The 72,089-nt window shown below is 41.9% G+C and overlaps 2 protein-coding genes across 2 annotated transcripts; one reads left to right on the top strand and one right to left on the bottom strand.

The window, feature by feature from the left end:
- Positions 1–32,928: 32,928 nt before the first annotated feature.
- LOC308362065 (immunoglobulin kappa light chain-like) lies at positions 32,929–36,007 on the bottom strand (the record flags this gene model as incomplete). Its single annotated transcript, XM_080834561.1, has 3 exons — positions 32,929–33,242; positions 35,537–35,815; positions 35,962–36,007. The coding sequence occupies 3 exons, from the start codon at positions 36,005–36,007 to the stop codon at positions 32,929–32,931; spliced, it is 639 nt and encodes a 212-aa protein (XP_080690687.1).
- A 7,149-nt stretch (positions 36,008–43,156) lies between these two features.
- On the top strand, positions 43,157–54,220 carry LOC308362064 (carbohydrate sulfotransferase 10-like; the record flags this gene model as incomplete). Its single annotated transcript, XM_080834560.1, has 6 exons — positions 43,157–43,209; positions 46,891–47,036; positions 47,356–47,459; positions 52,459–52,675; positions 53,063–53,168; positions 53,656–54,220. The coding sequence occupies 6 exons, from the start codon at positions 43,157–43,159 to the stop codon at positions 54,218–54,220; spliced, it is 1,191 nt and encodes a 396-aa protein (XP_080690686.1).
- Between the last annotated feature and the right edge of the window lie 17,869 nt (positions 54,221–72,089).

The raw sequence follows: 72,089 nt of genomic DNA, 5'->3' as shown, positions 1-72,089 counted from the left end.
CTACTTTAAATTTCGAATTCTTGAAGGCTAGCAACTCCTTTTTATGTGTAAGTAGGATAGTTGATGTAGTACTTTTACTTTTACTTTTATTTTCCTGGGTACTTGTACTTTCACTTAAGTACTAAACTTCAGTACTTCTTCCACCACTGGTTGTCACTCCAAACAAGAAGTCTTTACTTACTAAGTGGGCTACAAACAAGAACAGTATACATACATGTGGCAGAGAACAGCATTGGAAGACAAACAATATCCATAAATCAAGGGTTTCCGTACACAGGGAGCACCAAACAGGGGAAACATCGTTGGTTTAATACAAGGAGGGGCAGGTGGACAAAAGGCAGACAATAATAAGGCTAATGAAGGAGAAGAGCAGAAACAGGTGAGCTGCAAAAGACTTCTGCAAAATAAGGATGTAAACAAAGACACAGCAAATACAAAATAAAAGTCAGAAAACAAGGAAAACACAGTTACAAATGTGACAATATGTAAAATGTAGTTAGTGTTGCTCCAGTCAATATAGAGTTATAAAGTATTACAGAACTCTCTACAATCAGAATATATACTTTTTTAATCTAATGTTTTTTTTCCCCGTCATGTTATTTGTCCAATCCAACATGAAAAGAGGCTATAGCATTAAACAACCAAAACTCTCCTTACGTGTGTAGCATCTACATTTTTTGAAAAATATAAAAGCTAGATTTTAACGCAAAGGTTGAAACCAGCAGAACCACTTGCAACAACATTGCTGTACACACCCATACAGGGTCTTTAATGAAAATGAACCACTTCAAGGGAAACCTCAAACACCCAGATATGCTCCTTGGCACGTGTTTGGCCTTGGTGATCACTTTTACTACCGCAGAGCTGTTCAGAGATAACTGTAAAGAGAGGAGTATCAGTAACTTTCAGTATCAACCATTAATAGACATCTGTCATGAAACTGCAAAATCAATAATTAACAAAAATCAACCCTGTCAGCCTACAGCCCAGTGCCCCGACCCTGAATCAGGAGCACTTCACCAGACAACAAGACAACATGGACACAATAATTGATATAAACAAACACATTTGAGTGTATAATTACCTACTGTAAGGTGGAGGATTGGGGGCTGGTTACACACACATTAGTTACTGTAGGAGAGTACTGGAGACTGGCTACACACACACTACTTAACCCAAGACTAGTGGCATTTCAATTAGCACCATACACTGCAGCTCCTCCTCTTCATCAGGATGATGAAGATATTTGTCTGGCAGTGAGATATGATTTATGCTGCCATGCAGTAACATCAATAACACACCCATAACCCACAACACTAATAACACACAACCCTGAGCATAGACTTTGAGCTGCTTTTTAGAAAACAAGACTGCACATGTACTGAAACTCACGTGCACGATTCTGTTTGTTTGATGAATATCTGCACGTCCCAATGACATCACTTGGTAACATGCAACCAGGCTATATATTTGAGAGCAAGAACACAGAGTACACAATGAGATGAGAAGTGGAGAAGACGAATCATCCAGTTTCAGCATGAAGACTTCTGGAGCTCTACTGGTGCTGCTGTGCTGCTGTTTGGCTGAGACGCAGCTCAGAGGAGAGACCATCAGTGAAAAGGACAGCACTCACCAGGGCCACTATGGTGAAGCAGAGACCAGAGAGGTTCTGGATGCAGCACAGAGAACTGAAGCTGCTGCCACAGCCTCCACCCAACAAACCTGCCAGCCTGAAATCCACACTCTGCTGAGAGAGATGAGCGCACTGATGGCAGAGCAGAGAGTGGAGCTCAGATACACTAAGACACAAATGGAGGCCATGGAGACCAGACTGAGAGCCAGTGAGACCAAAGCAGAAGAGCAAAGAGCTGTTATTAAGGAGCTGAGGGAGAAACAGGAGGAACAAGCAGCCGCTGTGAGAGCTGTAGGAGGCAGTGTGAACCTCACTGTGAGCCAGGTGGAGGAGCTGAGGAGGGAGAGAGAGGAGAGGAGGGTGTCTTTCTCTGCCTCACTGGTAACATCAGGTATTGAAACGTTTGGTCCCTTTAGTACGCCAACCACACTGGTCTACAGACATGTCTTCACCAACACTGGAAACGCCTACAACCCCAATACAGGTATGACTTTAAAGACACAGACCAGATTCAAACTGTAGGAATCCTACTACTGCCATGCTGACATCATTGATACAGTTATTATAACTATTTTTCTTCTACTTTAGGTGTCTTTATGGCTCCAGTCAGAGGTGTCTACTCCTTTGCTGTATGTGTGCATGGATCTGGTCATGCATCTTTACCTACAGGAGTCTCTCTCCATAAGAATGAAGAACATGTTGTCGTTGCTTATGGCCACCAGCCAAGCCACAGAGTGGACATTGCTAATGGAGCTTCTCTGCTGCTGGAGGTGGGAGATGTGGTCTATGTGAAGCTGTGGCCCGATGCATGGGTGGTGGACAGCTACAACCACCACAACACCTTCTCTGGCCACCTGCTCTTCCCTATGTGAGGGTTCAGTCCTGAGTGATTCACATTAGAAGTATTCTGTAAGATACACATCACCTGCACTGACTGAAAGGTCTGACAGACATTTGAGTCATGTGTGCAACTCTTCAATGTCATTTTTTAATGATGTCATTGTAATTTGACTGTTGTTATGTTTGTTTATTCTGTTAACAACAAAACAATGATTAGTTTTGTGTGTGGGGTTACAATATATTGGCCGTGTTGGATTTTGCCATGATTATGGTCTTGTATTCTTCATACAAGTGATCATGATCATCTCCTGCTCAACAGTGGAGAAAAAAAGAGGCTCTTTTCTTGAGTTTAGTAGCCAGTGTACCGTCAGAAAATCATGGTTTTGGTGATTGACGTTTCTCCCTTTTGAAGTAGGACGGGGACCCGCAATTGCCCTGACAAGTGAAGTCTGGTTTGAATTAACAACATTGTTCGACTCTGGATCAGCCTCGGACGAACCGAGATAGCCTGTCCTCAAAAATCGTGTTCATTTAAACTGGCTAATGGGACAAAAGATCAACTTAACTGAACCACGCACGACGAACATGGCCCTGATCAGCCTCAGAGCATTTTAATGCCAGGAGTAAACAGCCCCTATGATACGTCAAAATCCTCAGATCTTTTTTCAGCACAATAAGGAAGAAGCCTCAAAAACGTCACAAGGCTTTGTCCACCTATCTCTCATTAATACTGTATAAGTTTGTTATAGTGCTGGACCCATATGCACAACACTATATACAGTTGTCACTCCAAACAAGAAGTCTTTACTTACTAAGTGGGCTGCAAACAAGAACCGTATACATACATGTGGCAGAGAACAGCATTGGAAGACAATCAATATCCATAAATCAAGGGTTTCCATACACAGGGAGCACCAAACAGGGGAAACATCATTGGTTTAATACAAGGAGGGGCAGGTGAACACAAGGCAGACAATAATAAGGCTAATAAAGGAGAAGAGCAGAAACAGGTGAGCTGCAGACACAGAGACACAAGGAACAACAGAGTCATGGCTAAATAAACACAGGAGCACATGGCAACCAGGAGGAAAACAACACACAAGACTTTTACAAAATAAGGACCTGAACAAAGTCACAGCGAAAACAAAATAGAAGACAGAAAACAAGAAAAAAACAGAGATGAATGTGACCGTATGTAAAATGTAGTTAGTGCTGCTCCAGTCCAAATAAAGTTATAAAGTATTACAGAACTTTGCTCTCTACAATCAGAACATATACTTTTTTAATCTAATGTTTTTTTCCCCGTCATGTAATTTGTCCAATCCAACATGAAAAGAGGCTATAGCATTAAACAACCAAAACTCTAACGCGTGTAGCCTCTCCTTTTTTTAAAAAAAAATATAAAAAGCTAGATTTTAATACAAAGGTTGAAACCAGCAGAACCACTGGCAACAATATTGCTGTACAAACCCTTACAGGGTCTTTTATAGAAATGAACCACTTCAGGGGAAACCCCAAACACTCAGATATGCTCCTTGGCACCTGGCACGTGTTTGGCCCTGGTGATCACTTTTACAACCGCAGAGCTGTTCAGAGATAACTGTAAAGAGAGGAGTATCAGTAACTTTCAGTATCAACCATTAATAGACATCTGTCATGAAACTGCAAAATCAATAATTAACAAAAATCAACCCTGTCAGCCTACAGTCCCGTGCCCTGACCCTGAATCAGGAGCACTTTACCAGACAACAAGACAACATGGACACAATAACTGGCATAAACAAACTCATTTGAGTGTATAATTACCTACTGGAAGGAGGAGGATTGGGGGCAGGTTACACACACACATTAGTTACTGTAGGAGAGTACTGGAGAATGGCTACACACACTACTTAACCCAAGACTAGTGGCATTTCAATTAGCACCATACACTGCAGCTCCTCCTCTTCATCAGGATGATAAAGATGTTTGTCTGGCAGTGAGATATGATTTATGCTGCCATACAGTAATATCAATAACACACCCATAACCCACAACACTAATAACACACAACCCTGAGCATAGACTTTGAGCTGCTTTTTAGAAAACAAGACTGCACATGTACTGAAACTCACGTGCACATCATTTATGATTCTGTTTATTTGGCTACACATTACTTAACACAAGACGACGGTATTGGGGACTGTTTACTGTGCACCTCATCACCCATTCACACCAACACATGGGGTTACAATGCTAATGTAGATTAAGCTGATTTGGATGTTAAGTTTACCTCATGAAGAGACAGCTGTCAGCATATCTAATGCAGTACGTTGGGCAGTGGGCCCAGGTAGAAGGCTGAAGGAGAGGCCTGAGGTCACCAGAAATAAGTGTGTGATTTAGTAACTATAGTGATTTTTCAGTGTCACTTAGAGGAGAATAGTGTCACCACCTCTGACTGACTGGACTGTTCCTGTAGAGTGAGAACTAGAGAAACCACACAAGCACACTGGACTACCAGATCAGGAAATCTTCATAAAACACATAATATTAGGCATATCACAAGCACAACTGACAAACTGTGTCATCCCAGTCTCTGGAGATGCAGGTATATCTGGGATTTTATGACACATTGTAGTCTAAGATCAGTGAAGTCATTAGTGGGGCCATCGCCAGAGTGGCACAGCAATGATCACCATTAACTGCGGCTCCTTTTGATGATGTTTATCTGGCAGTGAGATATGATTCATGCTGACACCACACTATTAACATCAATAACAACCATGACCTTGGACTACTTACTTAATGCACATGAACTACACCTCATGTGTGCATCGTTTACGATTCTGTTTGTTTGATGAACATCTGCACGTCCCAATGACATCACTTGGTAACATGCAACCAGGCTATATATTTGAGAGCAAGAACACAGAGTACACAATGAGATGAGAAGTGGAGAAGACGAATCATCCAGTTTCAGCATGAAGACTTCTGGAGCTCTACTGGTGCTGCTGTGCTGCTGTTTGGCTGAGACGCAGCTCAGAGGAGAGACCATCAGTGAAAAGGACAGCACTCACCAGGGCCACTATGGTGAAGCAGAGACCAGAGAGGTTCTGGATGCAGCACAGAGAACTGAAGCTGCTGCCACAGCCTCCACCCAACAAACCTGCCAGCCTGAAATCCACACTGTGCTGAGAGAGATGAGCGCACTGATGGTGGAGCAGAGAGTGGAGCTCAGATACACTAAGACACAAATGGAGGCCATGGAGACCAGACTGAGAACCAGCGAGAGTAAAGCAGAGACTTTGGAGACCAGACTGAGAGCCAGTGAGAAGACAGTCGAGGAGCAGAGTGGATCTCAGACAGACTGAAGCCCGACTGACAGACAGACTGAAAGCCAGTGAGAGACTAGTGGAACGGCTTCAGAGTGAAAATGAGGGTACCACATTTCTGATTATGTTCCCAAATGTATCTTTTTGCATGACACAAAGATATCATTTACATGTTTTTTTTTAGTTTAGCTTCATTCCTATCTCTCTCTCACTCTCTTTCTCTCTGTGTGTTTTGTTCAGCTCAGACAGTGAATCTGAACCTCACCGTGAGCCAGGTGGAGGAGCTGAGGAGGGAGAGAGAGGAGAGGAGGGTGTCTTTTTCTGCCTCACTGGTAACATCAGGTATTGAAACGTTTGGTCCCTTTAGTAGGCCAACCACACTGGTCTACAGACATGTCTTCACCAACACTGGAAACGCGTACAACCCCAATACAGGTATGACTTTAAAGACACAGACCAGATTCAAATGATTTTTGATATTTTGTATTATTATTTTTCTATTTTCCTTCTACTGTAGGTGTCTTCACGGCTCCAGTCAGGGGTGTCTACCACTTCTCTGTTTTTGTGTTTGGAGCTGGTCATGCATCTACACGTACAGGAGTCTCTCTCCATAAGAATGAAGAACATGTTGTCGTTGCTTATGGCCACCAGCCAAGCCACGAATACAGCTCCTCTAATGGAGCTTCTCTGCTGCTGGAGGTGGGAGATGTGGTCTATGTGAAGCTGTGGCCCAATGCATGGGTCCATGACAGCTATAACCACCACACCACCTTCTCTGGCCACCTTCTCTTCCCCATGTGAGTGAAGCACTAGACTGATGTAGGAGTTATGTTGGGTGTGGAGTGACGCTAGCAGTGAGAAACACAGACAGAATGGAACACACTACTCTCCTTGTTTCCTACATGGTCATGGGTGGGTCTGGGCAAGACTTTTAGTGTGACATTAAGTTCATTCTCCTTCAATGCTATCCGTCTATTGTGCTGTTTTTTACATGTTACTGTTAGTATGTCAGTGCGGAACTGAAACCAATAGTAATGAAATGTGCTTTGTCTTTGTATATCCGTCTATTACAAAATAAAATACATATTTAATTTACTATTTCAAGAATATTTGTTACAACACACTGGCAATCATATTGCCATGGCTTTCATGCCACCGGAAAACATCCTAACTAACATTACAGGTATATACCGTACAAAGTAAGGGACTAGGCCTCATTATCATGTCATTCAGAAATAAGAGCAAGAGCTGCTGTTTAGTATTTTGCCTCTATGAGATAATGTTTGTGGACTCAGCTGTGTTTAACCCTTTATGTTCCCTCTGAGCCCAGATCACTAATACCGCTAACGCTCCCCACCTCCACCTAGAAGTGTCTGCTTTCCATGCTCATAAAACATCATGGCTGTAACACAGATACCAACATTAGCTCACTCAGCCTGGGCATTTCAAATAATTTACAAATAATTTTGAATCCTATCAAGATAGGAGGCTAAACAAAAATCAGTAGGCTGGATTAATGAGAGTGAGTTCGACACACACCTCGAGTGAGATGTAGAGAGACAACAAGTGTTATAGTGGTTGAACTTCTGTCTAATGTAACTGTCGGAGGAGTTGGAGTTATTCACGGGATCATGACTTGATTGACATTATTTTTAACTCAATGGGCCGCTCATGAACTTCACACGGCTGCGCAGGCTAGTCTGCAGGCTGCTTCTTGTGAGCTCATTGGCCGGCCGACCGACCGGGGAATCTCCCGGTCGTCTCGATGGCCACTCCGCCCCAGCTTTCCAATAAAAGGAAAACAGTGTTAATCAGTTTCAACCCCATACTGAAAATCAATGCTGTTGCATGTAATCAGCAGCAGAGGGAGACAAATCCCACTCAGATCAATGAGTGGGGGAGTTTGCAGAAGAGTAAACATGGTGGATCTATGGTGAGTTTCCAAACCAGCCTTTCTTGGGGGTGCTGTGGCTAATCCAGGGGGAGCTATACCACACCCTAGCGCCCCCTGGCGCCACCCCTGTTTGGACACGGTCAACACAGACCCACCCTCATTGCATGAATGCCTTTAACATAATGCCATGTTTGTGGTAAACCATGGTGAAGTTCTTTCAATAAAAATGTTTTTACCCAATGCAGTCTTTCTCAAAATGCAATTTTTTTTCTCTCTTAAGCAAGTATGATTCAATGTCATCATATAAATATAAGATACAATGCATAATCTAATGTAATGCATTATGTAATTGAATGAGCCGAGAGACACAACATAGTTAAAGGTGCATTAAGGATTAATAGCTATTCGCTAAAGGTATGCTAGCAGCTAAAACTAACGAAATCTCTTGAAATGTGCTGACTTTGACATTATGACAAACTAATTACTCAACGACTGTCCTTACACAGTCAAACATCAATCATGTGCAACACAAGACTAAGCAAGACGGCAAATAAGCTACTTACTAGATCGGCAGAAGGTAATCAAAGTCAGGTCGGCGGGCATCGGCAGGCAAAACTACAGAAGGCAGTTATATGCCTATCGACCCTGCTATGCCATTGGCACGGACGCAATTCTCCATATTAAAAGTCATTGTAGCGCCCCAATTTTTTTTAAGCTGTTATTTTAAGGTTAAACTGCTTATCCTAACCCTAATCCTGAAGCATAATTGTTGCATATTGTGCCTTTAATTAAGCGTAGCACCCAAACCAAAACAAGAGAAAGACAGCCAAAGCATTTATTAAGGCAGTGAGCATTGAGTGGACAAGGGACAACTGTGGGGGAGCCAGTCCAATGGATAATGTTAGAGAGGGCCAGAGTGAGCTCTTTCTTCAGGACAGCAGCTAGCTGGGCACCAACGTGGGCAGCACAGACTTCCAGCCTGGGAATGGACTGCTGCCTGACTGGGGCTACACTGTCCAAATATTTCCGGACCTAACTGCATCTCCTCGGTCTACCTATTGATTTAACTGCCTTCCACAGTCTCTTGAAAAAGCCTCTGATGCCCTTTTTGGAGGTCTTGATTTTCTCTGGAGATAAGTAAAGCCACAGAGAAGGTTGGATCAGTTTTTCTCTCTACAGATGTAAAATATTTAAGGGATACATACAAAATGAGTTCTCAGCTTACCTGGCGGGGTGGTCTCTTCCTCACATTCCTCAATGTTGAAGGTTATGTCTGCGACACACTGAAACAAGGGCAGAGAAAAAAGACTTAGGCCTACAAACGTAATTTAGAATTGAATAGAAATGATCAGGCAGACCATTACTTTTACTACGTGACCAATTTGTCTGGACAATAATAAAAGGTCCAACAACTACTTTACACATAAAAGGGAAATTACTGATTACAAAAAAGTAACTGAGTATTAAAAAAACATTAAGTTCTCACAACTGAATAAAATAAAACACTAATATCATAATGCCTGATACATTATACATGTCACAGCAGTAATAGTGAAGGGGAGAGTGGGACGTAATTTTCATTTTTCATTGGTGAAACTGGAACACAGATCTGTATTTCACTCAGTAATGATTCATATCTTAAGTACTCACTCCATTATTTCTTTGAAAGTGTTCATTCTCTTGTTTCTCTTTGCTGGGTTTAGCTTCAGAATCTTTTGTGTTGTCTTGTTCTTTGTCACAGGGAATCAGAGGAGCTTTGAAATAATCAAAAAGGCTTGTTATAATGTTGCCAGATGTTTGCGTACAGTTCTTTTCATCTTTCAGAAATGAATGGACTGCCCAGTCATCTCTCGAAGGGAAGGCCTGCAAGAAGCCACTGTAACATTCAACCGCAATCTCTTGGATGCCACTAGCACTACTCTTGCCGTTCCTGAAGTCCAGACCAGATGGTTGCATCTTTCTCTACTTCTACATCTCCCTAAACCAGAGCACACAACTGCTCAGCCAGTTTAAAGTATTTTAGGAGGCCATCTTTAACCGCAGAAGTGACAGAGAAAAGATGGCAGACAAATCTGGCCACGAGGTCGCTGAACACATTTTTCAGATTGTGGCAAGGCAACTTCTTCCCTATTGCACAAACTACATCTACAGATGTAAAATATTTAAGGGATATATACAGTACAAAATGAGTTCTCAGCTTACCTGGCGGGGTGGTCTCGTCCTCACATTCCTCAATGTTCAAGGTTATGTCTGCGACACACTGAAACAAGGGCAGAAAGAAAAGACTTAGGCCTGATGGGCTTAGAAATGATCAGGCAGGCACACTAATATCATAGTGCCTGAAACATACTAGATGTCACAGCCGTAATGGTGAAGGGGAGAGTGGGATGTCATTTTTCATTGGTGAAACAAACACAAATCTGTATTTCACTCAGTAATGATTCATATCTTAAGTACTCACTCCATTATCGACTGCCCAGTCATCTCTCGAAGGGAAGGCCTTCAAGAAGACACTGCAACATTCAACCGCAATTTCTTGGATGACACTAGCACTTGATTCTTGCAGTTTCTCCAGTCCAGAGCGGAAGGTTGCATCTTCTTCTACATCTCGCTGAACCAGAGCACACATCTGCTCAGCTAGCTGAAGGCATTTAAGGAGGCCATCTTTATCCGCGAAAGAGACCGGGAAAAGTTGAAAGACAATTCTGGCCACGAGGTCTCTGAACACATTTTTCAGATTGTGGCAAGGCAACTCCTTCCCTGTTGCACTAACTACATTGTCAGGTCTTTCCTGGTGTGCCTTCAATATTGCCTCAGCCACAAAGTAAGCAAAATCTTTTGAAGCCATCTTAGCCCTGGCCGACACAGCATACTGTAAAATCAGCTTTCTTCCAGAACCCTCAAGTAGCTGAGCATAAATGGAGTGAACCATTTCAATAATATCCTTTGGCTCAATATGGAAGTTGTCTTTGTGGTGTGTTTCGGTCACACTTGCACCAGACATGGCAAGTCTGTCCACCACTTCATCTGCAATTGGCCAGGTATGCAATGATTTAACATCGTTGTCCTCCTCTGAAAATATCAAGTGCAGCACAAGAACTATGATAGACGTCACAGTGTCAGAATGAATGACCAACTTCATGGAGTCTGCATGATGTCTGTTCTCAGAAGCCCTCAAAAGTACGGTGATGATGTTCACACGCTCCAATGGCAGACAGCGGGGACGGAAAAGCTTCTTAATTTTAGCTATGATAATTGAAGTGAATTCAGTTATTAATCCATCATTGTTGCTGCCTGGGTCCAAACTTGTAATCTCTGTGGACTTTAACAGTTTGCGCTGAACTGACTCGACTATTCTTTGAGAAGTCAGATGAGTGTAGTAGGCAACGTTTTGATCTTTGTTTTGAAGTTTTTTCAGCACTTCTAGTGCAATAACACTGGCTTTGTCTCTCAGAAACACAGACAGGGCACGGTGGTCAGCATCTGCTGGGTTGGTCTCCATGAGATGGACCAGCCTGGAGACGACATCCACCACCACCTCAGACAGATAGTGCTCTGGGGCAAATGGCCGGTAGATGAAGCGGTAGCCCATCACCTTCACGGCAAACTGAACCGCTTTCAATGAGCTGTTGTCTGTTGATGGCTCGCTACTGAAAAGTAAAATGTTCTTTTATTAGCAGATAGAGTATATTATCAACAATCAGAAATCTAAGACATTAAGGGAAACAATACACAACCTCAAACTATCATTTTCAATTACAAAATGGCACATTAAACCATACTTCTCACGTTTGAAGGTGACTTACGGATCAAATAAGGCTGTGGGCAAAGACTCTTTAGCCTCCATCAGTTCTTGCTCATTTTCCCGTAGTATATCCAGCAGCTTAATAAGTGCCTTCACTTCCATCATCTAAATCAAGAAAACATAATAGTATTACCCAAACATTGTAACTTGATTTAAAGGTGTCATACATATGTTCTTTAATGTTCAAATTCTTAACAATTCATTGAAACACTGTTAGCTGCTACAGATGGACTGTATTATAATTATGTTATTATATCGATCACTTTTGCTTACCAGACAGGAACTGCCATCAACAGTGCCGTTCTTTCGACAGGACCTTAGTGTAAAAGAGAATACAATTTATCTTCCTGGTCAATCTCTCTGGTACACCCTCATTCTAGCAGACTTTGATATTTTAAAGGATGTGGTTGTTCTATCTGACCTCTCCATGTAGGCTTCCCTCTCCTGTCGGATCATATACTCCATCATATCATGCACAGAGAAGTGGGGCTTTATGGCTCCCTGCTGTAGAAGCTTCATGAAGATCATCAGCATTTCCTTCTGCAAGAAATTGGTCAGTCAGAGCTAAGGGGTTACACACAGAATATTCCCACTAATTGACACACAGTGAATTAATTAGCTTGATTGAAATAATGTTGTTTTTTGTAAACTCCTTGTGGAATATCCTTTCCCAGCTAAAGTTTCCCAGCATTTTGGTCAGCATGAGCTGTTTTTAGATGTGCTATATAAATAAATATATATGACTTGACTAAAATACTCTATGGTGTAGATCACAGCTGGAAAGTAAAGTCTTTGAAAACATTCAGTGGTCAGAAATAGTAATAAGAATTGAGTAATACTTAAAAAACAGCCAAGATTAAAAGTAGTCTAACATTTTCTGTAATCTCTGGCCTAAATAGCTCTCCATAAATTACCTCAGTGTGGCTTTCCATGTTTCAAATCAACTGAATATCTTTTGAATGTCTCTGTATAGGATTAAATGTTTGCGCTCTCTGAAAGGGATTTCGATAAGGTTTGCTCAAGATTTATTTTTCGTAAGTGTTCTACTTTAAACGTTCTGGAACGTGTCATTATGGCATCATCGTCGCCAAAGCAACACCAGGCCGTGTAGACGAAAATCGGTGTCGTCACCTCAAGTACACTGTCAACCAATGGCATAAATTAGACCACTTTATGTATCTAGCCAGCAGCCCCAATATGTTAAATAGGTTCATTTATATGATCTATATCAAAGAAGGACATGTCTCGGATCCATCCAATGACCTTAGACCTAATTAGAAAATTGACTTCCCACTTTTCGATCGAAATTGAGTCATTGAAGTTTTAACTTTGCTAACCGCCACAACTCAATGTCCAACGATACATTTTTTACTCTCTTATTATATGATACCATTGTAAATGCCGGGCTTGGTTGGAGAAGATGAAGGTATATATATTCGTGAATAAAAACACCCTAAATTAATAAGGCTGGCTTGAAGCAGAATCTGAAGTGATGTGATGCGAAGTAGCCTATGTAGAGTTGTAATGTTTGCGATTTTCAATGGAGGCATAGTTTTGAACTGAGTATTTAAAGTTTTTTCAAACCACAAGATGGCGCAATTACTCCACAACTTTCACGGGACTATTAGACTGTTAATTAATGAGAACTTTACAACATATCACTGAAAGTGATGTTAGCAACAAATGCAGTAAAACTCTCAACATAGACCTACATAATACATGTGTGGGTCTACATAGCCTAATGCAGTGTAAGGAAAAGTTGCTGTAAATAAACAACAACAATGACAATATTCAGCTGCACACACATAATGAATAACAATAATAAAACTTTATTTATATAGCACCTTCGATGCAAAATAATGCAGCTCAAAGTGCTTTACAGCAAATACTTAAAAATAGACTTCAAATAAACATAAAAATGCTGTCAATTTTGTCGCTGAATGACCAGCTGCCATGTGTGCGCAAGGTTTATAGTGATGTACGTTCATGACTATAAACCTTGCGCACACGTGGCAGCTGGTCATTCACGCCACAGTCGATGGATGAAGCGCAACGTTACCGTCATCTCCGAAACATTTTGTGAACTCTTGCTAATTGGATACGGCAACGAGGAGGAGAATGATTGCAGTGTTTTTACCCTCTGGTTGCAGTGCGCTTGTATTCCAGTAAACAAAGATATGTGTACTTTTATCACAATACTCATTTTAATGAAAGCACAATGGAAATGTAACGGAGTAAAAAGTAGAATTCTAGTTCAAATATTTACTCGAGTAGGCCTAAGAGTAAAAGTGCAGACTTTATAGGCTAAAGGAACGCAAAAAGTACTCGCTACCCGAAAAATTTACTTTTTTACTCATTTGCGTTCCTTGTAACGCGTTACTACCCACCACTGGTCCTTGTTTTGATAGTGTTGCTGATGTTTTTTCAAATAGTGATGATTTTTTATTATTTATTGGTGAATTATTATTTTGTAAAGTTTATGGTGGGCAACATTGTGAAAAGAAGAAAAAATAGACAAGTCATCATTGACCACTGTAAAAATAAATTGGTCCAGGCATCCAATGGGACTGCAGAATAGTTTGTGGGCTGGTTTGTATAATAGGCTACTCCTGCATGTTCAGCTCATCAGTCAGATTTGGTGTAAATATGAACTTTTATGTAAAACTTTGTCTTTGTTATTTGAAATGTTGATATATTTGACATATTTAGTATCTCTTTAAAATCACAATCTCCTTGTCTATATTGGCAAACAAAACTTACACACAATGTTAATGAGTCATTTCTTGTAACATTGTTTTTGTCACGTTATATTGGTTGTTACAGGATGCATTTGAAAGTCTAAATCATCAATTATTCATGTTACTATTAGCTATGTAACTACCCAAGAATAGACGTTTATTCACACATCAGCCAGACTATATCGTAAATGTCAGAGTTTGGATGGATCATTTCCATCTAACCCATGACGCATTTTCTTCCAATTCAACATCTATCAATTCTAACTCTACAGACTTAAACGGTACAACATCGCTAGAGCCGCTAAAGACTCTATCTGGATGTCCTAACAGGGTCTATTCACTTGCCATACTTATTTACCTATTTATAACAACCTGATCCCAAGTTCCCATGCCTTTAGTGACCAAATGATGCAACATTAAATGACCATAGGGGTTGACGGAAATGACGGCGTGAGTAGCGGGAGATTTGAGCGCTCGAGGTAAGACCGAACATGACAGCGCACTGCTGCTGACAAACGCAACAGGATTTAAAACCTTTTTCCCGGACCAACCAAATCAACATTACACTGACTGCCATATACTCTATACGAGCAACAATCGGACTACATTCTGGAGAATTTAACGGACTTGGAGGCTTTCATTGACCACCACTTTCACCAACCTAATTCAACCATGGATCCGCCAGACATAAACAAACCCGACTCCAAGAGGAGAAAGCGAGACTCGGCAACGAGCACGGATGATCTACAAACAACCGAGGTTGAGGTTAGTGTACTTGCAAGCATCAATAAAAAGCTGGACATTTTGGCCACTATTCACAGTGATTTAAACGACTTGCGCAAAAGCCTTGAATTCGCCCACAACCAAATCGAAACACTACAACACTCCAATCAGGATCTCAAAACCTCCGTAGCAACACTCACCCAGCAAATGCAAAACGTCACTGTCGAAAATAAACAGATGAAAGAAACCATTCTTGACATCCAAACCCGCTCGATGCGTGACAACCTCATCATTTCAGGAATTCCAGAAACAACACCCGACAATCCAGAGTTACATGTTCAAAAATTCATAAGAACCCAACTCAAACTATCTACCGACGTCGCAAGCAACATCACATTCCACCGAGTTCACCGTCTTGGCAAACCGCAGACGGATAAAATCAGGCCTATCATTGTTAAATTCGAACACTACCAGCACAAAGAACTCCTCAAAAGCAAAGGAAGACTTCTCAAGGACACTCACTTTGGAATAAACGACCAATACCCACCGGAAATAAATCAACGAAGGAAAGCTCTCTACCCCATATTAAAGGACCATCGGAAAAAGAACATACGTGCAGTAGGCTAATAGCTGTCGACAAACTATATATAAATGGACAATTATTCCGAAGCCAAGAAATAACCCCTTGGCTTTTCTGACGCAAATAGGCTATCTTGGATTAAGCCTACACCTCTAAGCTCAAATAACTAGCTAGCCCCTCACTCTACTGAGTTAATTCTCTTCACTCTCGTTTCTTTCTCTTTTCTTCTTTTCTCCTCCTTTTCTCACTCAACTTCTCTCTCTCTCTCTCTCTCTCTCTCTCTCTCTCTCTGTTACCAGTGTCTTATAATGTACCATTCTTAAAATATTGCTTGTTTATGTCTTGTCTTTTTATCTGTCTTTGTCATTATGTGTAAAATCCCCTTGTTCAGTATCTCGCTGTTAGGTCTATATTCATTTTCAGCACCACTATTAACTGTCAGCTTGACCTCAAGCACAAACAATGGGAAACATGTTGCGCAAGATATGACACACATCCACTCAACATTGATGAGCAAAAACACACACACCAAATCCCCTCAATTGAGCCCCTCTATCCCTCTCTCCTCTCCCACTTTCTCGTCCTCTTTTTACCAAGTCATTCCCAGATATACATATCAGCCCACAACTCAGACATACCTGTCATTCACCTATGCAACCACTTAAATTGATATCATGGAATATACGTGGCTTCCGTAACCAATCCAAAAGACTTAAAGTAATTAATCACCTGATCAAATTAAAGGCTGACATTTGCTTCCTACAAGAAACACATCTAACAGACACAGAAATACAGCATCTTAAATTCAGACAATTCGACAAAATATACTCTTCAACATATAACAGCAAACAAAGAGGAGTCTCAATTCTAACTAGAATGCGTTTCGTGAACGAACTGCGAGAGTGTGCTTGCTCTGTGACAGAGAGAACAAGTGCCAATGAATTAACATGTATTTACATCTACTCAATCAGTGTAGTGGGGCCTTCTTCCAATATATTTTAGCAAGCAACCAAGCTCAACCATTATATTTTGGCTCCACTGACGTTTAGACATATGAGGGTATCTTTGTTGTTCTGTTTTTGTTTGTTTGTTTGCTTGTTTATTGTGAAAGGGTCTAGTGTGTTACATTTGGTCATAGCCTGATAGTTCCAGAGTCTCGTTATACTGACTTACTGAGCTAAGTGAATTGTTGAAATTGTTATCTTGGTAAAAGGAAACATCTCTGCAACAATATTGGAATGAATGCGGAACAGCCAGCTTTACTTAAAGTTTATTGTAAGATAGGCCTATATGTTAGACTTAATGCAGTTAGAGTTAGACTGTAGGTCTAGTATCAAACGTAAGCAACACTTTTACTGTATAGCTAGAGAGCACGTGTATCACATTGGTTTATAGTCTGTCAAATTAGTTCTAGTTATTGGTGTTCGTTGGCATAAAAAGTTAGTCTTCTCTTATAAGCCTATAGTACATCTGATTAGAGCTAGCAACCATGAAAAACCTCTTCTGAAACTAAGAAGGATAACTATGACTAAATGTGACTAAAACTATGCATTTTTGTCTTAAGACAGAATCTAAAATAGCTGCCAAAATGAATACATCTCAGTGTTCATTTTGGCAGCTATTTTAGATTCAGTGCATATTAGTTTTAGTCACATTTAGTCATAGTTATCCTTCTTAGTTTCAGTCTAGTTTTCGAAAACTGAGCACACTACAACAGCTATGCTGTGTGTACATCCTCAAACGTTTTTCAGTTAACCTAATGATTCAAGGTCTCTCATGAATCATTACTCCCAGGACACGGGTTAATGTTAACTCACGCTATCGGTCACAACAAGTTACTTGGGATATGCTACCTCATAGTTAGCTAACGTTAGCTAGCTAAACGTTTACAGAGGCTAACGTGAAGCTTCAATCAAAAATTATTAGCTAGCTTTCCAAGCTAGCTGACACAACCTAAACACTCGACTGCCCCTTTGAAGTCAACTTAACGTTGGCTAATATATTCTAATAACTAGTTATCATTGACAGTTACAAGCTAATTTACCAAACTCCTTTCTGTCCTAAATTGAGCAGTTGCTGGTGTGAGCTACAATATGGGAGCTAGCAAAGCCATTTCTAGCTCTACTTCACAATACTGCTGCCTAGTGTAATAAGTTAACGTAAAACATAAATGTTTATAAAGTATCAGACATAAACAGGATACAACACACCAGTTACCAATTGATATTATGTGTTTATATATACCGAAAATGTCAGTAAATCCAGATGATGATTATGCTGCTGCTGCTGTTGGTCCCGTCGATAACCCTGGAGTCGCGACCCTGTCAGTTGTTTCCATGTGAAATCAATGGAATGCTTCACTTTTTGGCGCCGTATTGACAACTGTCTGTCACTCGCACACTGTGCTTGTAAATTATTTTTCAAGTTTGCACGTACCTATTTATGCGAGTGAAATACTCGCACTGTAGAGCCCTGGAAGGTGTCTCTTAATATTCCTACAGTTGAATGGAGAACGACTGATAGAGCGGGTGACGTCACAATGGCTCAACCTTCCCCATGTTAGTCAATGAGAGAAAAGGGGGATGAAAAAATGGAATAAAAAAGGAGTGACAAGGAGTACCGCCACGAAAAGTCATAGCAGCTTGAACCGGATCGGGCCGGACGTTTTGGTGTTTGAATGGCGTCTCTAGCTCAATCGGGCGAGGAGTAGTTAGCTGCAAGAAAAACGTACGGAATAAATAAATAAACTAGAATGCGTTTCGTGCACGAACTGCGAGAGTGTGCTTGCTCTGTGACAGAGAGAACAAGTGCCTATGAATTAACATGTATTTACATCTACTCAATCAGTGTAGTGGGGCCTTCTTCCAATATATTTTAGCAAGCAACCAAGCTCAACCATTATATTTTGGCTCCACTGACGTTAGACATATGAGGGTATCTCAGAGTTTCGTTATACTGACTTACTGAGCTAAGTGAATTGTTGAAATTGCTATCTTGGTAAAAGGAAACATCTCTGCAACAATATTGGAATGAATGCGGTTACATAGCCAGCTTTACTTAAAGTTTATTGTAAGATAGGCCTATATGTTAGACTTAATGCAGTTAGAGTTAGACTGTAGGTCTAGTATCAAACGTAAGCAACACTTTTACTGTATAGCTAGAGAGCACGTGTATCACATTGGTTTATAGTCTGTCAAATTAGTTCTAGTTATTGGTGTTCGTTGGCATAAAAAGTTAGTCTTCTCTTATAAGCCTATAGTACATCTGATTAGAGCTAGCAACCATGAAAAACCTCTTCTGAAACTAAGAAGGATAACTATGACTAAATGTGACTAAAACTAATATGCATTTTTGTCTTAAGACTGAATCTAAAATAGCTGCCAAAATTAATACATCTCAGTGTTCATTTTGGCAGCTATTTTAGATTCAGCAGCTATTTTAGATTCAGTGCATATTAGTTTTAGTCACATTTAGTCATAGTTATCCTTCTTAGTTTCAGTCTAGTTTTCGAAAACTGAGCACACTACAACAGCTACGCTGTGTGTACATCCTCAAACGTTTTTCAGTTAACCTAATGATTCAAGGTCTCTCATGAATCATTACTCCCAGGACACGGGTTAATGTTAACTCACGCTATCGGTCACAACAAGTTACTTGGGATATGCTACCTCATAGTTAGCTAACGTTAGCTAGCTAAACGTTTACAGAGGCTAACGTGAAGCTTCAATCAAAAATTATTAGCTAGCTTTCCAAGCTAGCTGACACAACCTAAACACTCGACTGCCCCTTTGAAGTCAACTTAACGTTGGCTAATATATTCTAAAACTAGTTATCATTGACAGTTACAAGCTAATTTACCAAACTCCTTTCTGTCCTAAATTGAGCAGTTGCTGGTGTGAGCTACAATATGGGAGCTAGCAAAGCCATTTCTAGCTCTACTTCACAATACTGCTGCCTAGTGTAATAAGTTAACGTAAAACATAAATGTTTATAAAGTATCAGACATAAACAGGATACAACACACCAGTTACCAATTGATATTATGTGTTTATATATACCGAAAATGTCAGTAAATCCAGATGATGATTATGCTGCTGCTGGTGTTGGTCCCGTCGAAAACCCTGGAGTCGCGACCCTGTCACTTGTTTCCATGTGAAATCAATGGAATGCTTCACTTTTTGGCGCCGTATTGACAACTGTCTGTCACTCGCACACTGTGCTTGTAAATTATTTTTCAAGTTTGCACGTACCTATTTATGCGAGTGAAATACTCGCACTGTAGAGCCCTGGAAGGTGTCTCTTAATATTCCTACAGTTGAATGGAGAGGACTGATAGAGCGGGTGACGTCACAATGGCTCAACCTTCCCCATGTTAGTCAATGAGAGAAAAAGGGGATGAAAAAAAGGAATAAAAAAGGAGTGGCAAAGAGTATCCCCACGAAAAGTCATAGCAGCTTGCACCGGATCGGGCCGGACGTTTTGGTGTTTGAATGGCGTCTCTAGCTCAATCGGGCGAGGAGTAGTTAGCTGCAAGAAAAACGTACGGAATAAATAAATAAATAAAGAAAACTTGACGATAACAATACTGTGCTTCCCTTCGGGCAAGCACACTAATAAATAAAGAAAACTTGACGATAACAATACTGTGCTTCCCTTCGGGCAAGCACACTAATAAAGAAAACTTGACGATAACAATACTGTGCTTCCCTTCGGGCAAGCACACTAATAAATAAAGATATCCAGTTCTCACTAAATCAAGCTATCACAGACCCAGATGGAAGATTCATCATTATAAACGCAAATTTCAATCATATAACATTTACACTAGCAAACATTTATGGCCCAAACAATGATGATCCATCTTTCTTCCACAACATTTTTTCAGTATTATTAAATTCAAACAACCTCATCATAGCAGGAGACTTCAATACTGTCATTAATCCCACAATTGATCGTTCAAGCACCTCTGGCAACTCAAGAAACTGGCATTCCACTGACACAATCAAACAATATATGGAGGACTATGGCCTTGGTGACAGTTGGAGAATGAGTAACCCTTCTCTAAGAGAATATTCATATTTTTCAAAAGCTCATCAATGTTCATCTAGAATCGATCTATTTCTCATCAGTAATTCACTAATACCCAAAATAGCAGAAAACAAAATCCACTCAATAGTAATCAGCGACCATGCCCCCGTCTCCCTGTCTATTAACACTCAGACATATCCTAAAACTTCAACCACATGGCGCTTCAATACCTCACTGTTAGATGACCCAAATTTTACAACCCTTTTAAGGCGAGAGTGGGCATTCTTTCTGGAGATGAACGACTCTCCAGACACCTCACCTTCATTGCTATGGGAAACTGGGAAGGCTGTAATCAGAGGGAAAATCATTTCATACTCTTCATACAAAAAAAAACAGCAACAGCAATTGGAAAACACATTGGAACAAAACATCAAACACTTAACAAATGAAATATCCCACCACCCCAGTGAACCAAAACAAAAGGAATTAAAAGAACTCACAACACAACTTGACGATATCCTACAGAAAAAAACACAATTCCAAATTCAACAGTTGAATTATAATGGTTTTCAATACAGCAATAAAGTTAGCAGTAAATACTTAGCAAACCTACTCCAACACAAGAAAGAGAAATCAATCATCCCAGCCATTTTGGACCCCACAGGAAACATTAAGCAAGACCCAAAGGATATAAACAACATATTTCGGAATTTCTACACTAACCTCTATTCTCCCACTCACCAACCCACACAACCAGAGATAGATACCTTCTTAAACAATGTGACACTACCAAAACTAACTACAGAACAATCCAACATTCTAGACGCACCTCTCAGCCTTAACGAACTTACCAAAGCCCTCAATACAATCCCTAGCAACAAATGTCCCGGACCATCCGGACTACCTGCAGAATTCTACAGACACTTTTGGTACATACTATCACCACTATTCAACAGAGTAATTTTAGAAATAAAAACTTCCTCCACCATACCCACACACATGAACACTGCAGCCATGACATTACTGTTAAAACCAAACAAAGATCCATCTCATCCCACTAGCTACCGACCTCTCTCACTACTGAACACTGACTTGAAAATTGTCACCAAAGCACTAGCCACCAGAATAGAAACAGTTACTCCCATACTCATTCATCCAGATCAGACAGGCTTCATAAAAAACAGAAACGCCACAGACAATGTTCGCAGACTGTTTAACCTTCTCAATATATCACAAGAAACACAACAGAAAACCATTATCATTTCACTTGATGCGGAAAAAGCTTTTGATAAGGTAAACTGGGCATTTTTATTCACTACTCTCCACAGGTTTGGCTTTGGAGAGTCGTTCATCCACTGGATTAAAACACTGTACACATCACCCAGGGCCACAATTACCACTAATGGAATCACTTCACAGAGTTTCACACTGCACCAGGGCACCAGACAGGGATGCCCCCTCTCGCCTTCTCTCTTTGCCATTTTCATCGAACCTCTCGCAGCAGCAATACGACAAAACAGCATAATCAAAGGAATTCAGGTAGCAAACATACAACACAAAATCAGTTTATATGCAGACGATTTACTACTCTATATACAGAACCCACAGGTATCACTTCAAGAAATCTCCAATATCATCAATACATTCTCTCATGTCTCACATTATAATATCAACTGGAGTAAATCAATCTTACTACCCCTCTCAGATGATGCATGGGATTCTGGAGTTCAGGACACTTCCCTCCACTTTCATACTGGCAATATCAAGTACCTAGGGATTCATATTTCCCCCAGGCTGTCAGAGCTTTTTACCCTCAACTATACTCCCCTCCTCAAAAAAATCGAAGACGATTATAAACGCTGGTCTAAACATCCACTCACACTCATTGGAAGAATAGCTGCAGTCAAAATGAAAATCCTTCCTCAGATTAACTACCTCTTCTCTATGATCCCCACCACTCCTACAGACAATTGGTTCAAAACTCTCAACTCACTAACAACACAATTTTATTGGAAATATAAAAACCCCAGAATATCGCTCGCAACACTACAAAACAAAAAATCACATGGTGGACTCGAGGCACCAAACGTTCATCAATACTTCCTAGCAAATCAATTACAGTACTTAGTCAAATGGATGAATATACAAAAGCACAACTACCCATGGCTGGAACTGGAACAAAACCAATGTACAAATATCCCAATTGCAGACCTTCCCTTCCTCTCACAATCAATAAAAAAATCCAACTTCTGCCAGCTCAATACCATCAACTCAACTCTGACAGCCTGGTGGAAAACGAACCAAATCACAAAATCATCACTGGCACTAAACAAGTACACCCCTCTCTGGCACAACCCAGCTTTCACATTACAGAACAAACCGTTTCACTTTCCCACGTGGGCACAAAAAGGAATCACACATCTTCCCCACCTGTTTGAGAACCACCAATTAATGTCATTCAACACACTGACCCAGAAATATGGGGTTGGGAGAGAACAGTCTCTTCAATATCAACAGCTTAAGCATAAAATTAAAGATAAAACTAGACTAACCAACAACACATTGCAACCTTCTGAACTGATAGAAAATCTCATGAAAATTAATAACTTCAAAAAATTAACCTCCCAACTATATACAATAATAGCAAACCTAAAAACAACAATAACACTCCCAACGACCAAGTGGGAAAATGACTTGGCCTTCACTCCCAACCCCGATTATTGGGAACAAATCTGCAAAAACACATTTTCCATGACCACTGACACAAACCTACAGCTTATACATTACAAAGTCATTCATAGATCTCACATCACCCAAAGTAAAATGTTCAAAATGGGCTTAACCAACACAGGTATTTGCTCACAATGCACTTTGGGTAGCACAGACGATTATCTACACACCATGTGGCTCTGTCAACCAGTCTACTCTTTTTGGATCACGGTCACTGAAGCACTCTCTACCATCCTGAACTTCAGAATCCCATCAACCCCAACACTCTGTCTCCTTGGTGACATCTCCATAGTCCACATCCCGCAAAAATTCAAGTACCCCTTGCTCATCTCTTTAACTGTCGCTAAGAAAGTAGTCCTCCAAAACTGGAAGTCAAAGAAATCTTGCCACATCAACCACTGGAAAAATCTAATCACACAATACATTGCAATAGAAAAACACAACGCACATAAAGGGAGGCAAATGCCAGCCTTTGAAAATACCTGGTCACCATTTCTATCATTTCTAAATTAAACGGAAACATCACCAAAACCTAACCATAAGCCACATATATCAACAGACACCACTTTTTAATGTTTTATAACTCCCCCCCCTCCCACCCTCCTGCTTTACCATTATACACATAGGCACTCACTAGCAACATTCAAGCGCACCAACACCCAAGTTACAAATAACATTCTCAACATTCTTCCGTAACCTCCCAATATACCATTATTTTCAATAACTAATGCATCCCATGTGTTTAGCTGTCCAGTCCTGTCCTGTCTTGTCTGTTCTGTCTTTGCCCCACCTTGCTCCCTGCCAACCTGCCTGGTTATGTGTCTCTCCGTTTGTTCGTCTGTCACCTGTCTGTCTGTCATGTGTTTAATGTCACACTTTAAATGTGGTGCTATTGGGATTCAGGGTCACACTAAAAATGGTTACGGTAGGACAACATGTTAGTATGAAGTAAATGTAAATCCTGATCATATTGTACTACATTGGAATTATAATTTTTTGTTATGCTTTATTAAAAATAAAGTAACCTTAAAAAAAAAAAAAAAAAAAAAAATTACCATAGGGTGTAGACCAGGACAGTGTGTCATCATGAATAGGGTATAGTTCTGTGAAGTGAAGACAATCAACAATAGTTCTAAAGTCAGTAAACCAAGTAGTGGTTGTGGTAAAGCATATTTAATGTTTTGAAATGCCCAAGTTCAAATATGGACTTAAATCCAATAGACATGTAGTGACAGACCATGAAGCAGTGGGTAATGCAAGAAAGCCAACTAACATTTTGGGTGTTCTAAGTAAGTATTTCAGTGTGAAGGAATGTGTCAATATTGTGGAAATGTTTGGTTGATTAAAGCTATTGCTGTGGTTTCCAGTTATCAAAAGGAGGGTTGACTTTTTAAAACTATGATCATTTGATGTTATTTTGTCCTAAAATGCTAAACGTATATCAGTTATGAAAGGCAAAATGTCAAGAACCTGTAACAGATTCACAAACTTTCAAGCTCCACTGTGTGAAGTCATCTTCATAGTACCCAACAAATGGCAAAGTTACACCAATATGCATGCAATAATACGTTTAATTAAATGAGCCAGATTGGGCTTCAAAAACATAAAAGGACCGAAGAGTTCTTATAGTATCCAATGATTCAAAGGATCACTGAGCTGTGTTGGTGACTTAAACAGCTAGGTGAGACAGTCCCATCTCTGGAGTAGATGTGTTGGTCAGCCTAGATGCAGCCTCTTCCAGGTTTAGTTTGGCTCTCAGAAGTAGTCAGTTCAGAAGTAGTCAGTTCAGAAGTAGTCAGTTCAGAAGTAGTCAGTTCAGAAGTAGTCAGTTCAGAAGTAGTCAGTTCAGAAGTAGTCAGTTCAGAAGTAGTCAGTTCAGAAGTAGTCAGTTCAGAAGTAGTCAGTTCAGAAGTAGTCAGTTCAGGCTGAAAAGGAGATGGTGAAGAAAAAAGCAACACTTTCCAAGCACGTCTACTTAGTGAATACTCAATACTCAATGTTACAGTGAATTAATGTATCTTTATGTGTTCAGACTTTCAGTTTCACTTACCTGAGACACTGATGTTCTCTTCAAAGGACTTTTCATTGTCACAATACCCTATTTTAGCACCTTTCCTCATTTTCTGAAAAAGTAAGAGAGAGATTCATCATTTCAAATTCAAATTTTAATGAGTAAAGAAATATATAAATGGCATACTCACAGATCTTGTTACACCAATTTGTTCTTCACTCAGTAGCCCCTGTGATCAGCATTAGTACACATAATGTCTAAAATTACAATAACATCTGGTATAGGAACTGAACGGCACCTTGAAGGAGAACTTGAATTTCGGCATCCTGAAGAACCAGCACCCTACAGTCTCTTCCTCCTGTGGCATCTCCAGTGGGCCAGCAGATACAGGAGCCTTGGTGACCTCAGCCAGCGTCTCAATGAGCTCTGTGAAAAAATTAGGGAATGATTTATATATCCTCCTCATCCACACTGGTTAATTTATAGCAGGCAAAAACATGAAAATAGTTAGATGTAGTTGAAGTGTTGCCTCAAATATCACCATAAACTTACCTGTGTTTGAACCTGGAGAGGCCTGGATTACAAGGAGACTTTGTGATCCTCTCTTTGATTTCTGAAGAACACATAGTTATATAGTAACTGAAAGGTATACCATACAACTGGGTAGAGTACATCTTGTAGTGTATAGACAGTATGGCTGTATGACAGTACAAAACTCCATGAGCTAAATGATATGCATGATACTCCACCTTCCATTTCATTGTTGGCATCTTCAGCCAAACTGGAAACATTTTGTTCTTGGTCTTTTTCTTTCCCTGGTCTTGTCCAACTGCAGCTTGAATTGGAGGGAGGTGTGTAGAAGCTGGTTTGTTGGTTTGGCTACAGGTCTTGGTTATCTCTTTTGTCAGCGTTTCTACCAGTGATGTATCAAAAGATTGATCTTGTGATTCAAGGGCAGAACGGAGCACATCTTCAGACCCAAACCTTCGAGTAAGTTCCTTGTAAGTGTTTCTGTAAATCTGGTATAAATTCACTTCCTGAGGATAGGTTTCATTGCCTGTTATGCCAAAAGCTGTATCGAGCTCAAACAAAATCTTCTGAATCAAGTCTCTGGACATATCCAGCACATTATCTGGAAGTCCATCCTGGTGGGTGCCAATGTCCAGGTGAAAGCTATGGACTTTCTTCAGGAGTCGAATGACCAGCATGGAGACCAAGGAGGAATAGTCATTCTTGTTGGACTTAGGTGACAGACTTAGGTGAGATGAAATGGTGACTCTTTCACACTGACTATTTTGCATAGTACAAGTGAGCAGATTGTTTGAGTTAGTGGTGGATGATCTATTGTTAGTGTCCTCTGCCTGTTTGTCTAAGAGTTTTTGATCCTCCTTCACTAATTCCTTCAAGTCAGAAGCATCGTTTTCCTTCAACTCTGTGGAGAGTGCCACCATGACTTCGTTGGTCATCACCTGAGTGAATACGTTCATTGTATTTCCAAACACCTCAGGTGATGATTTTGAGGTCTCTAGATTATGCTGTATATGTTCTTGATTGTCAGAAGATGCTGAGGGGAACAAACTTGACAGGAGTAGTCGCTTCACAGCCTCCTCTACATAACTGTAAATGAACGCTGATGGAATTTCATTCTTTCCCTCAGCTCTAGATGGTAGTTTGCACAGAATAGAATCTGAAAGACTCTTTCCAACTGGCACGGAAATGGTCTGCAGACCATGATAACCTTTTAGTGTCTTATGTACTCGATCTGCAATATCACAGGAATATTGACCTATTTGTGTTTCAGTGATCAATTTCTCCGGACTTCCAGTGATGGGTTCAAGTTTTTCCAACTCTAAAATGGTGTCTAACACACTACCGATGATTTCATTTGCGCATCCAGATGACAGTGAAGCAGCATCCATGTCAACAAAAGTATGCGTCAGAAGAGGGGAAATCCTTTCGATAAACACTTCTGAGGGAACAGAAGTACCGGGGAGTTTGCTTTGGTCATCTATTTCTGAGTGAAATGATACTGAGGAGTCCAATGGCAATAGCAATCCAGGGCTTTGTGACCTGTCTGTTTCTGATTCAATGTCAATCACTTGCACTTCATTCAACACAGCACTAAGCATCTTATCAATCAGCTCTACCTGCTCTAGATTTTCTGCCGTCTTGAGATCGGGAAGTACACTCTGAATGGACACAATTACTTGACTAGTGACATTGATGGCTGAAGCCACTGTCATTTTCTCTTTACCGTCAGAGGGAAAAGATTTGCAAAACAATTTCCCCACCATGTTCTGAATGGCATTGCACATTCTTTGAGATGTTGTCCTGTAAATCCTTTTCATTGAAAAAACAGTTCCTAGGGCTCGTGTTTTCTCCAAAAGATCTTTCATCCCCTCAATAACACATCCAACAACATCATATGATGTTGAATGAACCTCTTGGATTGACATTCTGTCCTTCAAAGATTCAATAATATCACCAACTAAATCAATTGCAAGAGACTCTGACAGGGCACCAGATGGAAAGATAGCATGAGCCTGCCAGAGGTCAGTTAGACTTTCTGCTTTGGCGTTTGACTCCTCGTCATCTTCAGCAAATTCCTCAACTGGGGATTCATTCTCAAGAGTTTTGAGCAAAACCTCACTCACTTGCTTTGATGCCCTTTGTTCAAATTCAGTGCCAGTAAACTGGTTGAGCAAGTGGATGGATTGTGATAGTTCTGAGGCTTTAGCGTGTTCAGTCATCATGGGTGGTGTAGAAGGACCAGAGTCAGAGTCCTTAATGGTGCACGAGGCTGTCAAATCCACAATCTTTTCGGAGATGGAAGAATATTGCTCTGGTAAGGCAGGCACAACTGGACCCAAACCACTGACTATGCTGACAGATTCTCGTGAAACCTTGTCAACTTCTTTCTTGGCTGCTGCCAAGAGCATTTCATTTGATATCCCCTGAGATCCTTGGCATAGAGATGACCCTTCAGGTCTCTTGGCCTCTGAGGTGCTGACCCTATTCCAAGGCATAAAGACCACATGTATAACTGACAACACATATTAACACAGAGCTAGTTACACATAGTTCACTTAAATTAAAACATGACGATGAATCCGGTGCTAATTCACAACAGAGAGGGCATGATCTGCAGTCAGGAAGTGCTACATGAGGGTGGCATTTTTGACAGTAGTACTAAACAGTCAAATCTTGTGTTTTATGAAAATAAAAGGATAAACAAGACATTCTAGTGATTACTGTACATACCAAATTGTGTGTTGCCCTGACCCTGTCATTCCACATACGGATGAGACAGGAACACCCAGAATTTCACTGAGGACTGGGAGCAGGTAATAATGAGCAGTCTGGACTACTTTCTTCACTATGATAGCACACAGATGGCCAACTTCTTCTTTGGTCCTCTGAGTAAACAAAATCAGACAATAAGGTATTTCATTAGAGAGGAATATTTAAGAATAAATAATATTAGAGATTTTATGTGGGCGAAATTAAACTCACAGGCACACATAGAGACTCACGGACAATTCTCCAATGCCTACAAAAGAGAAAAGAATTTTAGAACATTGGAACTTCACTATCCGACAGGAAACACTGATTTTTCTTGTCTCTTACTCTTCTGTCATGTTCTCCACAAGGTGGCGTATGATGGGGGAGAGGTTCATATGATCCAGATCTGAGAAAGTACATGTATTATTAGCATGTGTGGTAGGTCATGTTGACCATTTTAGCAGTGGGTCTTTTAGCACAGAGGAACTTGTATCGCCTGTTAGATAATAAACGTTATTTTAAGTACTAAAACTTGTTTTGACTACTTTTATTGACATACTTTTTATGTCTGAATTTGGCATAGACTAACCTGCATCAAACCTTTTGCTCCTCATTGTAGAACTACATTCAGCTCTTGATTCCTCAAAAGATTTCTTCTTTAACGAAGAGAAAACACATATTCAGTTGTAATCATTAGTTAATTATACATAACATAAACAACATAAACATAAATAGCCAAACTTTTCACTCCCTCTCTTTCTATCCTTCTTTCTCTCTTAACTGACACTCGGCACCGTAGCAACCACCATGTCTCCCCTAGCAACCAGCCTAGCAACCACTTCAATTGACATAGCAACTACCTCAACTAACCTAGCAACACTCTAGGAACCACTACCATCATGACAACTTAGCAACCACCATAGCAAAAACCTTGACTACCATACCAGCACCCTAGCAAGCACCTTGACTACCCATGGAGCACCCTGGTGCCTACCATAGTAACCACAACTAGTAAAGCAACACCCTTGCAATGACCATAGCAACCACCTTAAGTACTATACAAAGACCCTAGGAACACCTAGGCAGCATTGACCTTTACCTCCTGTCATTGTGTTGCTATGACAACTTATTGTCATGACAACTAACAATTAAAGCTGCCTTGACAACATGCCTATATGCTAAACTGCTATACAGCCATGTAATCATGTCAATTAGCAACTTCTGCTGTCATGGCAACTAGGCGTATTAGACATGTCTGACCTTATTCAGTTTTTTCTTTCATATTCATTCATAAATACATTTTCTTGACCAACTATAGACCTGGGGTGTGTTTGCTGAAAGCGTTGTTGAACAACTACCATAGTTAATCATTATCATTTTGAACACTCAAAGGTATTTTGTCAACAGCACGGGAGAAACAGTCCTGTTGAGTAAGCTGTTATTTGTATTAATTTATTATCTATCACCACAAACGAAAGCCCCATGTCAATGGGACTAAGCTCAATTAAATTACACACTAAGAACGAGCAATCGTTTTTATATACAGTATAGGCTATATAAATAATCTATAACAGGGGACCTAGCAGAGAGGGACATTTTGTCTCATCTTAACCGTTTTAAAGGCATAAATAGTCAAAACCGTAAAACACTTAAGTCTAATGGTTTTGAAATTAAGCAATTACTTAGGCCTACCTCGTTTCCTTTCGACATTGTGAGATCGGGAAGACCAGAGTCTGCAAATATGAAATAAAACCTTTAAAAATACGAAGCCGATAGCACAATGAACTGTAGTATTGTGTTGATCAGTCAATTCTAAATGATGTGTGAGAAGACTTGAAACATAACCGTGGCATCACCGTGGCTAATGATCTAACAATAACGTCTCATATGCGTCACAATGCCCTGATCTGCCCATGAGGAATTAAATAAGGAAATAGGTCGACCATTATCGGATAATGAATTCCAACAAGACAAACCTTGCTATAAGAATGTGTACAACTTGTACTGTAGCCTACTATCAGCTTTGAGAAATGTGTATTGCCAATTTTGTATTTTAAAGACATTGGTATATGAGAACCGTTTAGACGCATTTTAAAAAGTTTCACCGTTTTACTAGGCCTAATCATCGCCTTTTTCCCCCTTGCTGTTTCCATATGTGTTCCAACCCCCTCTCCGTGTCAGTAAGAAAACCCAGAAATCCCCATTTAAAAATGGTGTTTAGCTAGTTTGCGCCTGAAATCTGTATCCTATCCTATTTTCGTAATTAATTAATTGGACACCCGCAGACTACACCTGCTCTGTCAATTTTGTAGTAAGAGCAAACTATTCCTTCATTTACATCTACTGTAGCCTACGTAGGCCTCGATCAAAGCCTCAGTAGGCCAAAATCTAGATGTTTTTGGAAACAAGCGCTGTGAACAGATGATATAATCACCAGAGGCGCGTGTCAAAAACAAAGCGATGTATTTGGACATTTTAGAATGTTGGTGCGATGCTGCAGTCTGAAGTCGTTTTGAATGGTTACGATTTTGACTTCACCACCTCCCTTTCACGTTGAATAGCTCCTTCACCTTCTATCACAGCTCAACGGAGCTTAGATTATTGTGATCTGTATTATGCTATAACAAATGACACGTTAAGACTTGATGGCTTTCGGTAATCGTGGTATGGACAAACACACAAGGCTGTTAGCTGCTCACAATATCAACTTTACACATGCAGTGTAATCCCATTGCCTCAAATAATAACCAAGGCTGACTTCAGTCAGTTTTTATTGCCACAAGCGACACACTACAACACACACGTGGATGTATGTAGGCGACACAGGAAACACAAACACACGCACACGCAGGCTTGAGGTCGCTGTGAAATGGACACTGCATTTTACCCATCCCGGAATGTCCTTCCTCCAGGAGCAGTGGGCACAGACGGACAGAAGAATGTTCTGTTTTGCGCTTTTTTATTTTGTTGGGGTTCTTATTGGAGGAAGCCCCTTGTGAACAAGGAGAGAACATGCAAACTCCACACAGAAAGGCCCGGGAGATAGCCCACCTGAGCACTGAAGGTCTGGGGAGGACCTGCCCCCCAGAGTCAACAGCGCCCCATGCGGGAATCGAACCCACTACATTCTTGCTGTGTTTTTTTTTGTATCTATTGATAATGAGTAGGCTTTATTAATAATTCAAGAAACGTAATCAACTCCAACTTAATGGGTCACAGGACACTGTCATAACTAAAGACAAATGGGAAAAAATTATCTCTGGTTTTATTTACATCCATACCATTTGAAATACAGTCATTCATGGGTCCCATTTGTGGTAATTGACAATACAAGCTTGCACTAGATGGATGTTCTTGACTTGAGATCCCATACACATCAGATACTTCTCCCATTTACCATATTATTTGATTATATTATTTATTCAATTTTAACAATAGTAATAGGCAGTTGGGTGATCAGTGTCATTGGGTTATAGTACATTGTCATTGCAGTATTTGTCCACTAGATGGCGAAAGAGGAACAAATCAATGTAACAGTTGTGTGAAAGTACTCTGGGGTCGAATAAAAGTGTTTGTTGATGACACTAAGCCAGTTCATATAGCAATTTGTGCAGCATATTACATTTTGTATCACATTTTTTGTCTGATGTGGCATGACTGTTCTCAGAAGATGGTAAAGGATAAAGGATATGTGGGAAACTGTAACCCCAAGAATGATAGATTTCTGAATTTGAGAATGACTGAATTTGTGTTACTCATATTAACATATGCATAATGAAACCATGTGGAAACTGAGAAAATGTAAAACTTACATACTCTATGACATGCTTTGCCCAAAGTTGTCTAAATAAATACGCAAATGCAAATGTTGGTTCATTTTTGAGATTTGTGTTTGTGAGAATTCATGAGAATATGAGTCAACAGGGTCTTTCTGAGTAAAGTTGGCAGGTTGTGAGGGTGATGTTGAATATTTGCATAGTCGTGCTTGGGTGCCTCAACAGCACCAAGAATAGAAAACCTCTGTAGCCAGATGTTCTCTTATCTCTTGGGGTATGTGGATAAACTCTGAAAACACGCTGGCATTTTAATTTTTTATATTTATCACTGGCAAAAAGTTTGCCATAGGTTTCAAATCATAGACTTCTTTTAAGGAAAGCTTTGAACAAATGTAATTAAAATGATTTCCTATTGTGTTCCATACACATGAAATACCATTTCTGAGAGAAGGAACAAACCATGAGTGTAAAACATGAGGTTTTATTAATCGAATCTCAGGAACAGCATTGAAGCATCGGAGCATTTATAAACACATTTTTATCATGTCAGTCGACTCATCGGAGCAGAGACTAGATCCTACTGAGAGCAGTCCGCTCTGCTCAGGGCTTTAGTGACCGCTCTCTGAGATCCCTGGGTGGCCTCACAGACCACTGAAGTGGCTCCTGTCCACTGGCCATCACTGAGTGTCAGGGTGCTGCTCCAGCTGTACAGACCGTCCTTCATGACCCCACGACTGGCCACTCCACTCTTACTGGTCCCATCCACCTTCCAGCTCAGGCTCCAGTCTGAGGGGAAGCCCTTGGCAGCCAGGCACACCAGTGTGGCAGAGCTCTTACTGCTCAGCTCCTCACTGGAGGGAGGCAGGACTGTCAGCGTGGGTTGGGTGTTGGCTGGAAGAGAGCATTGTTGAGGAGGTTAGAAATAATACAGTCATTTACAGTAAAGATTATTTCTCCTTTTCTCTGAATTTCCGTTTTTCTCGAGGTATCAACCCAGACAACAGGTGTTTGTAGTGAATAATGCTTCATGTTTTCTTAACATTTAAATATATGTATACATACTGTACAGGAGGTCTGGAATTCAGAATATCACAATGACTTCTGTTCTGTCAATATCAGATTGTCTCCTAAACCACACACTTTAACTAAGACAGAATTATTTCTTTAAAAAAACATCTGCTGAAGTTACACATAATAACAGTTGTACTTTAATCTATAATAAAGTAGTTGACTTGAATTACAGCGCTCTGTATCGATGCAGCTGAGTATCCATTTGAATGATCATTCAGATGTGAATAAATGATATGATGTGTGATCAAAGTCACAGTGGCAAGTGTCTAGCCTGAAGCAAGGTAACAACATTCTTATACTGATTAATTACTTTGCATAATACTCTCCCACATTCAGAAGGAATACATTTATATTAGTGCCGTCAGTTTAACGCGTTATTAACGGCGTTAACGCAAGCCCATTTTAACGTCGTACATTTTTTTATTGCGCGATTAACGAGTTGTAAATAAATAAAAAAAATACGTTTTTTTTTTTTTGCACTATAGGCTGAGTCCTTGTGTATCTGAAATGTGCATTTTATAATTTTATTTTGTACCATCCTGTTTGGCAATGTTGTTTTTCAATAAAATAAAACATGCGATTAATACATTTACGATTAATCGCGATTCATTTCGAGTTAACTATGACAAAAATGCGATAAATCGCGATTAAATATTTTAATCGTTTGACAGCACTAATTTATATATATATATATATATATAAAAAGAAACTTACTGAACCTAAACAGAGTCTCTTCAATTGATAAGCAATCTATCTAAACCTAACAGAAACAAAAGTAACTTACTGCCAACATCAAGTCATGTGCCGCTCCCAAAAGTGAACCACAGTGATAAGAACCCTATTTTCCCCCGTACAAAAACTCCCCTATTGCCTACGTTCAGGAGGATGAATAGGCAAATAGGCCATCAAAACCCTCAATGGTCATATTTGGGTCATCCTCTTACATTAGGCAGAATTTGTTCTTAACTTTACATCACCTTGAGTTCTGAAGTAAGTGTAGTAAGAATAGAATACTTACTGCCAACATTCAATCTGGTGCCGCCACCAAAAGTCCACCACAGTGATACAAACTCATTGAGAGGCTGTACAAAAACCTCTTCATGCTTGACTGAGTGGCTGCACAAAATACAGTGTGGAATTCCTCAACAAGCCTACTCTACAATGACCACCTTTGCTAAATATGAGCAACCAATGTTATGAAACATGTATCGAGTGAAATATGTATTCTTACCCAAGAGGTCTCAATCGCTGGAACTCCAATGCCACTTCATGCCCCTGTCCCTTTCCAAGTCAACTACTGCAAGTCTCTGGTTATGAGGTCTGAGAGAACAGAGTAGGGGATTACAAATCCTTCTTCCAAGAAGAATACTTCCACATCCTTGTCTCTTCCATTAGTTTTCTGTTTAGGTTGGTTGCTGGTTTGGGTTGATGGTGCTGGTAGATTTCCTCAACCTGTGTTTTGGACTGATGCCCATAAAGTTTTATGGTAGCAGCATTGGGGGTTTGATTTGATATTTGCTGGTATCTGATGAAGTCCATGGTGAAATTCACTTTAATGAGTGGAACGCGGTTTATGGAGGAACAGCCAACATCAAAGATCCATCCTTCTGCTTGACAGTCACAACATAACCATCTTCAGCCATATTCCTGTTGCACCAAACCTATCTATGCTGTTCTCTGCCAAAAGTCCACTGAGTGATCCTGCAACAATTATTACATTGATCTTGTTGGTCACCTAAACCCTTCAAACATCTTGTGCTCTGATCGTAGTCTGGGAGTTTGCTGATCTCCAAATGACACAACCATGTTAGGTTCAGTGCTAAGACACCAGTGGTGAAATCTAGCCACACTGGGCCTCAGTGCATCTCATGATGACTTTTATAATAGGATGTAACCGTATTAGATAATAACTCATGATCCTATCATCAGCTGGGCTCCAAAGGTCTGATGTACCAGTACAGCCCTCTGTCTACTGAGTGTTTGTTTCATCCTCTCAGCAGCTGCAGCAGGGTTCAGCTCCACTCATGCTGTCACTGTGACTGAGGGAGGTTTTTGTACAGCTCTGTATCACTGTGTCAACACATAGCCACTACTGACTTCGTGCCGACTCATACAGTAATAATCTCCTTCATCTTCAGCCTGGACACCACTGATGGTCAGACTGAAATCCGATCCACCCTTTGAACCACTTCCAGCAAATCGTGATGGGATCCCTGACTGGAGTACATCCGCTGCATAAACTAAAAGTTTAGGAGCTTCTTCATCGTTCTGCTGGTACCATGATAGTCCCCAGTCATAAATGCCAGAGCTGGTTTTACAGGTCAGAGTGATTGATTTTCCCAGATGAACACTTGCTGAGGGGCTCTGAGTTACAGTAATCTGCCCCATAGATTCTGAAAAGTACAGAGAAACAAATAGATAAACACACAAATGAACAATACCATCAAACCCATATTTGACACTGTTCAGTACAGTACACTAACAGGAGAGTGTCCATGTGCAGCTTGCATGAATCCCAATCACTCATTAAATATCTCACCTTCCACAAGGAATAAAACTGCCCAGATGAGAATGATGTTAGTCATTGTTCTTGAAGATTCTGCCAACATGAGCAATGGGTGTCACTAAGAGAGTGGAAGTTACAGATATAAACGCTTTGAGGGCACTGAAGCATAAGTTGCCAATGCAAAGTTGACTATGCAAATAGCCTTCTGTGTCTGGGTTGAACACACACAATACAGAATGTGTGAGGCTTTTCCCACCCTACAGGAAATATGTCTACTGTGTTTGATATGTTGCATTCATTTGTAGATGATTTTAAGGGTCCAAACATGTGAACACATTAAAAGAGCTGAGAGAGACAGACAGTGCTCAGTCATATTAGCACTGTTTAGATTTGTATAATGCATGTTGACTAACAAATATATTTTTGTGCAAAGAGTTAAATAGATGCCGGCCTTTTGTTCCAGCCAGATTTAGTGGTATTGGATCAGGGAAAGACTACAGTTGGACCATCAGTGGAGTCCTGAGTGAAGATGCAGGAGTTTATCACTGTATGGTAGCAGTGCTGGTGAGTTGACTCAGTGATATACGGCTGTAGAAAACCTCCCTCAGTCAGTCAGACAGGACAATGAGAGCCCTGGTGCAGGTGCTGAGTGGGAGGGAAGAGATGAGGTCATGACATGAACCACATAAAGACGTGACTAGAGCCTGTGACACCATTCTTCACTATTCTAGCTCATGCAGTGGTCATATCCTGCATCTCTTTGGCTTCTCTGGTGGTCAGAGGCAAGTCAGACTCTAATCCATTAGGACTTAAACTGAGACACCAGACTGCTAATGGCCGGTTCACACTACACGATTGTCGAACATTCCTTCACGATTTAACATGTCACACTATGCGATCACAGAGCCACGACTTCGGGCGTCGTCTTGGTCGGAAGACTGGCCACACTACAAGATCATGAATCTTTGTATCTAATTGCCTAGGTAACAGCTAGCTACTTTTGATAGCCTACCTCAAAAGTGTACGTAGCCTATCAAACGTAAATTTCCGGGTAAGACTGGAAATAGACTACTTTAAAACCAACATTTTGTAACCTACATTTACAATAATAACAGTTTATCAGGCTGGACATTTGTTATACATGCCAGAGTGAGGTTTATGCTAGGTTTACGCTATGTCAACAATGGATACGTCATTGCGATTCCCCCCAAAATTCTGACATGCCAGACTTTTCGTCGTGGGGTTTTCGAACGTCGCAGACGAAAACATCGCAGGTCGCAAGCATGTCACACTACAAGACCTCACCTCGTCGCAGACTTTTCAAAATCGGGCCCGATCCTGCAAATTTGTCGGCGACAAAGAAATCGGGGCAAAATCGGGCTGAAATCGTGTAGTGTGAACCGGCCATAAGAGTTAGGACAGCCCTCATGTTTCTGTTGGTACCAGGCAGGGGTGGAAAGTAACAAATTACATTTACTCACGTTACTGTAATTGAGTACTTTTTATGAGTAATTTGTAATTTTCTGAGTAGTTTTTGAAATGTGTAATTTTTACTTTTACTCGAGTAAATTTTGACCTAAGTAGTTTTACTTCGTTACATTTGAATCCCCTCACGTTACTGACTAAAAAATATTGATGGTGAAAAATTAAATGCGGGCGGAAATTCATGTGTCCCGGAACTGACAGTCGTGGCCTTGCCTTTGAAAAGCGTGGTCTTGCCCTACGCACGCCCTTTTCCCATCATCACGATCTGGTGCATCTAGTACTGTGCGTCGTAACCAAGACGTCGACTCGAGACCATGGAGGAGGAAAGGTCCCAAGAGGATAACAACACTACACGTTCTGGAGACGAAAGCCAGAAAAACCCTTGGCCAAAGTTGGAAGGATTATTTGTTTACAAACGCACAAATGGCAACAACGTCATTATGCAGTGCAAAATGTGCCTGCCCGCCAAAACGGAGCTCTCGGCATTTAAAACCTCAACATTTTTACGAAAGCACGTTGTGGTAAGTTAGCGCATGTATTTTTGTCTCTTACATCTCAAACGTTTTTATTTTGTTTTATTATTATTATTATTTGTGCTTCTCATGTTAGCGCAGTGTGCCTTCATGGTCCTATTATTTAAGTTGTGGGATCCTGTGGCATTTTATTGTGAATAGTGGGATCCTGTTACATTTTAGTTTGATTTGTGGTATCTTGTGGGCATTTAATTTTGTGTGCATTTTGTTTTTGAATACTTTGTTTGTAGCTAAAATGTCTTTCTTCTTACCATAGTGTTGTCCGTTGGACAAAAGGACTCAACATTGTTTGCACTTTATGGTACAGGTTGCAACTGTCCTTGTGCCGTGAGGAAGTAAGTTCCTGAGCCCAGCTGATCTTTTGTGAGTGTGGATGTGCACTTAAATACTCCTCAAAATTGATTAAAACAACTTGTGCTGAATTTGATTCATGACTCATCCTTTTTTGCATTAAATAACTGAAAGTAACTAAGTAACTTTTACTCAAATTACATTTTAAATTAAGTAATTTTGTACTTTTACTCAAGTACATTTTAAGCAAAGTAAAGATACTTTTACTCAATTACAATTTTTCAGTACTCTTTCCACCTCTGGTACCAGGACATCTGGGATTCAGCAGAACTCCAACTGAAACTAAATGAAACTAGATAAGAAGTTCAGTTGTTCATGTACATTTGGTATTTTGTCTCTCATATAAACCCTTTAAAAGAGCTCACATTAGGATGTTGGAAGGAATGTTTGATGTTCTTTTAGTGTTCTCAAACTAAGTTTGAGGGTATGAAATGAATTGCTTCACTGAGATACACCATACCCACATCAGCAGGATAGACTGAGAGAATATTTACTTTATGTCATCTCTGCATGCGTGCATATGGTTACATGAAGAATGAGAGAGCTGTTAATATGTAGGACTAATCTCTCTGATCTATGGAAGATCTGTTGATAAATCAGAGTTGAGTTGAGTTCATCTTCATTCTAATGTGTTGTGTCATGTGTGGGCATGAATACAGTGATGATCATCAATGAAATGTCCTCTCTGGTTGTGGTGCTGAAACGCTTCTTGAGCATGAGCTATGCCACTGGCTAAAGAGTTTCTGCAGTGAACAGCAGAGTCATGTTAAAGCTAGATATATAATATAATATACAGTATGTGTAGCCCTTTGTGTTTAGAGGTTGAGTTTTCTAGTTTTATGTCACCCTTTCTAATATTAACAATAAAGATGAGTAAGGGTGATGTCTTCTGTGAAATGAAACATGGCTGTTGAAGTTCAGACCCTTTTAGGAAGTGAAACTGGGAGGTTAACATTTGCATCGTCAGAGCACCTTTTTAGCTCCCAGAATAGAGTAGCTCTTCAACCAGATGTTAATCTGTCTCAAGAGAGATGCAAGCAGACTGTTCCAAATCATTTGAGATGCGGATTTTACTTCAACTAAAATACAATTCATTATAATAATTATTATACTACTTGTATTAGCACTACCTTTTGTTCATTTAAAAAAAGTATATTTAGGAAATAAGTATTAAGTAATAAGTCAAAATTATTCAAAACAGTTTCAATTATTCAAAATAGTTTTTGTGGATTTCATGAAAAAGGGATGAGAGGAAGGAAACACGGATAAGACGTTTCTTTGTTTCTTACAAAAGTAACATTACAGTATCAGAACCTGAACAAGCATGTGAGCTGGGTGATTTACAGGAGGAGAGCATTGATTAGAAGGTTACAGCTGATATGGGTTAATTTGCAGGACAGGCAGGTTTGCAGAATTGACTATATTCATTTACTTCATTATTTAATTTGAATGTCAGTTTCTTTCAAGATATCAACAGAGAGATCAGTATTGAATGTCTTCCATATTGAAATTCAAGAAATACATACATATTCATAATATCACTTTTCTGTCAATATCAGATTTTCTCCTATACCAAACAATTCAACTAAGACTACATTTGATCTCGTCTACAATAAAGAAGGGCATTTGAATGGAAGTGAATGGACATATGAAGGGCCTACATTTTACAACAATTTACATCCTGCTGTGGCCAGGAATTGAAGCCAGGCTTTATCACAATGTTTTCTGTCAAAAAGTTCCTACTATTCAGAAGAATTTACTTTAGATTATTATCAATCATCAGTGTTTTGATGAGTGCTGCTGACTCACAGGCGTTCCAGTCAGATCATGGGTGGTTGGCTGTACTCCACCTGGCTCTCAGATGATATTAACCAGCCACAGTCATTTCCATCACTGTGACAGCTGTCTTAAGGCCTTAAGCCTGTGACAGATATGGAGTAAATGAGACTGAGGATGATGAGAATGCATGTCTATGCTCAACTATTCAGACATTTCTGCCGACAATACAGTGCCTCCAGTAAAAGTTATATATGTGTGTGTGTGTGTGTGTGTGTGTGTGTGTGTGTGTGTGTGTGTGTGTGTGTGTGTGTGTGTGTGTGTGTGTGTGTGTGTGTGTGTGTGTGTGTGTGCGTGCGTGCGTGCGTGCGTGCGTGCGTGCGTGCGTGTTTGTGTGTTTGTGTGTGTGTTTGTGTGTGATGTGTAAACCCCCTGCGTATGTGTGTGTGGTCAGCTCCAGGTCCAGGTCCTCCAGCATCAGCCCATATCCTTCAGTGAGCTCAAGAGGAACACCCTGTACTTCTCTACTGACTCTAAGCCCTGAGAAAGAGACTCCTGCAGCAACAGCCTCCTCCCTCCTTCCCTCCCTCCAAACCCCACAATCTCTTCTACTGCCCAGGCCCCAAACAGAGGAGGCCAGGCGGTGGACGGACACAGGCCTTGCACTTCACTCATTCATTATATTTGTAATGTGTTTGTGTTGTTATCTTGCATCTGGAGAGAACCCATCTCAACCCATCTTAAGCTGGGGAAGAACTGGAGTGGAGCTCTCATCCAGACCGGTTCACAAAATTACTCCTCTAGTCAAGACACTAGAGATGTGAACACGGGGTTTCTTCATCTTCTTTACTTTTAACTCGTGGAAAGTTCGGTGCTTCAGCTTGTTGGTCGTCCGAGGTTGTTGGTAGTCCACACTATCATCTTACTCCATCTCTATCTCTCGTGACTCGGCACCGGCAGCTTGCATCGACTCTATCATCCTCTCTATGCAGCATCCACCACTGCAGTGGGAATTGTCGTGCGCGATTTCCACTTTTTGGTTTCCTTTCTTGAACTATGTTTTTATTATATTTTTACTCAGTAACGGATGCAATTTTCAATGTTGCGAAGTACCATACTTCAGTCAAAATCTACTTAAGTAAAAGTAAAATCACCGATTTCAAAAACAACTTAAAAATTACAAATTTCACAAAAAATGACTCAATTACAGTAACGTGAGTAAATGTTATTTGTTACTTTACACCTCTGGCTGCTCGTTTGTGCTGGTTTGTGCCGTTGAAATGATCGTTTGTGCTATTAGGGTTATAGGCCTAGAGTAATTCAAAGTTACATTTTCTGGCCTGTGACGTCCATGTCAAAAAATCATCAAAATAGTCGCAATCTGTTGTGCTACGTTTGTGCTGGTTTGTTCTGTTAAAATAAATATTTGTGCTATTATGATTTTAAAGTTATTACCTCTTTTTTTTTTTTTTACACACGTGACGTCACCCGTCCACGTCCAAATCTCATCAGAATGATGTTGATCGTTTGTGGTGGTTTGTGCTGTTAAAAGAAACGTCTGTGCTACTATGGTTTCTAAGTTATTATTAAATCTTTTTTTTCTATCATCGTTCACGGTTCAATACAAGGTTTCACGGTTACTTAAAATTCCTGACATTCATGGCAACGCCCCTCCCGATACCATCTCCAGCAACTTTTTTTAGATTGTCATCAGGACTTTGATGTCTCCTATAACATAACCCCCTCCTTCACACTATACCTGCCTATGCGTCTGTGACGGCAGCATAACTTCATTATAAAGTGAGGTGTGAACCTCTGGATCTTTTTTCCCACTGAGGAGCGCTTGACATCACCACAACCTGTTGTCGGCCGTCGGCTGAGTTCATCCTGAAGGTGAGTCAATATAGGTCAGTGTATCAAAGAATTTGACCTAAATAAAAGAGCAGATATGTATGTGTGTGTAGGATTAGTGTTTGCATGAGAGCTTCTGTGGCTGGAGTATTGCATGGTTCTATTGTATTCTATAGCAGGGAGTGTGCATGGTTATATTGTATTCTATAGCAGGGAGTGTGCATGGTCATTAGTGTGTTGTGTGTATTGTGTCACTCTTCCCCTGAAGCCCCTCACGCCATCTGCTGCCTTGGCAACCCGACCTGCTAGTGCAGTTTATCAGGTTAGGCCTGCCTCCCTCCTGGCCCCGCCTCACTATGGCTGCTTGTGATACTAGAATGGCTCTATCAGAAGGCCTCACTATGGCTGCTTGTGATACTAGAATGGCTCTATCAGAAGGCCTCACTATGGCTGCTTGTGATACTAGAATGGCTCTATCAGAAGATTTCACTATGGCTGCTTGTGATACTAGAATGGCTCTATCAGAAGGCCTCACTATGGCTGCTTGTGATACTAGAATGGCTCTATCAGAAGGTTTCACTATGGCTGCTTGTGATACTAGAATGGCTCTATCAGAAGGCCTCACTATGGCTGCTTGTGATACTAGAATGGCTCTATCAGAAGGCCTCACTATGGCTGCTTGTGATACTAGAATGGCTCTATCAGAAGGCCTCACTATGGCTGCTTGTGATACTAGAATGGCTCTATCAGAAGGCCTCACTATGGCTGCTTGTGATACTAGAATGGCTCTATCAGAAGGCCTCACTATGGCTGCTTGTGATACTAGAATGGCTCTATCAGAAGGCCTCACTATGGCTGCGTGTGATACTAGAATGGCTCTATCAGAAGGCCTCACTATGGCTGCTTGTGATACTAGAATGGCTCTATCAGAAGGCCTCACTATGGCTGCTTGTGATACTAGAATGGCTCTATCAGAAGGTTTCACTATGGCTGCTTGTGATACTAGAATGGCTCTATCAGAAGGCCTCACTATGGCTGCTTGTGATACTAGAATGGCTCTATCAGAAGGCCTCACTATGGCTGCTTGTGATACTAGAATGGCTCTATCAGAAGGCCTCACTATGGCTGCTTGTGATACTAGAATGGCTCTATCAGAAGGCCTCACTATGGCTGCTTGTGATACTAGAATGGCTCTATCAGAAGGTTTCACTATGGCTGCTTGTGATACTAGAATGGCACGCTGTGGGCCAGGAGCAGACTCACAGGCAGGCACTGAGGGAGAGTGGTAAGGGTCAAGGGGTCATGGTAGGGTAGATTTAGTTTAATAGTTCATGTGTATTGGGGTACATGTGTGTATACTGTATCTGTATGTGTATTGTGGGTGAATCACAAGTTTTCACATGGACAAGCAAACAAAAGCAGTGTAACACATAATTGCACAGTACTGTGGCTATAAACATCATGCACGCACAAATTGTCTCACAGACATTCTCTCTCACGCACACACACACACGCAAACATGATGTGTGAATGTCATCATTTTAATGATTCAAACACTGCCTCACAAGAAGGTCTTGCCAATACAAAAAAGGCCTTCCAGTGCTGGTCAAAATTGTGGTGTGGTGTGGTGTGGTGTGGTGTGAGTGACTAGTGGCAAAAATAGATGTCGCCTAGGCAGTTTCCTCCGCTTTGCCTGCAAATCTTAGGCTAGTTGAAATAGCAATGAAAGTATTTTGTGGTCGTAAAATAGATTCCAGCTACATCACTGTGATTCCCTGACTTGAGTCAGACCCTCCAGGATTTCGTGATGTTGCGATCGCACCAATTCACACGAATTCAACGATTACCCGCAAATTCAGCGTGACGTACCAATTTGAACACATCACCGCAACTTTCCCGCAAATTTGAAAAATCATTGTCATCTCCCACAACTTTCTCCTGCCCTGCGGACAGGGTGCAGACACTAGCAGAGTTCTAATCCGTTGTAAACAATGACAATGGCTACACCAGGCATGGAAATTAAACGTAGCCCATGTCCACTGAAGATTCAGAAATAGATCTGGCTTCAATGTTTTATAATTTTCCGCAAGGTGTGCATGGCCCTTTTTACATAGAGTCTGGTAATAGATCTATGAAATGTAATGAACATTAGGCTATTCATTTTGCTGTGAATAATGAATGAAGCAATACAAAATAATAGGTCCTCCTCCTCACATACAAAGCTCTAAATGGACAAGGACCTAGCTACATTGCAAACTCTCTTACTTACTACACACCAGCTAGAACACTGCGACCATCAGATACAGAACACCAGGTTCTGATACGATGTTGATCATTTTGTATTTATCTTTTACTCCATGTATTGCTCCTGCTGCTTGCTTTTATTGATTTTATGTAAAGCACTTTGAATTGCAACTCTTGTACGAAAAGTGCTATATAAATAAAGTCTTACTTACTAACTACTTACATCTGATTATTTCCCAAACCATCGAGAGCTGTTGCCGTGGAGATTTAACATTACTTTCGGATTGAAGATAAGGTAGCAGCTAGTGTAGTAGAATGGATTACTTGAAATTGGAAGACTTTAAATTAATATATGAAATAAAACAACATAAACACCTATACGGATAAAATAAATCAACAAGGAAAGCAAAACAGATTGATAAGCAAAAAATGAGAACGGCAGAAACGCAGGCAGGACGCCAGGCGACAAATGTTGGTTGTTTGGCATGTTGGTAAGCCATTTCTCAACGGTTTGGTTCTAGAGAATGTTTGTTTATCAATTATTTATTTTTCAACAAATAACTCAATTATAATTACAAAGAGGGAAATAAGCAACTTTTTATCGCAACTTTTGGGAAAAGCCCCCGCGAAGTCAGTCATTTTAGGCCGCAACTATCACAAAAAAGGCTAGCGAAATCCTGGGGGGACTGGGTAATGATAAACATCACCATCTTCATCCTCAGCATCAAGCTGAAGCCCTTGCCTAAGCCCCTAACTGAACTGTTCTCCGGGTGGTTCAGTGGTTGGCTGCTGCTCTGGGTGTGTGCACACTAAATGCAGCCCCTTGTCTGTGTGTCATCTCATGACCCTGCTACTGACAGCTGATATTGCAACAATGTGGCTAATAAGGAATCAGAGGCAAGAGACTGGCCTCCTTTTCATTCTTCATGTTGATGCACGATCAGGCTCACTTTACAGCCTCATCTACTGTTTCTGGTCTCTTGAATTTGAAGCATACAATCCATCATAGTGTAACCCTCGTTAGTTTCACTTGCTAGGAGTGAATGAACCCTAACTCTAGTCACATTAGCATTAGTTCTGGATATTGTGAGACAATCCCCTAAGCCCTCCCCTCTAAGGGGGAACAATACATTTCCCCTTCCTTTTGTGTTCTCAAACTCGCACCATCAACCCCGAGACAAATACACACAGAGATTAGATCAAGACATTTGATGAGATTGATGCCAAATAACTAAAGGGTGGCTGAGATACAACACAGAACTTTTTAACATAGAAATTGTATCGTTCACGGCTCCATGGACGAAACATAAAGGGGAGGCCACACAGAATTTATAATAATAATATAATATAAGTTATTTATTAATGGTACCAGTTATATATTTGTATCTAATAATTATAGCAAACGTGTGGTGAAGGTCAGTGTTGTGAAGAGAAACAAAAGATGTAATGTAAAGTCAGTTAAATTGTAATCCCAAACAAACATGGACGATAATCCAAAACCAACGACGATCCCAAAACCAATGACAATCCAAAACTGATCCAACTCCAACCTCTATCAAAACCCAACAATAACCAAAATCCAACGACCACTCCAAAGCTCTCCTGCCGGCAGTCTGATCAGGGCTTTTGTAGCCCATCCAATCATGGGGTACACCTGTTTCTAATCACCTGTTGTAATGACAGAGACAGAACAGGCATGCGAATAGGGCGGAGCCTAGACCCGCCAGGGTCGTAACACAAGTAGAGACTACATGAAGATTTTGTAGAAGAACGGTTTGGTTTAATTTGAATTGATCATGGTGAGTTGACGATATCTAGCTATGATGTTGATTCGTGGACACGTAGCTAAATGTTCACAGCAGATTACGTGTTGAACAAAATTAATAGTAATTTAAACCAGAATAGATCACAACTGTTGCAAGTTTGATGTGTCCCTGTCATGAAATTTGTAAAAACTTGTGTCATTACCGCGTCTTACACAATTACTGTGTAATTACCTTGTTCATTTCCTGCTGAAACTACTAAATGGCTCTGTAGATAACTCAATGTCTGTGTCAGACTTGTCATGCGATTATTTTTACACTGCTGACCACAAGTAACGTTAAACATTATGGGTTGTCTTGTTTTGACACTTGAGTTTGGCTAATGCATAGGCTCTATTTGAGGAGCCGCCTGTTTTTTTCAACACACACACCCACCCAGGATGGAAGCATTCTTCGAAGTTGCTCTACCAGTTTATGAAATGGTGCTCATGTGGCACCACCTTTTTTTAATGAGTCAGAGGGAATCAGCCAAAAGGGCATGTATCTTTAGGAAAAGTACATATACGCGTACGTTCTGTTGCCTTTTTGTATTTTAGTTGATATTTAAACCTCGAGGAGATTTCGCGTGAGCGTATGATAATTTCGAGCGAGCAGACCAATGCCGGTCTCTGCGCTGGCAGTGGTTAAATGTACTCTCTTGCAGCTGCTAGAATTGAGGGAGCAGACGACAACCTCTATCAAAACCCAACAATAACCAAAATCCAACGACCACTCCAAAGCTGAAAAAAATCTGAAAGTTGCTCGAATAGACGTTTATTGCGTGTGTGAGTTTTGGCACTAAACTGACGCCATAGCTGTTGATCAAGATTACTATGAAGGCTGCCTGTGGATGGTGTTGGCTGTACTTTAAGGATTTATTGTTTTCATGGTTTGACTTCTTGTTTCTTTCTATTGTGCAGGTGCCATGTGGATGGCTGTCAGCTGGTACATTGGGAGATGATGCGTCGCCACTGGTTATACATGGGCGTATGTGGCCGGGTGGTCCTGCTGCTCATGGTTGCTAGCTGCTTTGTCAATTTCAACCTGCATGTAGGCCTACCTGATGGTGAGTGACACTCAGGCCTTATACACTGACAAACAATGCACCGATTAGCCTAGCTGCTGTACACCCCATGGAGACCACCATAGTTTTATACTTTATGATATCGTTTTTGGAAAAGAAAACCAGAGGAGAATCTGTTTTGCTTAAAAAATGATGAGTGGAGCAAACTAAAACCTACCTCTTAGCCACCAAAAGGTCTCTCGTTTCCAACCGTGTTGTGTGTTTTTGAATTTTGTGGATTTCCAGTGCCGGCTCATGAATCCAGTAAAACTTCTGTAAACTGTAGAATTCTGACAGACACATCATCTTTTGTGTGGTGCAGACTATGGGGGGAAGGTGGAGGCACGGACTGAGCTGTCTGCCAGAACAGCCAAACCTCAGAGAGCAATGCCGCAACCTAACAGTATGGTAAGGTCGCCTTATGATGTTTGTCAATAACAAATATGTATTTTCTATGACGTGCTGCCGGTTGCCCAAAGTAATATTTCTGTTTACTAGTTTGACTGCATATTAAGAAATATATTAAATTCATTGCCCTAATGATAGTTAAAAGTTCAAGTCAACAGACTTCTTCCACAGACTTCTTCCACAGCTAAATAATAATAAATAACAATTCATAAATAGATTAATAAATATCATAAATTAAAAAAGCAATATATCTACATATTAAGGTGCACCAAGTGTTAGAGTGCAGTCTATGGGAGGCGGAGCGGGCTGGGCCGGGGGAGGATGAACGGGGGTGGGGGGGGGGGGGGGTTGGGGTGGGTGAGCTGTTGAGGAGCCTTATTGCACGGTAGAGTGTGGCTCGGGCCGTTTTTTTTGTCCGAGCCCGGCCCGGTCCGACAGAATAGCAACCGAGCCCAGACCGAGTCCGACAGCCATTACATTTTTTTTTTTTCAAATCCGAACCGAGCCCGACGGAATCAATTTCTCAACTGTTCATAGTAGCTTACTATCAATCAATCAACTGTGTTAACCAGTATGTGAGTAGCGTGAGTTTTATTAAAGCATAGCGTGTGTAATGTGTAGCTATTTCATCCCGTTTGTTAACCTTTCCTGCTGTCTGTATTTACTAACCAGCAGCAGACGTAAAGGAAAGGGAATTAACCCCGAAGTTAAAAACATGCAATCTACTTCGGCCGTGGAGCATTTTACTCCCCTGCAATCTCCAACTTTCAGAGACAGACAGCTACACCAACGGAGGCACAACAGACAAGTCTTACCATTGAAGATCTTTTAGCACGCCGACGTTCGTTCTGAAACTATCCGAGGTTTATTCCATGTTGTTGTGGAGAACGATAGAACGATAGTTGCAACAATCATATTTCATTAAAACTTCACACTTCTTACATTGGACATATCCAACAACCAAATTAGAATTTGCATCGTCTACTAAGCAGAAATATCTCCATACAGTAGGTTTCCCTTCGTTTAGTATCATTTTAAAGTCTCCAGATGAACTTTCTCCGTGATGCCATTTTGCCACCTGTAATCGTGTTGTCACGGACATAAACAAATTCCCGCCACGGGAAGAAGGCTGTTATCCTAAAATGTAGGACCTAAATGTAATTTAGTTTATTTGTCAAAAACGAACTTTTGCATCATGTGAGGCAGACAGTTGACTTGACTATTTGTTAAGATATTTTAAATTTGGAATGTTCAATGCATTATCGCGCTGATGTGTCGAGCCCGACCCAAGCCCGCTTATACATTTCTAATATTTGTCCGAACCCGGCCCAACCCGACAGGTTCAAACGGGTTCCGACGGGCTCGGGTCGGGTTGCCATCCTCTATTGCACGGGGATAGAAGCTCTTTGCCATCCTGGAGGTGCGTGCCTTTGTTGATCTGAACCTTTTCACTTACGGGAGGAATAGGAACAGATGATGGGCAGGATGGGAAGGGTCTGTGAGGATGCGTTTAGAGCGCTGCAGGCAACGGGAGGAGCAGATGGAAAAGATGTCGGCAGCTCTGCTCCAATGATCCTTCCCGCTGTTTTAATCAGCCTCTGGATGGCTGCCTGCTCCGCCTTTGTGCAGCTGTAGAACCATAAATTCAGGCAGTATGTAAGCACACTCTCTATAGCGCAGCCATAGAAGTTATACAGCAGCCTCTGAGGAAGGTGTTCTTTCCTCAACTTCCGGAGGTAAAAGAGGCGTTGCTGGGCCTTCCCCAAAACGGAAGCTGTGTTTTTGACCCAGGACAACTCCTCCGTCAGTGTCAGACCCAGAAACTTTAGAGAGGTAACTCAATGATCATCTCTTTCGTTTTCTTTATGTTGAGACTGAGGTTGTGCTCAGAACACCAGACTGCCAGGTTTCCCACTTCTTGCGTGTAGGCAGCCTCATCGTTGTTGGATATCATCTGCAAATTTGAAGATGTAGTTGGATCAGAGGATGTACTTCCTGCGGCAGCTGAAGAAATTCAACCTGCCAAAGGCAATGATGTTGAACTTTTACACCTCCATCATTGAGTCCATCCTCACCTCCTCCATCACTATCTGGTACACTGCTGCCACTGCCAAGGACAAAGGCAGACTGCAGCGTGTCATTCGTTCAGCGGAGAAGGTGATTGGCTGCAATTTGCCATCTCTCCAGGACCTGTATGGATCCATGACCCTGAGGCGTGCGGGGAAGATTATGGCCGACCCCTCCCACCCTGGTCACAAACTCTTTGTGACCCTCCCCTCCGGCAGAAGGCTGCGGTCCATCAGGACCAAAACCTCACGCCACCAGCTTCTTCCCGTCTGCGGCTGGCCTCATTAACAAGGCCCTGGACCCCAGCCCCCCAACACGGACTAATCCTGAACTCTGTATTGCACACTAGGGTCCTGCATTTTCCACTTAATATATTCTGTACGTTTTTAAATATATTCTAGATTTAGTTTTTTCCTATAATTAATAACTTAATATGTGTATAATAACTAATATTTGTATAGTTTATTGTGTATGTTTATTGTTTGCACCAACGTCCCACAAAAAAATCCTGGTAAGTGAAAACCTACTTGCCAGTTAAAACCTTTCTGATTCTGATTCTGATTCTGATGGGCAGGAGGGAGGTCATGGGTGTAGAGGGTGTATAATAGTGGGCTGAGCAAGCAACCTTGTGGGGCGCCAGTGATGATGGTCAGATTTGATGAGTGATGCTTCCCCAGTTGTAGACTCTGTGTGCGATTAGTCAGGAAGTCCAATACCCAGTTACACAGTGTAGCATTGAGGTTTAAGTCCTGAAGTTTGGAGATGAGTTTGCCTGGAAGGATCTTATTGAATGCAGAACTGTAATCTATAAAGAGAATACGGATGTAAGTGTTCTTTAACTCCAGGTGCTCCAGTGCAGTGTTAAGCAGCAGGGCTACTGCATCCTCTCTAGATCTGTTCGCTTTGTAGGCAAATTGGTGTTGATCAAAGCAAGCTGGTGTGATGCCTCTTATGTGTTTCATGACCAGCCTTTCCAAGAATTTAGCAGGTATGGGGGTGAGAGCCACTGGCCTATAGTCGTTCAGGCAGTTGACTGCAGTCTTTTTTGGCACAGGTATGATGGTTGATGCTTTGAAACATGGGGGGGACATGTGAAAGGGCTAGAGAGCGGTTGAATATATCTGTAAATGTCTCTGTCAGCTGGTCATAGCAATTCTTTAGTACGCGGCCGGCCACACCAGCTGGTCCTGCCGCTTTTCTGGGGTTGATGGTTTTCAGGCAGTCTGACCTCGTGGGGGGTCAGAGTGGGTGCAGCATCGTCAGAGGGTAGGGGCAGAGGCAGCTGACCATTGTTGTCCCTGTCGAACCGTGTATAGAACTGATTCAGTTCTTCATCAGGGTAGCACAGCTGGTCTGGGGGGGGGTGACACAGTCCCTTTGTAGTCCAAGATTGCTCTTATTCCCTCCCATACTTGTGTCTGATTGGTGTGAGTGTGGAAGAGTTGCTCAATACGTTGCCTGTGTTTGGCTTTTGCAGATTTTATGCCTCTTCTCAGTGCTGCCCTGGCTAAGCTGTATGCTGCTGTTTCACCTAATCTGTAGGCTGCGTCTCTGGCCTTCAGTAGTGTACGCACCTCTCTGCACAGCCATGGCTTTTGGTTAGGGAACACTCTCACAGTCCTCCTTCTTGTGACATTGTTCACACAGAAGTTTATGTAGTCCATTACTGAAGTTGGTATTCCTACAGTGCAATTTTTGGGTCGTCAGAAGCCTCCAGGCTATTAAGTATTGTCCAGTCCGTGCTGTCAAAGCAGTCCTGTAGCTGAGTGATGGCATCCTCATTCCACACTGGACTTGGTGGCAGGTCTTGTCGCTCTGATTCTTTGTGGGTATGAGGGGTACAGGAACAGCGAGAGGTGGTCAGACAGGCCTAGGTGGGAGTCAGACTGTACTTTGCAAGCCTTAACAACATTAGTGTACACCTGGTTTAGTGTCACTCTGCCTCTGGTTGCACAGGTCACGTAAATCGTGATGTACATCGACTGTCAAGCGAGACATCCATCCCTCCCTAGATCCACAGATTAGCCAGCGAAAGCTTTGCCTCAACGGCAGAGGAGACGCTGTGAGCGGAAGCAGAATCGAGGCAAGCGGGCCGGTGTACGAGCTCGGCTAAAGGCTAACCCATCCAAACCACCGTTTCATTCAATCTTCCTATGACCAGGAGCTCAGCACGGCTATACTGTTTTGCCAGTGGAGGGCAAATTAGTGTTAAAATACAAAAACAATAAACAAAAAAATATAATATAATATAAAATAATAAACAAAAACGTTTAGCCTGGAGAGCTGTGTATCCATCGCCATGGCAACCCAAGTAAACAATTACGCTTAAACTAAAATAAAACTATAACTAACAAAAATCTATGGTCAGGAGACCCCCAAGATGTTGCGTGGCAACAACTTCACAATTAAACTTAAATTAAACTAAGACTACAACTATACAACAAGTTTCCCCCTCCTTTTTAGGAAGGCTGGTCAAAAGAGTAAATCATTTGAGTACAATATTTCAATAATTGTATATGTAATGTTTTAAAATTTCTAGACATCAAACCTAGTATTTCTTTTATTTTGATGTACACAAGCCACATTTAAGCTGTCTTCATCAGGTCGTATACCAGTATACAACATCAGCTCATGATACTGTCCCACTGTGAATAACCTGGGAATGGCAGGGCCTCAGGGACATGTGGTAAAGTCAGAGTCGTAAGTGTTGGGAAGAAGAGGAGAGGGCAGAGATGAAAAGGAATCTTCCTCTCCCTCAGGGTTTCGCATTCTAAATGCCGAGCCAGTCCAAGAATCATTAGTTTAAGCTCTTGTGTTCTGTGGCCCTTGAACACCAAGGTCTTGCTTTACTGTGAAGCTGTGGGTGCTAATCTCTATCACTCAAACTGTCACCCACACCTTGATGATATGTAGGTACAGAGAATTGTCCTGTTGAATTTCTCTCAACCAGCATTTACAGATGTCCGACTGGCTCTCTGTGGAGGAGAGGCGTCTGGACCAGCTGGCCAGTGTCTGCAGGAACTCCTCCCTCCGAAATCTCACACACACTTCCATCAACAAGTTCGTCCTGGACCGCATCTTTGTGTGTGACAAGCAGAAGATTCTCTTCTGCCAGACCCCCAAGGTTGGCAACACACAATGGAAGAAAGTCCTCATTGTTCTCAATGGTGAGTGTCTGTGTGTCTGTGTGTCTGTGCTTGTTGTATGACCCATAGTGAGTGAACACCAGTGGCCTGGTTGTGGGAATGTAAAGAATGTGTACATGGTTGTTAGTAGCCACAAAGGTAATATTCTTAATGAAATGGCCTTGTCATTAGTTTCATGAAGGCAACATATGAGTATAAATCCTGTTCATATGGCAGTTGGTCCAGGTCCAGTTAAATACACCAGGAAATATAGCAATGCAATTGAAAGATACTTAAAGATGCTGTACATCTATGAACTATTCATTGCTTATTTAAAATATGCACAGGATGAGTTCTCTGTCCTATACTGTTGTGAGTCATCCTAAGAGGGGATCTGTCTGTTGTTTCCATGCTCTTCTTGTGTTCTAGGAAAATACTCTAAGGTAGAGGACATCCCTGAGGAATTAGTCCATGACCGTAAGAAGAATGGCTTAACCCGCCTCTCCTCCTTGAAGGAAAATGAGATTAGAGAAAGGTTTGAAATCAAATGAGTTATAATGGTATATTAAAGAAACATTCCGGATCAATTGCTATTTGCTAACGATATACTTGCAGGTAAAACTAACGAAATCTCTTTAAATGTGCTGACTTTGACATTATGACAAACTAGTTACGCAAAAACTGTCCTAACACAGTCAAACATCAAGCAGGTGCAACACAAGACAAAGCAAAACGGCAAATAAGCTATATAAATACCTACTAGTACTAGTAGAGAACCGGGCGGCGTCAGCCAATCTTACATTTAGCAGTCATAAGCCTATGGACCCTGGTATGGCAATGGCATGGAGTCGATTCTCCATATTACGGTAAAAGTCATTGTAGCGCCCCAATTTTTTTCAAGCTGTTATTTTAGGGTAAAACTGCTTATCCTAACCCTAATCCTGAAATGTAATTGTTGCATACTGTTACTTTAAGCCTCTGATACGGTGTTTGCAATTAAATTGTATTTTTTGAATCTCCAGACTGGACACTTACTTCAAGTTCTTTATTGTGCGAGACCCTTTTGAGCGCATCATCTCTGCCTTTAAGGACAAGTTTGCGAAGAACCCTCGCTTTGAGCCCTTTTACAAGCATTACATTGCACCCGCCATCATCCGCAAGTACCGCAAGATCCACCGAGACCCCAACGACTCCTCTAGCCAAGAAGCCTCCAGACTGCGGTTTGAGGATTTTGTGCGCTATCTTGGTGACGTCTCTGGACAGAAGCGTCTGAACAGGCAGTTTGGGCCACACGTGATCCACTGGGTGACGTATGTGGAGCTCTGTGCCCCATGCGACATCTCCTACAACATGGTAGGCCACCACGAGACGCTGAAACGGGACGCGCCCTACATCCTCAAGGCTGCCGGGATTGAGCACCTGGTGTCCTATCCCACCATCCCACCCGGCATCACCGCATACAACCGCACCAATGTGGAGCGCTACTTCTCCGGCATCAGCAGACGTGATGCGCGGCGCCTCTACGAGCGCTTCCAAGGGGACTTTAACCTCTTTGGCTATCCGCGGCCCGACTTCCTGCTGGACTGAGAGAGGGCCCCAGAGGGAGAGTACACCTCCAGTCAGTTTCATGTAGCATCAGTCTTAGCATGAGGAACAGACGGCCTCTCCTAGCTGGTAGCTTTGGCTGTTCTTAGGTCAACCTGTAGAACCCTACTGGTACTAAACATTCTGGCAGACAGACATGATGATGATGTCCCCTGCCAGCACCTGGCTTTGTCCAGCATGCGATGATGCTACGGTCTCACACGAGTTTGATGATGATTGACGAGTGTTGTCGCTGTATTGGCCAAGCAATTGCTGCTACATGCTGTAGGGCAGCAACATTATTCAACAAGACTACTGTAACCTAAATATGTAATGTGGTTATCTTCTCTGACCTTGTCTCTTCTTGGAGAAATCTGCAACAAATTGAACTAACCATCACAGTATCTCTCTTTTATAGACTATGGTAAACACTCTAGAACATTCAGCACTCTTGATAGATGAAGTGCCAGCAGAGGATGAAGATTTGGATAACAGTTGACCTCACCAACTAGAAAATAAAAATGACCTGTGTGAAACCAAGATCGTGATCAGGGTCTGAGTTACATTTCAGGTGTGTTGTGCTGATGAGTGTTGGGGTGTGTATGACAGACACTGAAGGGCTGGTGTGAGCATCTTCTATACAACTGAGATATTGTTCTGCACAAGTGAACTGAACTGCAGTGCCCCTGTTTCTGCTGACAAGGTGTCCTTGTAGACTCAAACTAAATGGCTGAAACAACTTTGAATGCTTCCTTTGGGCTACAGTGGAGTAATGCTGGGTGGTGTATTTACACAATGATAAGAGAATAACACACAAGATGAGATCTAGCTAAATGTATCTAAATTATTAATTGAAGAAGTATGTATGTGTAAGGGAGAGGGAGTGTGTGTGTGCGCAAGCTAGTAAACTCGGTGTTGCGCTTTTAGGAGCGCGCCTGGAAGTATGTGTGTGTGTCCCTTTGTCTGACCATGTAGTTCCGCGTGCATGTGTGTGCACATTCGTGAACATACATGTGTGGTATGAAAGGGACGAGCCTATATTTGCAGCGCGAAGTTCGAGGATGTGCTTTGCGTGTGTGGCTATATGAAGGCCAATGTATTTGTAATCGTATGTGATTTAAGATGCCATGTTAGAAGAAAGAGATGGTTAGTGATGCATGCAAGACTTGTGTCTGATAAGCAATCCTAACGATTTTCCTTAGATGGTGTGGCGAAGCCAACTACCAATTAACAATGAAAGTATATAAGTTATGTTCGGTAAACAAAACAGATACAATACATGAACAATGGCATATGTAAACAGTCCTATGCTTAGCCAGGTTGGGAATAGCTAAATGCCCAGTTCATTTTAGTTTACCAGTCCTTTGGGGAAAGTTGTGCTGACGTATCCATCACAGACGGAATGCCAGTCAACAGCTTCTTCCGTAAATAGGTATTGCATAACATTTGATCAGTGCTTTTGGGTCATTGTCCTGCCATAAAGTAAAATTGGCTTCATTGCAAAATAGTGACACCCTTCATTTTTTAAGATAACCTTTTACATTGTTCAACTGTACTGCATTACCAGCACCAAAGCATTTCCAGACCATCACAATCCCTCCACCAGGCTAGCAGATACAGCAAGTACTTCCTCCTTTTGTTTGTTTTTCACCTCACAAACATTCTGATGTGTGATCAAGACACCTCAAACTTTATCCATACCACTTATTTTTTTCAGTCAGCCTCTATCCAGTGCTTATGTTCTTCTGCCCATCTTGATTTTTTCCTTGTCCTTCTGAAATGTCATTTTCTTTAGAACTCTCCTCAGAGGGCCAGGACTCTGGAGTTCCCTTCACTGCTTAGCCTGATCACCAAGGTGCTATTAAACTGATTTCAGTGTACCAGAGACTTTGGTTAAGACTGAATTCTTACACTGTTGGAAATGGCTGTCTTAAGATGAGTAACTCATATGAAACAGCAACCATTACTTTTGTGTCCTAATAGCGACTGATGCAGCACTGGAACCCCCCCTGTAGGACTTGAGGTAGTCATGCAGGTTCTTTTCCCATGTACCCAGCAAGATGGTTGTCTCTAACTTTTTCTTCCATGAACTGTTTTTGCTCCAAATGATTCTCTTCCCCTATATTCAGTAGTTTATTGTAAAGGTGGGCATGAAAAAATAGTAAAATTAGTTTGGGATAGGCTACAAGCCATCAGTGTCAGGATGCCCTGCATAATTCACTTCTGGCATTTGACCAGCAATGGGTTACTGGTTGAATCTAACTTGCGAATGCCTGACCATTGAATGGCAGGCATGACACTTGTCTTCCCTAACAAGTCACCTGAGATGATTGAAAGACATTTATATTATTATTGAAAAAACATATATACTGTATTTGTGATGTGTGTTTTATTAACTCCATATCTTACTTACACTTGTCTAACTCTGACAACAACATACGCAATACATCATAGGTATTGTAATGAAGACTAGGAGCAATGCACAGGTTTCTTTGGCTTCTCTGCCATTTAATGTGATGCACAAAGGAAACACTTACGTTACTAAATGACTAACTGATTCTAATAAGTTATATAACTATTTTACTTATCACATCAAAGCAATGTAGCTTATTACATCTGATTACATTTACACTTATTCATTTAGCAGACGCTTTTGTCCAAAGTGACGTACAAGGGAGAGAACAATCAAGCTAAGAGCAATAAAACCTGGTGTAACAATAAATGCTGCTTTTTTTTTTTCAAGAAATAGATATGACATAGAAAGAAGTGCGGGCCTGTCACTGCTTAAGTGCAAGTTAAGCCAAGGTGCCAGTTAGGAAGGGAGATGCTCTCTGAAGAGTTGGGTCTTCAAGAGCTTCTTGAAGGTAGAGAGGGACGCCCCTGCTCTGGTAGTGCTAGGCAGGTCGTTCCACCAACGTGGAACTACAACTGAAAATAGTCTGGATTGCCGTGCTTGCAGAGGCGGCAGTGCCAGACGACGCTCACTGGATGAGCGCAGCGTCCTGGGTGTAACATTTGCCCTTACAAGAGCATTTGGGTAAGTGGGAGCAGAACCAGTAAGCACTTTGTAGGCAAGCATAAGTGACTTGAACTTGATGCGAGTAGCTACTGGCAGCCAGTGGAGCTCAGTGAGTTGCGGGGTGACGTGCCCTCTTTGGTTGGTTGAACACCAGACGCGCTGCCGCGTTCTGGATCCTCTGTAGTGGTTTTACCGCGCATGCCGGCAGGCCCGTTAGGAGGGCGTTGCAGTAGTCGAGGCGGGAACTCACCAAGGTTTGCACAAGCAGCTGGGTGGCATACTGGGTTAGGTACGGCCTGATTTTGCGGATGTTGTAAAGCGCAAAGCGGCATGACCTCGCGACAGAAGGTGAAGGTTAGTTGGTCGTCAATAATGACCCAGAGGTTTCTTGCTGTTTTGGATGGAGCCAGAGACAAAGAGTCAGTCTTGATGTTGATGTTGTGGTGGATGAACTGTTTGGCTGGGAAGACCATCAGTTCTGTTTTGGCCAGGTTCAGCTGAAGGTGGTGGTTTTTCATCCATGTGGATATATCAGCAAGACAGTCCGAGATCCGTGCCGAAACAGTGTTGTCCTCATGAGGGAAGGCCAGAACCAGTTGAGTATCATCGGCATAACAGTGGTAGGAAAAACCATGCGAGCGGATGATAGGGCCCAGCGAGGTGGTGTAGATGGCAAAGAGAAGTGGTCCCATTACCGACCCCTGGGGCACCCCATTGGTGAGGTGGTGGGGTACAGATAGATGACCTTGCCATGACACCTTGAATGAGCGCCCAGAGAGGTACGATTCAAACCAGGAGTGCGCCTTGCCTGAGATGCCCATACTTGATAGTATGGACAGAAGAATGCGGTGGTTGACTGTATCAAACGCAGCTGATAGGTCAAGCAGGACGAGAACTGAGGATTGAGCTGCTGCTCTAGCTGTTTTTAAGGCCTCTGTCACAGATAGCAAGGCTGTTTAGGTGGAGTGACCGCTTTTGAATCCAGACTGGTTTGGATCGAGGAGATTGTTTGTTGACAGGAACTCTGTGACCTGTTTGGAGGCTGCCCTCTCAAGTGTTTTAGATAGGAGAGTGAGAAGTGAGACCGGTCGATAGTTTTCCACCTGAGTGGGATCGAGAGACGGCTTTTTAAGCAGCGGCGTTACCCGAGCCACTTGAGGTGAGAATGAGGAAGGAAATGTTGCAGAATTAAATGAGGCATTAATCACCTGTGTTATTGCCGGTAGGACGGCAGGGGAAATGGCTTGAAGGATGTTGGATGGGATAGGGTCCAGCGGGCATGTAGTTGGACGGCTACCTGCTAGGATTTTGGAGACCTCACTCTCAGTGAGAGGGGTGAAAGACTACAAGGGCTACAAACAAGAACAGTATACAAACATGTGGCAGAGAACAGCATTGGAAGACAATCAATATCCATAAATCAAGGGTTTCCATATACAGGGAGCACCAAACAGGGGAAACATCATTGTTTTAACACAAGGAGGGGCAGGTGAACACAAGGCAGACAATAATTAGGCTAAAAAACGAGAAGCGCAGAAACAGGTGATCTGCAGAGAGAGACACACAAGGAACAACAGAGTCATGGCTAAATAAACACAGAAGCACATGGCAACCAGGAGGAAAACAACACACAAGACTACTACAAAATAAGGACCTTAACAAAGTCACAGCAAATACAAAATAAAAGTCAGAAAACAAGGAAAACACAGTGACAAATGTGACAATATGTAAAATGTAGTTAGTGCTGCTCCAGTCTATATAGAGTTATAAATGCTCCTTGTCACCTGGCACGTGTTTGGCCTTGGTGTTCACTTTTATTACTGCAGGTCTGTTCAGAGATAACTGTTATGAGGGACATTAACATCGAGAGGAGTATCAGTAGCATTCAGTATCAACCGTTTATAGACATCAGTCATAAAACTGCAAAATCAATAATTAACAAAAATCAACCCTGTCAGCCTACAGCCCAGTGCCCTGACCCTGAATCAGGAGCACTTCACCAGACAACAAGACAACATGGACACAATAACTGGCATAAACAAACACATTTGAGTGTATTATTACCTACTGGAAGGAGGAGGATTTGGGGCTGGTTACACACACATTAGTTACTGTAGGAGAGTACTGGAGACTGGCTACACACACTACTCAACACAAGACTAGCAGCATTTCAATTAGCACCATACACTGCAGCTCCTCCTCTTCCTCGGGAGGATGAAAATGTTTGTCTGGCAGTGAGATATGATTTATGCTGCCATGCAGTAACATCAATAACACACCCATAACCCACAACACTAGTAACACACAACCCTGAGCCTGGACTTTGAGCTGCTTTTTAGAAAACAAGACTGCACATGTACTGAAACTCACGTGCACATCATTTATGATTCTGTTTATTTGGCTACACATTACTTAACACAAGACGACGGTATTGGGGACTGTTTACTGTGCACCTCATCACCCATTCACACCAACACATGGGGTTCCAATGCTAATGTAGATTAAGCTGATTTGGATGTTAAGTTAACCTAATGAAGAGACAGCTGTCAGCCTATCTAATGCAGTACGTTGGGCAGTGGGCCCAGGTAGAAGGCTGAAGGAGAGGCCTGAGGTCACCAGAAATAAGTGTGTGATTTAGTAACTATAGTGATTTTTCAGTGTCACTTAGAGGAGAATAGTGTCACCACCTCTGACTGACTGGACTGTTCCTGTAGAGTGAGAACTAGAGAAACCACACAAGCACACTGGACTACCAGATCAGGAAATCTTCATAAAACACATAATATTAGGCATATCACAAGCACAGCTGACAAACTGTGTCATCCCAGTCTCTGGAGATGAAGGTAAATCTGGGATTTTATGACGCATTGTAGTCTAAGATCAGTGAAGTCAGCAATGGGACCATCGCCAGAGTGGCACAGCAATGATCACCATTCACTGCGGCTCCTTTTGATGATGTTTATCTGGCAGTGAGATATGATTCATGCTTACATCACACTATTTTCAACAATAACAACCATCACTGTGGACCACAAAAAAAAAAAGACGGCACGATCTACACCTCACGTGTGCATCGTTTACGATTCTGTTTGTTTGATGAAAATCTGCACGTCCCAATGACATCACTTGGTAACATGCAACCAGGCTATATATTTGAGAGCAAGAACACAGAGTACACAATAAGAAGAGAAGTGGAGAAGACGAATCATCCAGTTTCAGCATGAAGACTTCTGGAGCTCTACTGGTGCTGCTGTGCTGCTGTTTGGCTGAGACGCAGCTCAGAGGAGAGACCATCAGTGAAAAGGACAGCACTCACCAGGGCCACTATGGTGAAGCAGAGACCAGAGAGGTTCTGGATGCAGCACAGAGAACTGAAGCTGCTGCAACAACCTCCACCCAACAAACCTGCCAGCCTGAAATCCACACTCTGCTGAGAGAGATGAGCGCACTGATGGTGGAGCAGAGAGTGGAGCTCAGATACACTAAGACACAAATGGAGGCCATGGAGACCAGACTGAGAGCCTGTGAGACCAAAGCAGAGGAGCAAAGAGCTGTTATTAAGGAGCTGAGGGAGAAACAAGAGGAACAAGCAGCCGCTGTGAGAGCTGTAGGAGGCAGTGTGAACCTCACTGTGAGCCAGGTGGAGGAGCTGAGGAGGGAGAGAGAGGAGAGGAGGGTGTCTTTCTCTGCCTCACTGGTAACATCAGGTATTGAAACGTTTGGTCCCTTTAGTAGGCCAACCACACTGGTCTACAGACATGTCTTCACCAACACTGGAAACGCCTACAACCCCAATACAGGTATGACTTTAAAGACACAGACCAGATTCAAACTGTAGGAATCCTACTACTGCCATGCTGACATCATTGATACAGTTATTATAACAATTTTTCTTCTACTTTAGGTGTCTTTATGGCTCCAGTCAGAGGTGTCTACTCCTTTGCTGTATGTGTGCATGGATTTGGTCATGCATCTATACCTACAGGAGTCTCTCTCCATAAGAATGAAGAACATGTTGTTGTTGCTTATGGCCACCAGCCAAGCCACAGAGTGGACATTGCTAATGGAGCTTCTCTGCAGCTGGAGGTGGGAGATGTGGTCTATGTGAAGCTGTGGCCCGATGCATGGGTGGCGGACAGCTACAACCACCACAACACCTTCTCTGGCCACCTGCTCTTCCCTATGTGAGGGTTCAGTCCTGAGTGATTCACATCAGGAGTATTCTGTAAGATACACATCACTTGCACTGACTGAAAGGTCTGACAGACATTTGAGTCATGTGTGCAACTCTTCAATGTCATTTTTTAATGATGTCATTGTAATTTGACTGTTGTTATGTTTGTTTATTCTGTTAACAACAAAAACAATGATTAGTTTTGTGTGTGGGGTTGCGATATATTGGCCGTGTTGGATTTTGCCTTGATTATGGTCTTGTATTCTTCATACAATTGTTCATGATTATCTCCTGTTCAACAGTTGCGAAAAAGAGGCTCTTTGTTTGAGTTTAGTAGCCAGTGTACCTTCAGAAAATCATGGTTTTGGTGATCAACGTTTCCCCCTTTTGAAGTAGGACGGGGACCCAAAATTGCCCTGACAAGTGAAGTCTGGTTTGAATTAACAACATTGTTCGACTCTGGATCAGCCTCGGACGAACCGAGATAGCCTGTCCTCAATCATCGTGTTCATTTAAACTGGCTAATGGGACAATTGATCAACTTAACTGAACCACGCACGACGAACATGGCCCTGATCAGCCTCAGAGCATTTTAATGCCAGGTGTAAACAGCCCCTATGATACGTCAAAATCCTCAGATCTTTTTTCAGCACAATAAGGAAGAAGCCTCAAAAACGTCACAAGGCTTTGTCCACCTATCTCTCATTAATACTGTATAAGTTTGTTATAGTGCTGGACCCATATGCACAACACTATATACAGTTGTCACTCCAAACAAGAAGTCTTTACTTACTATGTAGGCTACAAACAAGAACAGTACATACATGTGGCAGAGAACAGCATTGGAAGACAATCAAAATCCATAAATCAAGGGTTTCCATATACAGGGAGCACCAAACAGGGGAAACATCGTTGGTTTAACACAAGGAGGGGCAGGTGAACACAAGGCAGACAATAATAAGGCTAAAAAAAGAGAAGCGCAGAAACAGGTGAGCTGCAGACACAGAGACACAAGGAACAACAGAGTCACATGGCTAAATAAACACAGGAGCACATGGCTGTGAAGTTATTGAACTGGAGGAGAAGTATATCTTGACGGTCTTTACTGAACTTCGGAACACAGTACAGTACACACAGCATTCAGCTCTACTCCTAGCGGATGGATACTGATGACACATATCTCTATGACATAGATCCCATGTATGTTGTATAGCTGCGCATAATCAACTAGATCCCTACATCACATCACCCTTCCTTTTGAGATAACTCGTATGCTGTAAATAAACAAGTTGTTAATCCATATGAAATAAACTATACTTTAACAGCTTCTGTCTCTGACTGTTCAATATGTTCAATTTATAACCACACATTTAATTCTATCAAACATATTAACTGTTTGCAACCTTTAGCCCCTAATAAACTAACTTTTTCTGAATGTTACCTCAACAGTAATGTAACGTACTCTAAATCTACACACTTTTAAACTCTTGGTCTGATAAACCATAACACAGCTCTTCAAGCCACTTTAATCCTGTAAAGGAAAGGTTAATTGTCTCTACACATAGTCTTTGTATCTCTCAGGAGGCTTCAACGCTCGGCCACTGTGTGTTGTCATCGGGGTTGGTAAGGCCTCTGCTGGTAGTGGCTGGTCACTGGAACTCGGATCTGGTGGAGAGTCTCTGTCAGCCTGAACATCCTGCGCAGGTGTTGGTTGCTCTGGCACAGATGTTTCTTCTTCTTGTGCTGCAGACGAGTCATCCATGTCAGTTGTGGGCATGAGGTGATGTCGGTTGCGACGAAGTACTCCCTTTTCCGTCTGAATGAGGTATGACCTTGGTGTCTCACATCTCTTGAGAACTTTCCCTGTTTTCCGCCATCCTCTTTCACCGTCCAGCTTCAGTGCGACTGTGGTTCCAGGACTAAGTTCAGGTAAGTCTTTTACGTTGTATTTTCTGTTGAAGTTACGCACATAGCTTTGTTTTGCTTTGGCATCTGCCTGCCTCACTTGCCGTAGGTCAGGCCACGATGGTTGCAGGTGTAACTCCAGTGTGGGGATCGTCGTTCTTATCTATCTACCCATCATCAGTTGCGCTGGACTCACTCCCGTAGCTTGAATAGGAGTGGCTCTGTAGCTCATCAGAGCAACAAAAGGGTCTGACTGCTTTAAGATTCTCTTTGAGCCCTTTCGGCTTCGCCGTTTGCTTGGGGGTAGTGGGGACTGGTCGTAATATGTTGGAAGTCGTAGTCTTTTGCGAACTGCTGGAAGGCTCTGCCTGAAAACTGTGGACCGTTATCTGTAATGAGAATGTTGGGACAGCCCCATCTTGCAAACATGTTTTTAAGTCTGGAGCGTGTGGTTTCACTAGACAGGTCTGGCAGATGTGCTATCTCTATGTATCTAGAGAATAATCTATAGCTACTAAATAGTGCTGCTTGTGAATTTCACATATATCAGCCCCTACTCTTTCCCATGAACGCTTTGGGGCGGAGTCATCATCAGTGGTTCTCTTCTCTGTGTCGGCTTTGACTCCTGACAGTCTCTGCAGCTGCTGACTAACTGCTGTATCTCTTTCCCTATGGCAGGCCACCAGACACTCACCTGGGCCCTTTCTCGACATTTCACTATGCCCTGATGACCGCTGTGAATCTTCTGCAGTATGTCAGCACGCATGCTGTGGGGAATGACAATCCTGTCACCATATAAGACTAACCCCTGGGAGATGGAAAGGTGCTGTCTTGCGTTGTAGTAAGGCCTCACTGCATGTGGAACATTGGATGCATACTTGGGCCAACCGCTCTGGACGTAATGCTTCACCTTTTCCATATCCTTGTCCTTCTCTGTCTCCCCTTTAATGACCTCCAACTTGGTGGACGAGATGGGCCACGCACTGCTGACTGCATCCTCGTAGGCCTCCACTTCCTGAAGCAGCTCACAGACCTCTGCGGTGATGACTGGCTGAGGGTGTCTTGAGAGTGCATCTGCGACAATCAGATCTTTGCCTGGCACATATACTGCTAACGGATTGTAGCGCATCATTCGCATGAGCAGTCTTTGGCACCTCAGTGGGACTGAGTCGAGGTCTTTGGCGTTGATCAGTGGGACCAGTGGTTTGTGGTCAGTTTGAAGGGTGAAACTTTCTAGGCCATACAGGAATCTGGTGAACTTCTCGCATGCCCACACGGCTGCGAGACACTCTTTCTCAATTTGGGCATATCGTTTCTCTGCATCTGTTAAGACTCTTGAGCAGTAGGCTATTGGCTTCAGCATGCCATCATGGTCCTGTAGAATGACTCCACCTAGGCCATAACTGCTGGCATCTGCACTCACGATGGTAGGCCTTGTGACATCATAGAACGCCAGCCCAGGAGCTTCTGTGATTAAGCACTTCACTTTTCGGAATGCCTCTTCCTGCGCTGGGCCCCAGGTCCATTCAGTGTCCCTTCTCAGAAGTTCATTGAGTGGCCTTGTTACCTCAGACAGATGTGCAACATACCTGCCCAGGTAATGGACCATGCCTAGCACTCTTCTCAGGTCAGTAATGTTCTCTGGTGGCTGTAGGAGAGTAATGGCCTCGATCTTGGTCTTATTCGGGCGTATGCCCTCGCTGTCGATCACATGCCCCAAGTAACGAAGCTGGCGCTGTCTCAGCAGACACTTCTCTGTATTCAGCTTCAATCCTGCCTCCTCAATGGTGTGCAGTGTGCTCTGGAGCCTTTGCTCGTGTTGCTCTGGGGTGCTTCCGTAGATCAGAATGTCATCCATAAAGACTGCTACGCCATCTTGCTGACTCAAGAGGTCTGACATTTCTCTCTGGAAAATTTCTGGAGCACTAGTTATGCCAAAGGGAAGCCTACGGAAGAAATATCTGCCAAAAGGCGTTATGAAGGTTGTTAGCTTAGCACAGTCTTCATCCAAGGGCAGCTGCCAAAAGCCGCTAGCCGCGTCAAGGAGTGAAAAGAATTTGGCCTGTGCTAGTCTCGGTAGGATGTCATCAATGGTGGGGAGTATGTACTTTTCTCTCTTTACTGCTTTATTAAGCTGTTTGAGGTCCACGCATATCCTAACCTGCCCATTCTTCTTGGGAACTGCCACTATAGGCGCACACCACTCGGTCGGCTCTTTTATCTCTTCAATTACGGCACACCGTTCCATTCTCTCTAGCTCCATCTTTACTTTCGATAACATGGGCACAGTAATGCGCCTTGCTGTTGCTACACTGTATGGAACAGCATTATCCTTCAAGCTAATGTGTATTGGCTTTTTCTTCAGTAAGCCTACCTCAGTTGGAGCCGATGTCTTCAGTTCTTCCAGTTTTTTGACTAAACCCATCGCCGCTGATGCTTCACGCCCAAGGAGGTTGTTCACAGTAGGTCCAGTCACAACAAACAACATGATCTTGAACTGCTTGTCTTTTACAGTAGTCGTGGCTGTAAACTGTCCTTTGCAATGTAGCTTTCCTCCTGGACTCTCAAAATTGGCATGCACAGTTTTTAGCTGAGGTTTGTATTTTAAACTGGAAAAACTCTTTTCTGAGATTACACTGATATCAGCGCCCGTATCAATTTTGAAATCAACTTCAGAGCCTTTTATTGGAAGTAAAACAGTCCATGCATTTACGTTTTCTTTTGCTTGTCGCGTTTCCCCAAGGAAATGTGTTGCAATGGCGCCATCTTGTGGTGCACTTACATTGTTCACTTCGCGAGTACGGCAAACTACTAGTGATGGGAAGTTCGGATCATTTTACCGACTCGAATCTTTGAATCTCGTTCAGTAAAATGAACGAATCTTTTTTCGAGTCATTCGTTCATTTCAAGTGGAGGGGGGGGGGGGGGGGGGGTGCTACTCAACATTTTTAAATTTTATAGCCAATTCACTGGCGTAAATACGTCCACTACAAACACGTATCATATTTTCATGGAGGTTACTACATGTAAACCAGCAGATACTAATTCCTGCATTCAAATAATATATTATGAAAGTTTGGATGAAATGGTAATTTATTATCACATACGCATTTAATTATCACGGCAAACAATTACGCTGCACTGAACTGTAAGTAAAGTTTTAAAAAGTTCAAATAACTAAACCTGTAATTATTTCTTGTGAACGAATATCATTCACGTCTTACTAAACATAGACACTCGAAAGTGAACGAGGTTAATAAGTCCTTTCTGTTTCCTCTTCTGAGCCTATGCAGGTTACGTGAAAAAATATCCAGAGCCCCGTATCCGAAGACCCAGTCAAAATGAACGAAACATTTCGGTTTTCTCTAGCTTCCCATGCCGAGCCTTTGCAGATCATGTGAAAAATGATCCAAATACTTGTATCCGGCAGATGACCTAATCGTTCACCTCCCGACCGTCTTTGGATGAACGTTTCGTTCATCTGCCGATATCGGTCTATCGTTCAATGATTCGTTCTTTTGCCGGATATCAGTCTTTCGTTCAATGTTTCGTTCTTTTGCCAAACGTGTCTTTCGTTCAATGATTCGTTCTTTTGACAACCGTGTCTTTGGATCTATGATTCGTTCATCTGCCGGATATGGGTATTTCGTTCAATGATTCGTTCTTTTGCCGGATATCGGTCTTTCGTTCAATGATTCGTTCTTTTGACAACCGTGTCTTTGGATCTATGATTCGTTCATCTGCCGGATATGGATCGTTGGATCCTTTTCCACGTGACCTGCATAGGCTCAGTACAGTCAGCTAGAGGAAACAGAAATGATTCGTTCTTTTTCCGACTGGGTCTCTCGGATACGGGTCTTTGGATCATTTTTACGTGACCTGCATTCAACAAATCATTTCTGTTTCCTTGGCTTAGCCAATGCAACAGTCCCAGTTGTCCCGATGCGCGGTCATGAACGAGAAAAAGAACGAATCTTTTTTTGAGAGGACTCGTTACTCAAAATGAAAAAATGAACGAATCGTTCACGAACGACACATCACTACAAACTACAGCAAAATGACCTCGTTTGTTGCATTTTCTGCATTCTGCATTCTTTGCAGGACACTCATTCCTCTCATGGCTTCTACCACATCTCTTACACTTCCACTCACTTGTATTTCCTGTCTGACGTTGTTTGTAGTCGAAGTTTCGTCCATTTATGCCACTCTTGGGTCTTCCCTTGTCTGTGTTCTGTTGCCGTTGACGTCTCTGTGCCACTTCGTTTAGCTGAGCTCCATTGCTAGCTTGCTCACTTACATGCTCCTTCACTTGTTCGGATTGCCGCACGAGCTCTACTGCTTTAATTAGTGTCAAATCTGGCATTAACTGCAGCTTCTCTGACATCTTCTTGTCTATAATTCCTATAACAAGTCTGTCGCGGATATTTCCATCTTTTGCAAGTCCAAAATCGCATGTATCAGCTTCAGCTAACTCATGAAGGCTACGGATGTATTCTTCCGCTGATTCACCTGGCTTCTGTGAGCGTAGATGGAATCGTGCACGTTCATGTATCACGTTAACTTTTGGAACGAAATAGTTGTTAAACTTTTCCATCACTGACTCATAGGTCTTATCTTCTCCTATGGCGAATATAAACGTCTTATATATCTGTTCTGCTTCTTTTCCAAGTGCATAAATCACCGTACAGACCTGTACATCTTCCTCCTCTTTGTTTAACTTTACCGCAATCCTATAGCGGGTAAAACGCTGTTTCCATTCCGGCCAACGTTCAGGGTGGCTAAAGTCGAAGCTCTCCGGAGGACGAAATTTTGCCATTGTTCACGTCTGACACCATGTGAAGTTAATGAACTGGAGGAGAAGTATATCTTTGACGGTCTTTACTGAACTTCGGAACACAGTACAGTACACACAGCATTCAGCTCTACTCCTAGCGGATGGATACTGATCACACATATCTCTATGACATAGATCCCATGTATGTTGTATAGCTGCGCATAATCAACTAGATCCCTACATCACAATGGCAACCAGGAGGAAAACAACACACAAGACTACTACAAAATAAGGACCTCAACTAAGTGAACACAGCGAAAACAAAATAGAAGTCAGAAAACAAGAAAAAAACAGTGATGAATGTGACCGTATGTAAAATGTAGTTAGTGCTGCTCCAGTCCAAATAAAGTTATAAAGTATTACAGAACTTTGCTCTCTACAATCAGAACATATACTTTTTTAATCTAATGTTTTTTTCCCCGTCATGTAATTTGTCCAATCCAACATGAAAAGAGGCTATAGCATTAAACAACCAAAACTCTCCTAACGCGTGTAGCCTCTCCTTTTTTTTGAAAAATATAAAAAGCTAGATTTTATTACAAAGGTTGAAACCAGCAGAACCACTGGCAACAATATTGCTGTACAAACCCATACAGGGTCTTTTATGGAAATGAACCACTTCAAGGGAAACCTCAAACACCCAGATATGCTCCTTGGCACGTGTTTGGCCTTGGTGATCACTTTTACTACCGCAGAGCTGTTCAGAGATAACTGTAAAGAGAGGAGTATCAGTAACATTCAGTATCAATCATTAATAGACATCTGTCATGAAACTGCAAAATCAATAATTAACAAAAATCAACCCTGTCAGCCTGACTTTTCAGGATGATGAAGATGTTTGTCTGGCAGTGAGATATGATTTATGCTGCCATGCAGTAATATCAATAACACACCCATAACCCACAACACTAATAACACACAACCCTGAGCATAGACTTTGAGCTGCTTTTTAGAAAACAAGACTGCACATGTACTGAAACTCACGTGCACATCATTTATGATTCTGTTTATTTGGCTACACATTACTTAACACAAGACGACGGTATTGGGGACTGTTTACTGTGCACCTCATCACCCATTCACACCAACACATGGGGTTCCAATGCTAATGTAAATGAGGCTGATTTGGATGTTAAGTTTACCTCATGAAGAGACAGCTGTCAGCATATCTAATGCAGTACGTTGGGCAGTGGGCCCAGGTAGAAGGCTGAAGGAGAGGCCTGAGGTCACCAGAAATAAGTGTGTGATTTAGTAACTATAGTGATTTTTCAGTGTCACTTAGAGGAGAATAGTGTCACCACCTCTGACTGACTGCACTGTTCCTGTAGAGTGAGAACTAGAGAAACCACACAAGCACACTGGACTACCACATCAGGAAATCTTCATAAAACACATAATATTAGGCATATCACAAGCACAGCTGACAAACTGTGTCATCCCAGTCTCTGGAGATGCAGGTAAATCTGGGATTTTATGACACATTGTAGTCTAAGATCAGTGAAGTCAGCAGTGGGACCATCGCCAGAGTGGCACAGCAATGATCACCATTCACTGCGGCTCCTTTTGATGATGTTTATCTGGCAGTGAGATATGATTCATGCTGACACCACACTATTAACATCAATAACAACCATGACTTTGGACTACTTACTTAATGCACATGAACTACACCTCATGTGTGCATCGTTTACGATTCTGTTTGTTTGATGAATATCTGCACGTCCCAATGACATCACTTGGTATCATGCAACCAGGCTATATATTTGAGAGCAAGAACACAGAGTACACAATGAGATGAGAAGTGGAGAAGACGAATCATCCAGTTTCAGCATGAAGACTTCTGGAGCTCTACTGGTGCTGCTGTGCTGCTGTTTGGCTGAGACGCAGCTCAGAGGAGAGACCATCAGTGAAAAGGACAGCACTCACCAGGGCCACTATGGTGAAGCAGAGACCAGAGAGGTTCTGGATGCAGCACAGAGAACTGAATCTGCTGCCACAGCCTCCACCCAACAAACCTGCCAGCCTGACATCCACACTGTGCTGAGAGAGATGAGCGCACTGATGGTGGAGCAGAGAGTGGAGCTCAGATACACTAAGACACAAATGGAGGCCATGGAGACCAGACTGAGAACCAGCGAGAGTAAAGCAGAGACTTTGGAGACCAGACTGAGAGTCAGTGAGAAGACAGTCGAGGAGCAGAGAGTGGATCTGAGACAGACTGAAGCCAGACTGACAGACAGACTGAAAGCCAGTGAGAGACTAGTGGAACGCCTTCAGAGTGAAAATGAGGGTACCACATTTCTGATTATGTTCCCAAATGTATCTTTTTTGCATGACACAAAGATATCATTTACAAGTTTTTTTTAGTTTTGGTTCATTCCTATCTCTCTCTCACTCTCTTTCTCTCTGTGTGTTTTGTTCAGCTCAGACAGTGAATCTGAACCTCACTGTGAGCCAGGTGGAGGAGCTGAGGAGGGAGAGAGAGGAGAGGAGGGTGTCTTTCTCTGCCTCACTGGTAACATCAGGTATTGAAACGTTTGGTCCCTTTAGTAGGCCAAGCACACTGGTCTACAGACATGTCTTCACCAACACTGGAAACGCTTACAACCCCAATACAGGTATGACTTTAAAGACACAGACCAGATTCAAATGATTTTTGATATTTTGTATTATTATTTTTCTATTTTCCTTCTACTGTAGGTGTCTTCACGGCTCCAGTCAGGGGTGTCTACCACTTCTCTGTTTTTGTGTTTGGAGCTGGTCATGCATCTATACCTATTGGAGTCTCTCTCCATAAGAATGAAGAACATGTTGTCATTGCTATGAGTCATCAGCCAGGCCCTGCTTATAGCTCCTCTAATGGAGCTTCTCTGCTGCTGGAGGTGGGAGATGTGGTCTATGTGAAGCTGTGGCCCAATGCATGGGTCCATGACAGCTATAACCACCACACCACCTTCTCTGGCCACCTTCTCTTCCCCATGTGAGTGAAGCACTAGACTGATGTAGGAGTTATGTTGGGTGTGGAGTGACGCTAACATTGAGAAACACAGACAGAATGGAACACACTCCTCTCCTTGTTTCCTACATGGTCACTGGGTGGGTCTGGGCAAGACTTTTAGTGTGACATTAAGTTCATTCTCCTTCAATGCTATCCGTCTATTGTGCTGTTTTTTACATGTTACTGTTAGTATGTCAGTGCGGAACTGAAACCAATAGTAATTAAATGCGCTTTGTCTTTGTATATCCGTCTATTACAAAATAAAATACATATTTAATTTACTATTTCAAGAATATTTGTTACAACACACTGGCACTCATATTGCCATGGCTTTCATGCCACCGGAAAACATCCTAACTAACATTACAGGTATATACCGTACAAAGTAAGGGACTAGGCCTCATTATCATGTCATTCAGAAATAAGAGCAAGAGCTGCTGTTTAGTATCAACATTAGCTCACTCAGCCTGGGCATTTCAAATAATTTACAAATAATTTTGAATCCTATCAAGATAGGAGGCTAAACAAAAATCAGTAGGCTGGATTAATGAGAGTGAGTTCAACACACACCATGAGTGAGATGTAGAGAGACAACAAGTGTTATAGTGGTTGAACTTCTGTCTAATGTAACTGTCGGAGGAGTTGGAGTTATTCAGGGGATCATGACTTGATTGACATTATTTTTAACTCAATGGGCCGCTCATGAACTTCACACGGCTGCGCAGGCTAGTCTGCAGGCTGCTTCTTGTGAGCTCATTGGCCGGCCGACCGACCGGGGAATCTCCCGGTCGTCTCGATGGCCACTCCGCCCCAGCTTTCCAATAAAAGGAAAACAGTGTTAATCAGTTTCAACCCCATACTGAAAATCAATGCTGTTGCATGTAATCAGCAGCAGAGGGAGACAAATCCCACTCAGATCAATGAGTGGGGGAGTTTGCAGAA

Source organism: Sprattus sprattus (genome assembly GCF_963457725.1).
Source record: "Sprattus sprattus genome assembly, chromosome: 3".
Classification (NCBI taxonomy): domain Eukaryota; kingdom Metazoa; phylum Chordata; class Actinopteri; order Clupeiformes; family Clupeidae; genus Sprattus; species Sprattus sprattus.
The sequence above is the reverse complement of the archived record's forward strand: the minus strand, read 5'-3'. Positions and strand labels throughout refer to the sequence as shown.